Source organism: Ovis canadensis, chromosome 19, assembly GCF_042477335.2.
Source record: "Ovis canadensis isolate MfBH-ARS-UI-01 breed Bighorn chromosome 19, ARS-UI_OviCan_v2, whole genome shotgun sequence".
In the NCBI taxonomy this organism is placed as follows: Eukaryota; Metazoa; Chordata; class Mammalia; order Artiodactyla; family Bovidae; genus Ovis; species Ovis canadensis.
In genome coordinates this window covers 30,156,028-30,228,116 of record NC_091263.1, presented here as the reverse complement: position 1 = coordinate 30,228,116, position 72,089 = coordinate 30,156,028, and the positions used below count along the sequence as shown (strand labels likewise).

General features: G+C 43.0%; 1 protein-coding gene and 1 non-coding gene across 3 annotated transcripts; both read right to left on the bottom strand.

Annotated features, from left to right (window-relative positions):
• Positions 1-30,235: 30,235 nt before the first annotated feature.
• On the bottom strand, positions 30,236-69,017 carry ABHD5 (abhydrolase domain containing 5, lysophosphatidic acid acyltransferase). 2 transcript variants are annotated; one of them, XM_069560790.1, is made up of 7 exons: positions 68,804-69,017; positions 48,220-48,305; positions 45,315-45,687; positions 38,403-38,557; positions 35,200-35,311; positions 32,091-32,277; positions 30,236-31,521 (listed from the first exon to the last, which is right to left on the bottom strand). In XM_069560790.1, the coding sequence occupies exons 1-7, from the start codon at positions 68,848-68,850 to the stop codon at positions 31,432-31,434; spliced, it is 1,050 nt and encodes a 349-aa protein (XP_069416891.1). In that variant the 5' UTR covers positions 68,851-69,017; the 3' UTR covers positions 30,236-31,431. The 2 variants fall into 2 exon arrangements, with proteins under 2 accessions (XP_069416891.1, XP_069416892.1); XM_069560791.1 differs by lacking the exons at positions 48,220-48,305; positions 68,804-69,017 and adding an exon at positions 47,655-47,772.
• On the bottom strand, positions 61,707-61,814 carry LOC138424944 (U6 spliceosomal RNA). The gene has a single exon (XR_011251039.1). It is a non-coding gene; the product is annotated as a U6 spliceosomal RNA (small nuclear RNA).
• Positions 69,018-72,089: the final 3,072 nt, after the last annotated feature.

Here is a 72,089-nt window from a genome sequence, read left to right as displayed (position 1 = left end):
TTTTTAAGGCCCATTCCTGAGACTGTCTGTCCCCTCCCCTTGGGCAGAAAGACAATCTCCCTCTTCAGAGTGTCATCACTGAATGAGTTCCAGCCATGTCAGTCTAGTAGGAAAGACGGTATAGTCAAACCTATGGTTTTTCCAGTGGTTGTGTATGAATGTGAGAGTTGGACCATAAAGAAGGCTGAGTGCTGAATAACGGATGCTTTCAAACAGTGGTGCTGGATAAGACTCTTGAGAGTCCCCTGGACTGTAAGGAGATTAGACCAGTCAATCCTAAAAGAAATCAACTCTGAATATCCATTGGAAGGACTGATGCTGAAGCTGAAGCTTCAATACTTTGGCCACTTGATGTGAAGAGCTGACTCATTAGAAAACACCCTGATTTCTAGGAAAGGCTGAAGGCAGGAAGAAAAGGGGATGACAGAGGATGAGATGATTGGATGGCATCACTGACTCAAAGGACATGAGTTTGAGCAAGCTCCAGGAAATGGTGAAGGACAAGGAAGCCTGGTGTGCTGCAGGCCATGGGGTTACAAAGAGTCGGACACAACTGAGCAACTGAATAACAACAAGGAAAGACTGTATTTTAATATCCTCAGCAACCGCCCAGGGTCTGCAGCCTAGTAGGTGCTTAGTAAATAAGATGAACGTTTGTTGACTGAGCAGTGGATGGCAGGCAACTTTCATCTGACTGCAGACGGCATAAGAGGAATGTTTTCCGGTTCTAGCTTCACTCTCTGCTCTAGGTAACTTCCCTTCTGAGACCCTATTTCCACGACAGGGAAGTCCCCTCCTGGCGTGCTGCAGTCCATGGAGTCGCAGAGTCGGAAGCGACGTGGTGACTGACCACCAGAGAGCAGCCGAGACGCCAGCACGCTCCTCGCTGAGCATCCCGCGCAGGGCGCGCTGCCGGAGGAAGGGCAGCAGGCGCACGCATTCCCTGGGCCAAGCAGCAGCCCCGCCCCCACCTCAGGCCTGACTGTTCCAGGGCTTTCTGCCTTTCCTGGTTCTACTGTCACTCCAGCCTCGCGCTCGAGTCCCTTCCCTGCTCTGACCAGTTCCTTACTGCCCGGCGGAGGCAGAGGCCATTGAGGGAAACTCCGCGGCCCCTCTCCAACCCCTCCTCTGCGCTCTGCCTCAGTCTCCGTCCCTCTGGTACTAGAGCGGGACATACTGACTGGGTCCAACTTTCCTCTCTCAGTACTCAACACACCAGTAACTCTCCCCTCTCCATTCCTTTCGCCATCATACAAACACCATCTTACTTCTGTCTTTAAAAAACAATAACCCTCTCAGCCCCTCTTCCCTCCCAAGTGTTGTCCAATTTCTCCTTCCCTTAAGCAGACCAGTCCCTGGAAAAGTGGCGTGTTATTCTGTCAGGGTACCGTTGACGGAAATCCTCCCACCTTGGTCAGACAGGAGGATAACCACTTGCCTGAGTTGTCTCACAGCAGGAGGTCCTGGAAAGGAATGTGGTGCTGCCTTCCGGTCCATCTCTCAGTCAAGATGGATTCCAGCGCAAAGGGTTCTGGGAGGTTGGTCGACTCCGCCCTCTTTTGGCCCCTCCCAGAAGTCCTCCGGCTGGAATCCACCTTAGATGAGAGATGTAGGGGCATCCAGGAAGGACCCTGAGTCCGAATGATTGGCCAGAGACAACTCGAAAACTAACCCTACTACTATAAACCGTGAGACCAGAGCCACGTGGCAGAGCAGTTCTCCTGCGTTCCTTTACCCTGCTGCTCCCCGCCTGAGCACCCCTTCCCAAGTCTTTTGCTTTGTCACCGGGTGTCTCCGGGACAATTCATTTCTGCGTGTTAGGAACCCACGCCAGGGCCTTAAAAGTACACCCTCCTTCTTGCAACAGTTCCTGTCTCCTGCTTGCCTCCCACCTGTCTGCTGTGAGCTGGTGCCAATCAGCCTCTCACTCCACCCACCACAGGTCACCAGAGAACCCCTGCCCTTGCTGGTGTCAGAACAGCTCTGGGCTGAGCCTGACGGATTTGCCTCTCTCCTGCCCGATACACTTGCCTTCCAGGATCACACATTCTCTTGGCTTCCCCCTGCCTCCCCAGGTCCTACCCCTCCCTCTAACATCTACACACTGGTGAGCCCCCACGGCTCAGTCTTTGAACTTCTTCTTTTCTATTCATGCTCATTCCCTTGGCAACCTTGTCTAATCCCAGATATTTCAGTGCCACCTACGTGGAGCCCAATAGTATTCCCTTATGCAGTTACCTACCTGGCAGCTCCATCTGGAGGTTTGTCAGTCAGGATAAACTAGATTACAGTGCAGATCAACAGGCTACTCCTGTGGCTCAGCGGTAAAGAATTCGCCTGCTATCCCAGAGACCCAGATTTGATCCTTAGGTCGGGAAGATCCCCTGGAGGAGGCCATGGCAACCCACTCCAGTATTCTTGCCTGGAGAATCTCATGGACAGAGGAGCCTGGGGGGCTACAGCCCATAGGGTTGCAAAGAGTCAGACACGACTGAAATGACTGAGCACGCGCGCACTCAATGCAGATCAAACACCTCCAATATCTTAGTGGCTTAAAACTACAGAGGTTTACTTCTTGCCTGTGGCATCTGTTCACCACAGATCAGCTGTGGTTTCTATGCTTATCCATCAGGGACCTTGGTGCTAATGGATCTCCCACTCTCATTAACAGCCATCATAACACAAAGCCTCAGGTATGGCCTGACAGAGAAGAGAGCATGAAAAACTCATGCATTTTCTTAGCTGCCAACTTCTGGCATGTCTAACTAATGTCCTCTCTGCTGTTACCTTAAGCAGTTTCAGAATGGATATAGGTACTTAGATGTACAAATAAATGTCCACATCATCTTCAAACACAACAATCCACACTCTCCAGTAATGGAGTTAACATTTCCACCTAAGAGGGGGTTATCATAAGGTATTGTGGGCAGCAAAGGATTGGGTCTCCAGCTAGGGAGGGCTTTCCCCAGTGGGGTCTCACCAGTGTTGAACTAGTCAGTGTTCAACAACCAGCCCTCTCTGAAACCAAAAAGCGGGGATTTCCTGCTCATCCAGTGACTAAGACTCCGCCTCCCAGTGTAGGGGGCACGGATTCAATCCCTGGTTAAGGAATTAAAACCCACATGCAGCAAGAGTTTGCATGCTGCAACTGAAAAGATCCTGCATGCCTCAACTAAGACACAGTGTAGCTAAATAAATAAATATATTTTTAAAAAAAACCCTGATTTGTACATTTCACCAGTTATCACGGTGTAAATGCTCCCACCATGAATGATTTCAGGTTACCAAGATTATAAAATCAAGCTCACATTGGCTCTTGTGAGCTGTGAGCCAGCTCTATCACATACTGGTTTCACCCCAAACTGCTTCATCAAACTCCATGACCTGTTCTCTCAAAGAATGAGTAGGGACCATCTAGTCACTGGGACAATATTTTGTCCACATTAATTTCAAGCTGATATTAGTCATACTTGGCTCCACTATTTTAACAAAGACCCCAAATAATTTGTACACTAATGTTCATAGCACCATTATTCAGTATAGCTAAAAGGTGGAAACAATTCAAACATCTATCAACAGATGAATAAACAAAATACAGTATATATCTACAATGAAATGCGATTCAGCCTTAGAAAGGAACAAAACTCTGATGTGTGCTGCAATACAAATGAACCTTGGAAACCTTATTCCAAAGTGAAATAAATGAAATAGAAAAGGCCAAGTTTAATATGATTTTACTTACATGAGGCACCTTGAATAGTCAAATTCAAATGGCAGAAAGTAGATTAGGGAATACTTGGGAGTGAAGGAAAGGGAAATTGAGTTATTGTTTAAGGGGTCAAGTTTCTGTTTGGGATGATGAAAAAGTTCTGGCAATCAATAGTGGTAATAGTTGCACAACATTGTGAATGTTCTTAATGCCACTGACTCATACACTTAAAAAGATCTATTTTATGTTATTTATATTTTACCACAATAAAAAAGGTTTTAAAGAATATCTCAAAATAATAGAGGCTTAAATGCCATTCCTGTCACTCGTAAAAGGCTAAATAGGTGATCCAAGGCTGGTAAGGTGAACCCACAATTGCCAGGTGGTACCAGGCTCCCTCTACCTGAGTACTCTGCCACTCTTAACACAAGGTCTCCCCTCATGGTCTGGATGGCTGCTTCTGCCCACACCATCACATCAGTATTCCAGCCAGCAAGAAGCTAGAACATGGGAAAGGGAGGTAGGCTTCTTCCCTTTAGGGGTACAGCCTGGATATCACACACATCACTTCCATCTTTATTGCATCAATCAGAACATATTCATCTAGGTGCAGCAGATGCTGGGAGATCCAATTTTTCATCCAGACAGGTATACGTCTGGCTAAAAATTCAGTAATTCTGTAAAAGAGGAGAATGGATTACAGTTAGTAACCACTATCAAAGCCATAATAACCTTGTGAAATAATCACTATGATCCGAATTTTAGAGGAGCAGAGACTGGGGCTCAAAGTGTTAACTAGCTCAGCCAACGTCACACCACAATGAGTGCAGAACTGAACAATCCTGCTGTTTCTGACTCCAAAGCCTGTGCTCTCTCCACTATATGATGCTCTTCCCCTCCAAGAAGTGAAGTTCGTCTGTCACCTCCAGATATTGCAAAAGACAGCATAGGCTGAGGGTGGGGAAAAGGGGGGGGCACACAGATCATCTGGTGCTGTATTTGAACCCACAGACTTAAGCCTAGTGGCATCTGGGATGAGGGCTCTGGAGTGGCTCTGAGTTGCTAAATGGCCACACATGTGGCACTGTGCTGCAGCCCGCTCTCCCCTGGTCCACGAGAACTGGTTGGTAAATGTTCAGGAATTTTGTGAGCGGGTTGTCAAACACAACCATTATAAAATTAAGTGATGTAAATTTACAATTAAATGATATTAAAAACAAAGGTAATATTAAAAATCATCACTTCCCGATTATCCCACTATGTTTCCATATTCTCTGCACTTTGAGGATATTTATGTTTACTGTGTCTGAGTGGTGGCAATGCTATAAAAGAGCGAGCTGCCGCCATTCTCCTGTGTGCAGCCGTGTCACCTTGGTAGCTTGACATCAGCCGTGAGTAGAATGTTTACAACATGGAAATCAGCAAGGTTACAGATCAGAGCTGCGGTTTTTCTACAATGGGGGAGAAACTGAATATGAGTGTGTTTTGACAGAAGTGGGAGTGTGATACACACTTATCCCTCAGAATCATACCTGGGCTTTTTTCCTTTTAGTGGTGATGGATGGTGTGCATACTCAGTGGTGCCTGACTCTTTGAGACCCCATGGATTGTAGCCCACCAGGCTCCTCTGTCCATGGAATTTCCAGGAAAAAATATTGGACTGGGTTGCCATTTCCTGCTCTAGGGGATCTTCCTGACCCAGGAATTAAACCTGCATCTCTTGCACCTCCTGCATCAGCAGGCGATTCTCTACCACTGGCGCCACTTGAAGCAGTGAAAGTGTGTTAGTCACTCAGTCCTGGCTGACTCTTTGCGCCCCATGGACTGTAGCCTGCCAGGTTCCTCTGTTCATGGGATTCTCCAGGCAAGAATACTGGAGTAGGTTGCCATTACCTTCTCCAGGGGATCTTCCTGACTCAGGGATCGAACCCGGGTCTCCTGCATTGCAGGCAGATTCTTTACCATTTGAGCCACCAGGGAAGTGATGAAAGGAAGAGTTAAAACTATTTCCAGATGACACGATCCTCTATGACACAGAACCTCCAGATAAAAACTATTAGAACTAATAAATGAATTCAGCATGGTAGCAGGATATGATTAATTAATATACAGAAATCTGTTGCATATCTTTGCACTAATAAAATCATCCTATTCGTCCCTCCCTCGTTTCATTGCTGTCACTCATCACACTTATATATAAGCATACAAAAGCATATATATGTACATAAGACAATTATACATCAGCAAATACATGGTTGCTTTATTTTGAGCAAATTTATCTGTGAGATTAAGAAAAGGAAAATAAAAGTTCTTAATTTTACCTTTATTCTTCCTTTGATGCTTTTCCTTACTATATGTTGATCCAAGTTTCCGACCTCTATTATTTTCCTTCTTAGAAAAAAATGTCTTTTAGCATTTTCTTACAAGGCAGATCTACTGACAACACCTTCAATTTTTGTTTGTCCGAGAAAGTCTTTATTTCTCCTTTACTTTTGAAAAAGAACTTCACAAGGTATAGAATTCCAGGTTGGTAACTTCTTTCTCTCAGCACTTTAAATACTTCACTGTCTTCTTGCTTGCAAGGTGCTTGAGAAGTTGGATATAATTTTTACCTTTGTTCTTCCATAGGTAAAGTTTTCTTTTTTCTCCTTTGGCTTCTTTCAGTTTTTTTTTTTAATCTTTCTCTTTGTACTTTAAAAATGACATGCCTAGATATAACTTTTGTTTTAAAGGGTGGGTGGATTTACTCTTGTTATTCTACAAGCCTCCTGGATCTGTGGTTTGATGTCTGAGATTATTTTGGAAAATTCCCAGCCATCATTTCTTCAAGTATTTTTTGTTCTTTTCTCTTCTCCCCCTGGCGTTCCTATTACCATATTACAATTTTGTAGTTGTGTCACAGTCCTCAGATACTGTTCTGTTTTTGTTCCTTTCGCTTTTTTGGTTATTGAGATAACCTCTAGTTCTTTCTTTATCCATGTCCAATCTAATAAAAAGCCCATCAAAGGCATTCTCTACTTCTGCTTATTTTTTAGCCCTAGCACTTCTCTTATGGTTCTTTCTTAGGCTTTCTCTCTCTGCTTCCATTGCTCATCTGCTCTTAGACGCAGTCTGCTTCACCCACTGGAGCCCTTACCATATAAATCCTAGTTGTTTTAAACTTTTGCATCCCTCCCATGTCTGATGCTTGTTCTTTCTCTTCAAATTGTGCTGTCATTCAGTATGCCTTGTACCTTTTGTTTCATAGCAGACACGATGTACTGGGTAAAAGGAATTGCTATATGCATTTTTTTTTAAGAAAAAAAATTTAAAAAGAACTGCTATAAATAGGCCTTTAGCAATGTGGTGCTGTGGGAGGGAGGGATGGTGTTCTATAGTCCTGCAATTAGGTCTCAGTCCTTCAGTGCTCCTGGTCTGTGGACTTCCCAAGAGTTTATTCTTTTCCCCTTAGGTGGGACAGGAAGGCTTGAGTGGACTGCAGCTGGGTATTTCTCTTCCCCTAGATTACTCAGGCTCTGATAACACCCCAGCAGGTTTAGGTTCTGGCTAACTAGTTTCTCCTGTGGGCAGCCTTTTGAAAAAGCATTGCAAAATGACTTTTCCCCCCTCTACCTGCCAGCCTCCTGAGTAGATTTTTCTCAGATATTTACTGTGGGAATCTGATAGAGCTCCAAGAGGTAAATCTCAGTGTTGTGGGGACAACTCTGGAGTCTTCAGGTCCTCCTGGAGTTTTGAACTCTGAGTTGTCCACACTGAGCTCCAGTGATTTATCAATTATGTTGAGATTTTCCTACCCCGGCACTGGTCCCCATGCTGGCTTTCACTCCTGAGTCTCTGCTCAAGTGAGTAAGTACCTGTTACGTTCATGGTCTGCCTCTACAGTCTTGGGGGGCAGCGGTTTGATGGTGTCCTCCCCACTTACAGATCCAGGAGTTTTTAGACTATTCGGCTTTTTGTGTATTGTTAGGATGAAATGGACCCACTCCAGTGTTCTTGCCTGGAGAATCCCAGGGACAGGGGAGACTGGTGGGCTGCCGTCTATGGGGTCACACAGAGTCAGACAAGACTGAAGCGACTTAGCAGCAGCAGCAGGATGGAACGGTGACTTTCAAACTCCTTACATATGAAACTGACACCCTAAAATTCCTGCATATTTAGAGAGAGAATTTCTGATAAACACAGTGTTCAGGGGTTTGCCTACAAAAATGATTTGCTGGTATCTGAATCCCTATTGTTCCCTAGCCCCTGTAGCTTGCTGAGTCTTTACTCATGGCTGCCTGAGCCCTGCCTCTTCCGCTTCGTCCTCACTGGCAGCTACCCGGCTGGTGTGCCTCCTTTTCCCCTAGAAGTGGAGGCAGGATCTCAGAGGAAGGTGTGATGAGTGGGGACAAATGGCTACCCCTGTCCTTTGAATGGGTAAGGTCAGCTTCCCTCTCAGACTGTGAATGGGGTGACTGTGCTGCCCCTGCCCAGTGCTGAATTCATTCTGTTACCTGCAGGCGGTTAGGGGCAGCAGGGACAGGAAGATGAGATGTACAGCCAGGCAGGCGCCTGAGCACGACTGAGCCAAGGCAGGAGGCTGCTAGCTCTCCACAGGAGTCCATGGTCTAGGAGCTCTCCCTTATCAAGACGCATGTGCAAACCCCCACGCCTCACCTTCAAAAACCAAGACAATCATTAAAGATGAGAAGGCTCCAACTGCATCTCGCTGCGCTGAAAAACACAAGCAGCCTGGCAATATTACCTGAAATGCAAAGCTGGCCTCCCCCAGCCCCCAGACGTGGCCTCTGTCTCTCCAAGGACTGTCTTTGCTGTCCAAAGACTTGTCTTGCAAAGGGCTCCACAACAAAGAACGCCTGGCAGCGTCCACGTGTGGCCCAAATGGCCAGGCTTTTATGCCCCTGGCTGGCTCAGGTGCCGCATATGCTGGGGTCCCACCTGGGGTGAAGCAGATGTGAAGATGCTCACAGCTCACACCACAGCTGGACAAGCTCTATCCCAACAAGGCTCCAGACAGCTCAGCTCGTAGAGAGGGAGGGGGAGGGGGAGGGCTGAAGCGCTCAGCAGGGCTTTGCCTTCCCAAGCTGACAAGGGTGTGAACGTTCCCTTCACCACTTCCAGCTGTGTGGCCTGAGTACCATGATACAGCAGCAAATACACTGCCAGTATTATGCTGAGCAAATTCATCTGTTAGATCAATTAAGAAAATTCCAAGCTTTTCTTTTAACCTCTACTTATTCTTTGATGCTATTCCTTTATGTCAATCTGAGTCTCTGATCTGTATTATTTTCCTTCTTAGAAAAGAAACGTCTTTTAGCTTTTTCTTGCGAGGCAGATCTGACAACAAACACCCTCCATTTTCATTTGTCTGAGAAAGTCTTGATTTCTCTTTCACTTTTGAAAGATAAGTTTCACAAAGCACAGAATTCTAGGTTAGTGGGTTCTTTCTCTCAACACTTTAAATACTTCACTCCACTCCAGGTCTTCCTGCTTCAGTGGTTTTTGAGAAGCTGGATGTAAATTCTTACCTCTGTTCTTCCATAGGTCAAGTGCTTTATCCCTCACACTAAGCCTCTGGATTCCTTTTTCATAAAACCAAGTGTCCAGTTTCCCAAATCCCAGGATCAAGGCCTTTTAAGAGAACAACTGATCGAGTGCCCTCCCTCAGTGGCTCCCTAGTCCCCAAATTAACCCTTGATGACATCCTAGAACTTCCAAGTGTGTTAGTTTCCTGTTGCTGCTGTGTCAGTTCAGGTCAGTTCAGTCGCTCAGTCGTGTCCGACTCTTTGCGACCCCATGAATCGCAGCACGCCAGGCCTCCCTGTCCATCACCAACTCCCGGAGTTCACTCAGACTCATGTCCACTGAGTTGGTGATGCCATCCAGCCATCTCATCCTCTGTCGTCCCCTTCTCCTCCTGCCCCCAATCCCTCCCAGCATCAGTCTTTTCCAACGAGTCAACTCTTCACATGAGGTGGCCAAAGTACTGGAGTTTCAGCTTTAGCATCATTCCTTCCAAAGAAGTCCCAGGGCTGATCTCCTTCAGACTGGACTGGTTGGATCTCCTTGCAGTCCAAGGGACTCTCAAGAGTCTTCTCCAACACCACAGTTCAAAAGCATCAATTCTTTGGCGCTCAGCTTTCTTCACAGTCCAACTCTCGCATCCATGCATGACCACAGGAAAAACCATAGCCTTGACTAGACGGACCTATGTTGGCGAAGTAACGTCTCTGCTTTTGAATATGCTATTCTAGGTTGGTTGTAACTTTCCTTCCAAGGAGTAAGCATCTTTTAATTTCATGGCTGCAGTCACCATCTGTAGTGATTTTGGAGCCCAAAAAAATAGTCTGACACTGTTTCCACTGTTTCCCCATCTGTTTCCTATGAAGTGATGGGACCAGATGCCATGATCTTCGTTTTCTGAATGGTGAGCTTTAAGCCAACTTTTTCACTCTCCTCTTTCACTTTCATCAAGAGGCTTTTTAGTTCCTCTTCACTTTCTGCCATAAGGGTGGTGTCATCTGCGTATCTGAGGTTATCTATATTTCTCCCGGAAATCTTGATTCCAGCTTGTGCTTCTTCCAGCCCAGCATTTCTCATGATGTACTCTGCATATAAGTTAAATAGGCAGGGTGACAATATACAGCCTTGATGTACTTCTTTTCCTATTTGGAACCAGTCTGTTGTTCCATGTCCTGTTCTAACTGTTGCTTCCTGACCTGCATATAGGTTTCTCAAGAGGCAGGTCAGGTGGTCTGGTATTCCCATCTCTTTCAGAATTTTCCACAGTTTATTGTGATCCACACAGTCAAAGGCTTTGGCATAGTCAATAAAGCAGAAATAGATGTTTCTCTGGAATTCTCTTGCTTTTTCGATGATCCAGCTGTGTGGATGACCACAAAGTTAGTGGCTTGAAACAACACACAGATTCACTATCTTCTAGGTTTGGAGTTCTGAAGTCCAAAACAAATCTCTCTGGATCAAGATTAACGTTTCCATAAGGCCAAGCTCCTTCCTGGAGGTTCAAGGGGAGGATTCATTTCCTCGCGTTTCCAGTGTCTTGGAGCTGCTGCTCTCCTTGGCTCGTGCCCCATCCTCCACCTTCAAAGTGAGCAACGCTCAGTTGAGGCTCCCTTATGTCACTGTGATGCAGAGTTGCTTGCCTCCCTCTTCCACATTTAAAGACCTCAGTAATGACACTGGGCCCACCTGGCTCATCCAGGCGACTTTCCCTTTGTTAAGGTGAGCTGATTAGCAATTCAATTCCATCTGCCACTCAATTCCCCCAACTTCAGAACAGTTCCTGCACAGATTGCATAAATGATGACACAGCCTTTTCAATAATGATTTTTTTTTAATTTATTTTATTGAAGTAAAGTTGACGTACAATGTTGTGTTAATTTCTCCTATTGCAAAGTGACTCAAGTATTCGTATACATACATTCTTTCAACTTTTTATTTTATTTTGGAGTATAGTTGATTAACAATGTTGTGATAGTTTCAGGAGTACAACAATGTGATTCAGTTATACATGTATCTATTCTTTTTCAAATTATTTCCCCATTTAGGTTGTTACAGAATACCCCTTGTTGGTTATCCGCTTTAAAATAGCACTGTGTACAAATCGATCCCAAACTCCCTAACTATCCCTCCTTCCCACCCTTCCCCATTGGTAACCATAAGTTCCTTCTCTAAGTCTGTGAATCTGATTCTGCTTTGTCTTTCTCTGAGACATGACCATCTTCAGGGGAGTCACTGCTCTCTATCACACAGGCCAAGGTCAGAATGCCTTTCCCAGGGTCATCTCCACATGATGCATCCAGAGGGGACTTTCAAAAATAAGTCAGTTTGCGTGCGTGCATGCTCAGTCACTTCAATTGTGTCGACTCTTTGCAACCCTATGGACCATAGCCCGCCAGGCTCCTCTGTCCATGAAATTCTCCAGGCAAGAATATTGGAGCAGGTTGCCATGCCCTCCTCCGGGGATCTTCCCTACCCAGGGATCGAAACAGAATCTCTTATGTCTCCTGCATTGGCAGGAGGGTTCTTTACCATCAGTGGCACCTAAGGTGCTAGTAAGTAAAGCACCCAGCAAACACACAACAATGCCCCCAGCTCCTCACTATCCTCCCCATGTCTACCTCCTCAACCACTGCAGTTCCCAAAAGATGAAATGTGGGGAAACACTTCTCAGTCAGCATGGGAAAGATGAAAAGGCAGGCTAGAAAAACAGGCTGTGATGGGAGGAGGGGTCTAGAGATGCTGCCCAGCCTCCTACTCTCCAGCCCGAAGGGACCACAGCTCACACCCTGGATGCCTCTGGTACCGAGATAGAGGCTGTTCTGCAGCGAAGGCTTTTCCAGGTCACACAGCCCATGGGGCACAGAGAGAGAGCATCCAGGGGCCCTGAGTGGGTGGGGTGCCCTTTGAGGGACACAGTCCCAGGGTCACGGCAGGGACGCACCTGGCAGGCAGAGGCTGCCTAGAAAGGCTTTAGGGCAGGGGCAGTCCTGAGCCCCCTGCTGTACCAGATGCACAAATAAGTGAAGCTCACAGCTAGGATTTTGACAGTTGCTTCTCTCACATGATAGAAAAGCAGCGAACCAACAGACGTGAGTGTGCCAGGAGCGGGGTGTGGCAGAGAGAATAAACTGGAGGGGGTGGAGGCATAAGGGGGGAGTTCAAATGTGTCCATCATATTTATTTCCTTAGAAACAGAAGCATCTGAACGGGGCAAAATGCTAACATGTGTTGAATCTCAGAGTGGGTTATATTATTCTGTCATTCTTTCTGTGTTTAAAATATTTTTAAAGGGATAGAAAAATGGAGAAAGAACGGCTGATGTGAATTCATAAAGGAATTCATAAAGGAATCACATGAGCCCTCCAACACACACACACACACACACACACACACACACACAGTTTCAGCATACGCTAATAGTCCTTTCCTCGCTCCCTTCCCGCCCATCATTAAAATAATTTTCCCTGTATGTACAATTTATATAATCACGGTAAGTAGTCATAGGGCTTTTTAAAAATTCAATGGGTTTTCTTATCAATTTAATTATTTCAGCACATTGTTCAAGTTAATTAACTTTCACTGAGTTGACTGACTGTTATACTCCAAAAAAGGTTTTTAGGCTCAACAAAAAAAGATTTGTAGAAGTTCACATAAAATAGCTTTGTTTATTACTAAAATTGGAGTCTCTGGAATATTTATCTGTATTTTCCAATCTCCTTACCAGCTACTACCCAGAAATAACATTTTTTAATGTGAACCATTTTTAAAAATCTTTATTGAACTCGTTATAATAAAACTCATTGCTTGTTTTATGTTTTGTTTTTTTGACCATGAGACATGTGCTCTCCAACCAGGGATTGAACCCACACCCTTTGTATGGGAAGGCAGAGTCTTAACCACTGGACTGTTAGGGAAGCCCCTTCTAAAATTTTGTGTTTCCTTTTGACTGCTATTTTTTTAAGTGCAGGTGAAAATATGTGAATTACACAAAGTTGTGTTCTTTGTTCCCCTTAAGACTGCATCATATTGAAAGAGAAACCAACACAGTATTGTAAGGCAATTATCCTTCAATTAAAAATTAAATTTTTTAAAAAACTGCACCATAAGCATTTTATCCTATGATCAAAAACTCCAAGTGTAATTTTAGAGGATCCTCCACATTCTTTTTTAAATTTTTTGGCCACACAGCACGAGCAGAATCTGAGTTCCCTGAACAGGGATCAAACCCTTGCCTTAGAGTCTTAGACATTGGACTCTCGGGGAAGTCCTCCACATTCATTTTAACGGATACCATGAGTTGTTTAAGCAACCATTCCTTGCCAGCATTTTGCATATTCTGGCACTTCCCTATCACGAGTGCGAGACAAACATGTTTGGGTGTGAGCCTTTGACCCCAACTGGAGGTACCCGGTGAAAGGGCACACAAGTGTTTAATGTTCTTGACAAAGAATATTAAAGCTGCCAAACTGCTTTCCACAAAGGATGTGACAGTGTGATGTGGTCACCAGAGAGCGTCTTTGCTGCAGCCAGCTCGGCAAGAATTTAGGAAACTTATCTCAGGGGCTTACTCTGCTTTTTTTTCAAATTGTTAGTGAACTTGAAAATTTTTCAACAACTGTTTTGAGCATTTATATGTCTCCTCTTGTCTATCTACAGTCTTCGTCTGGAGTTCTGAGGTCTGCGTGGTCTCCCCGTCATTGGTGCGAGCCCCGCTAAAGACAGCACGCGTGTGTGCGTGCGTGCTCAGTCGCTCAGTCCTATCCGACTCTTTGCAACCCCATGGACTGTAGCCCCCCAGGCTCCTCTGTCCATGAGATTTCCCAGGCAAGAATACTGGGGTGAGTTGCCAGGTCCTCCTCCAGGGGCCGCAAGAGACAGCATCCCTTTGTCTAACTTTGAAGACCATCTGCCCCAGTTCACCATTTGCTTCTGCCCCAGGTAAGCAGATCTTGGCTGTGAGTCTTGGATTTGTCTGTCTCTCCAGGTTTTGAAATGGCTGCTTGCCCTGTGACCTCAGTCCTGTGATAAGCCCAAGAAAAGCCCTTGACTTACAATTGTTTTCAGCTTTTTCTTAAGAATGAGAGTAACGACTTCTAAGTTCTTTATGTGTCAGAGCTGAAACCAGGAGAGATTTTTCTAGAGCTTTTACATTCTGAATTCAATTACTCTAGTGGTTCAAGGACCATTCAACCATTAAAGAAGCTGAATTTGTAATTTAAAAGCTCCTCCAAAAGCCAAAAGATCTCCAAGCCTCTGGGTTTCACTGGAGGAGTCCACCAAAACTGAAGAGTCCTACCAACTTTAACAGAATGTTCTACCCGGATGATTTTCTAGATTGAATCCTCTTTCCATTAGCACAAATTTTCATCTTTAATTTATAATGTATTTCTAGTTTGTGTGTCTAGTTACATATTTATGTCTTCAGTATTGAACACTAGACTATGGGCAGTTATTCTGACTTTGTATACTTACTACCCATATTCACTCTGCATATTTTAGCATATTTTCTTATTCTTCCATCAGAAGCTTTAATTCCCTTTCCTTTCTCTGTAGACACATGACTTTACCAATGGAATCTCAAACATGTTCAAATGGAAGTGAACAATCCCTGGTACCAACTGTCTTTATAGTGGCCAACATGGCTCCTTTGGATATTCCCCAGCATCAATTAAAAACAAAAACAAACCATCACTACCACCACCACTACCACCAAAGCAGCAGGAGAACTCTCTTTTTTTGACAGCCAAGTAGGATTTATTGGTGGGCACGAGTAAGGAGTGGACAGAACCAAGGCTCTCAGGAGTGCAGGGCCTGCCGGATGCCCAGGCGGCCATGATTAGGGATGTATTTGACCCCACAGCCATCTGAGATGAGCTGCTTTTCCATCACCGTGTTTCCAAATTCATCTGCATTAAACTTAGTAAATCCTCACTTGGAGAGGTGGATCTTCTGGTGGGCAGGGAACTTGAACTTGGCCCTGTGGAGGGCCTCAATCACATGCTCCTCGTTCTGCAGGTTGGTGTAGATGGACATTACAACTTGGCCAATGTGGACTCTGGCCGCTGCCCTGGGGCTTTCTAAGGGCACCACACATACCTGTATGGAGTGTAGACAGAGGACAGCATGCCTCTGGGCATGGAGGCATGAGTGTCTAGTGGAAAGGGCTGTCTCCAACGTCCCTTAGGGCAACCTGTACGGGTGACAGGCTGCTGTTTGCACACTGAGCGCATAACTCAAATTACTTTCCTGCTTGCCATACTTATGCCATTCAAGGGCTGGTTTCCCTAACTTCCTGTCTGAGGCTGTGGAAGAGAATGTAGCTGGTGAGGGTAAGGGTGAAGTTGCTCAGTGGTGTCCAACTCTTTGCAACCCCATGGACTGTAGCCTACCAGCCTTCTCCGTCCATGGGATTCTCCAGGCAAGAATACTGGAGTGGGTTACCATTTCCTTCTCCAGGGGATCTTCCCGACCCAGGGATCAAAGCCGGGTCTCCAACATTGGAGGCAGACGCTTTAACCTCTGAGCCACCAGGGAAGCCCCAATGTAGCTGGTACCAGGATTTAAACATTGCACTGGGGGCTCTTAGAAGCAGGAACTATGTCCTGACCAGGAGCTCCTGTTGTCCATCTTCTGGACGATGGCACAGGCAGGCAAAAGAGCAGGAGTGGTCGGTAAATGTGGGAAGTTTGGGGCAGTCATTTCAGCTCTGCTCTCAGGCCAGGAAGACTCTCTGGAGGTCGCCTAGGCCAGGTTTCCCAAACCAGGCTGGATGTCTAAAGAACCCAGGAAACTTGTCAAATATGGATTTTTGGCCTCCATGCCCAGAGGACCTGATTCACTAGGCAGGGCCTTAGAATTTCTAACAAGACCCCAAGGTTGTTCTGCTATACTACCAGTATTGGAACCCTTCAATCCAGTGTTTGTCTGCCTCCAGGAAGCAGCTCCGGAGAAAGCGATGGCACCCCACTCCAGTACTCTTGCCTGGAAAATCCTATGGACAGAGGAGCCTGGAAGGCTGCAGTCCATGGGGTCACCAAGAGTCGGACACAACTGAGGGACTTCACTGACTTCACTTTCATGCATTAGAGAAGGAAATGGCAACCCACTCCAGTGTTCTTGCCTGGAGAATCCCAGGGACAGGGGAGCCTGGTGGGCTGCCGTCTATGGGGTCGCACAGAGTTGGACACGACTGAAGCGACTTAGCAGCAGCAGCAGCAGGAAGCAGCTCACCTGTGTGAGTCTCAGAACCTGTGTGAGGGTTTTTCTCTCTGGAGATATTTTCTCAGAAAACTAATTTCAATCACTCCTTCCTGGTGTTAGTCATATTTTTCCTGAGCAACCCATTCAGTCCCCACATAATCAGCTCTGAAGCAGGACACTCATGGGGACTTGGGTCAAACCATGAGAAGTTTCTGTTGAATCTCTGGGTGGGTCTTGTGAAGGCTGTTGTCACAGAATAGATTCCTAGCTCCACAGCTGAGACTAGAATTTTTAAAAGCAGCTGGTGGAGATGCTGCTGTTTTCACCGGAGTGAGGCCTGTGTGTATCTCTGGTAGGTGATACCCATGGTCCTGCCAAGAAGGCAAGACCCTCAAAAAGCAGTGGCCTGCCCTGTCTCCTACCAGGATGTCCCTTGCTCTACGTCTCCCTTTCTGGCTCCAACTTCATTTCTCCAGCTTTGACTCATTTAGCTTCCAACACCCGAGCACAACACCCACATCCCAGCATTTGCTGGGCAAACTCCCCTGTCCAGAGCAGAACTCCCGGTGATTGTCTTTGCCAACAGCTCAGAGCTTGTCAGACAAATGAGTTTTCCGTCTTTCTTATCCAGCCCTGATCAGACTTGCTCAAAGCGGCACCTGTTTCAATCTCTCTTGCACTTTGTCCTGCTCTTGATCTGCTGGAGCAGCTGCTGCCAAGTGTGCTCAAAGGTAATCTCAGCTTTACTGCACAACTGTGTGTCCAGCTGTCCCAGGAGGCCAGGGATGAAGTTCCAGGAAAGTGAGAACTATGACCTTCTTGGTCCTTTCTGAGATGTGTGATTCTGCCTCAGGAGGGTTGTGTGGCTGCCCCTGTTTCCATGGTGTGGCACAGCTGGACAGGCCTCACGAAGCAGGGAGGCCAAATTCCATGAGACCAGCTCACTGGGTGGGTCTGACTTCCTCATCCTCTGGGAAGTAAGACATTGCGTGATGCTGAGAACCTGATATTTTTCAAAGTGCATTACCTTTCGACAAGAGAGTATATTCTTCTATCCCCATTTTCTTCTCTGTCACTCCCACTCGACTAAGGAATAGGGTGCTGTCTAGGGCCCTAGCACTCACACATTCTCAGCGTACGACAGTCTAGATTGGAAGGTTTGCTTTTTAAACAATCTTACCCTCAAGTCTATCGTGTACAGTTGTGCAGTCTGAGCACTGCACAACTTCATGGGATGCTCTTTACACAATCTGAGGTGAATGAGGCAATGAATGCCCTGCTAACCCTAATCCTTACATCTATCTCGCCCTGACCCCTCCTGATCTATGTCATGTGCTTCTAAATCAGGGGTTAGCAAACTATGGCCCACAGAGGCCTTATAAGTTTTACTAGGAAGGTATTTTGGTGTTTTAGTTAGTTTCCTCACTTTTTGTTTTGGCCACACCACACAGCTTGCAGGATCTTAGTTCCCTAACCAGGGCCAGAACCTGGGGAATGCTCCAAGTCCTAACCACTGGACCACCAGGGAATTCCCCTCTCAACTCTTTTTTTTAACTAATTTTTCATTTTTCCAGAAAGAGCTCATAGATGGTAAGTTTTTTCTGTGTCCAGGGAATCATCATGATCTTGCAAACCCAGGTAGTCACCTGGGACTCTGCATTCAGAAGAGCCCCACACTTGGTTTAATGGTCTGCTGCTGTCATCTTCAAAGTCTTTGTATTTTTTAGTAAGGGGCCCCACATTTTCATTTTGCTGAGTCCCACAAATTATACACCCAGTCCAGTCCGGAGTTTTACATGCTCAAGAACACTGTTACTTTGTTCTCACATTTACTTTGTTCTCAGTAAACTGGGCATAGAATTTTAGGTTCAGCATCAGTTTTCTTCTGAAGTGCATAGACAGTTCCCATTTTCAAGATGAGCAATCAGATGTTAGTCTGTTTGTTGAAACTTCACATGTTACGTCTCCTTGAGGAAACGTGTAGGATTTTCTCTTTATACTTAGCCAAGGATCCCTGGCATCTGCAAGAGGTTGAAATTTCACTAGGTGATGGCCATGTGTGTCTCTTCCCCCAATACTGCTTCTTGCCACCTGAGGGCACCTCAAACCAATTTACTTTTAAAAAAACAGAAAGAAAAAAAAAACTATTTTCTATTCTCTATTTTAAAAAAGTTTAAAGCTCCTCTTTCTGAAATGTTTATTAGATGGAAGATGAAAGTGAAAGTGTTAGTCGCTCAGTTGAGTCCAACTCTCTGTGACCCCATGGACTGCAGCCCACCAGGCTCCTCTGTCCATGGGATTCTCTAGGCAAAGAACACTGGTGTGGGTTGCCATTTCCTTCTTCAGGGGACCTTCCCCACTCAAGGATTGAACCTGGGTCTCCCACATTGTAGGCAACTTTACCAACTGAGCCATCAAGGAAGCTTAGATGGAAGACAGACCTGGGAAATCCAATACTCATAGCCCTCATCACTTATTTCCCCCTATTTTCTATCTCTTTGTCAGATTTCCTTAACTTTGACTTCTAGATTACATCTCCAGGCAAGGGTTTTCCCATCAGCCAACAGTGGTCCTCAGAAGAAAGGTCAAGGTGAACCAGTTGATAGCCAAAGCCAGTAGAAGCTGACCCTCCAAAAGCCATGTGTGCAGGGCACCAGGCATGTCTGCTGTAACAAGTTAAATGTCTCAAAGCTCCTAGCACATTATTAGTGTTTCATAAATGTTAGTTCTCATGAAGGATGAATAGTATTTAAACACCAGCTTCTTAGCACCAACTTCTGGTTTTTGTTGTTTTTTTTTTGCTACTTAATTTTATTTTGCATACCTCCTTCTTATGCCACCTCCTGCTTCAGCTTTCCTGACCGCCCCCCACCCCACCCCAGGCCAGATGCAGTCTCTCTCTCTTTGGAACAATGCAACGTTTACCTTAAAGTATAGTTAACAAAAGTACACAACAATAATGATGAGCAGAAACAGACTCCCAAAGAGCTTATGACCTAGTAGGCGAGAGTGCACACCTTGCTCAATTTCCTGACTGGAGTCTCTGTTAGCATTGAATTTGGCCTGAACTGTTACAACATCTGCTGGCAAACCTTCCAACACAGAGAAACTTGTAATCATTCTGAAAATATCTCTGTACTGCTGGCTCATGGGAGAGGGAAGTTTCGTGAGATTTAGATCAAAACTTAGCTAGATGACCAAATTACCTTTGTGGTGTCTGTACTTTTCTGTAAAGATCCTGCTCACTAGAACACACAGCAGGACAAATCCACACATTATTTGTAATAGGTGGCAACAATATGCAGAAGGAAGTCCAAATTAAAACAAAACAAAAGCTCTGAAGGGAATGAGACTATTTTGCTACCCATGTCCTGGCTGACCACTCTTTAGCTATATGATCTTGGGCAAGTCACTTAACTTCTCAGAGCTTTATTTTACTCCTTGGTAAAATGGGGATGGTTTATGGAGACACCTTTCAGATGTACCTGGTTCCATCCTCCACATTCTCCATATATACTTCCACATCCACCTGTTGTCCATAGGGGGAAATCCAAAATTTTGTGAGGTACCCAGAACTGATAGGATGAGATAAGGTATTTTTGATGACCATCTTTCCATTCCTCAAACCCACCAGATTCCCAATTGTATATTCTCTGCCAAGCTCATCACAGGGTCGCCGCCGTTGAACATTCTTTTAACTGCTAGTTTACAGGGAGGGGACCTACTGCTTTTCCGTAAGAATGGATCTCTTGGGAGCTCTGTCCAAATCCATGATGGTTTGAGTTGCAATAAAAAGATAAAAAGCTTATGTTTAAAATGAAGGTATTCTTTGCTGCTCCTTGCTGCTCTGTCTCTCTTCCAGCAAACAGATTAGGAATCAGGAAACCCTGGCTTTTACAGGAATTCTGAGCCACACATCAGATTATAAAGAGCAGGTTGGAAGTGTGGTAAGAATGCCAGTTGCTTGAATGCTGACGATGGGTTTATCTTCGGACACCCAGGGCTTTACGTGCAAGTCTTGGTGATATCCGTTTTGAGCCCTGAGGCCTCATTCCTCTTCCTTGTGTCTCATATCTCTGACAGTGGTGGCTGCTCAATAGATATGTGTGTGACACCTGCGCTAATGGCTGGCTCCTGTCCCCACAGGCCAAAGATGAAGGGTGAGCTGGATGTCAGCTCCAATTCACAGGTCACAGGGCTGTGAGTCACAGAATTCCATGTGATATTAATTTTAAAATTCCATTATAATAGTAAACAAACCCCTTAGTAGAGCCAGCTTATTGTTTTCAGATTCCTTCTTTATCAGCATTAGGGACTGGAGCTATGGAGGGAATGTACCAAGAGCATCACTTCCTAGGGTTGTTATGGGTTAGGTTTAGGGAGTTGTGAATCGTGTTTATCAGCCATGCAGAAATTTAAAAGCATTCATCCCTCAAGATTTGTGCTTTCAGACTAAAAAGATGTCACTAATCTTATTCTACAGCTGGTGCCATGGGGTTGTGAACAATGCAGAATACTGGGGTACTTTACTATCTGAAGTTGTCAGAACCTTCCTGATTTCTGAGAATTTGGCATTTCTCAAAAATATAAGCATTTTGGGTTTTCTGGCTTGGTAGAAATGTATAGCCCTATGGCTATTAGATGACAAGGAGTCAGCATGGCTCCAACCGTTAAGAATGAGAAATGTGATTCTAGGGAGGGCCAAGGCTGCAAGCTCTGGAGCCACTGGTGGGCATGGTAAGCAAGGCGTGTGAGGCCCACAAAAGCTAAAGATAGAAAGGTTTAGAAGGAAGCTGCTTTAGGGAGATGACATAGAAATGACAGTTTCCAGATGGGGTACTGACTGCCAACTATATTTGGTTTTCATCTCAGCTAGGTTTGGGGCCAAATTCTCTAAAAGCAGTGCAAATCCCACACCACTTTTCCTGCGCTGGCTAATTCTTGTTGACCTTTCTGCAGTAAAGTGAACTCTCCATAGACTAACTACGGAAACAAGATGCAAGTGTGTCTTGCAGTGATGGAAGCCTCTCCCTAGCCAGGTCCCACGCTTGTACAAAAGGAATGCTAGACAACAATGATCTCAAAGTCTGATCCAAGAGCTTTGTTTCTAGGACAGCTGGGGAAGATCCGACTGGAGACCAATCCACCCATCTGTAACCACTATAAACTGAACAAGGCCAAGAAACAGCTCCCTGAAGGCACCAGAGAAGAAACACAGGCAGGCAGAGTCAGGAAAGGACTTGATACTTGGAATGGAGAGAGAGCATGTTCACAACTCTTAGCCTGAGGAACTCTGAAACAACCCAGGACTCTGGTAGACAACCAGCAGTCTTTCTGGCTTCAAGAGCCAGAAAGCAGAGTATAGGGCAAACATTGTTGTTGCTCAGTCACTAGGTCGTGTCTGACTCTTTGTGACCCCATGGACTGCAGCACACCAGGCTTCCCTGACCCTCACCAACTCCTGGAGTTTGCTCAAATTCATGTCCATTGAGTCAGTGGCGCCATCCAACCAACTCATCCTCTGTCGTACCCTTCTCCTCCTGCCTTCAATCCTTCCCAGCATCAGGGTCTTTTCTAATGAATTGGCTCTTCTCATCAGGTGGCCAAAGTATTCGAGCTTCAGCTTCAGCATCAGTTCTTGCAATGAATATTCAGAGTTGATTTCCTTTAGGATGGATTGGTTTGATCCTCTTGCAGTCAAGGGACTTTCAGGAGTCTTCTCTAACACCACAGTTTGAAAGCATCAATTATTCAGCACTCAGCCTTCTTTATGGTCCAATTCTCACATCTGTATATGACTACTTGAAAAACCATAGCTTTGACTATACAAACCTTTGTTGGAAACCATGGTCACTGCAAAATGATGGGGAATTCTGTAAAGGGGAGAGCCAGAGAAGGGAGCCTTAAAGTCTGTATATAATCTCTGTCCAAGCTTCCAGCTGGTTGCCAGGTCCAGATTATAGCTAAGGATATAACTGAACTGAGATTTCAGCTGTCACCAGGAGAGAATGTTTGTAGAGGTCTGAATCCAATCAAACAATAAACCAAACAAAAAAATCAACCCTCCTATGTCAGACGTGTTGGGGGTGGGGGTGGGGTGTTAAAATGTAGATTCCCAGGCCCACCCACAGATCAACAGCATCAGAATCTCCTGGGCGGAAAGCCTCAACTCTGTGCTTGTAACAAGCATCCTCAATGATTCAAGCATAGAGCTTCAGCCTCGCTGTTCCTAGAGCTGAAGCAGTCTGCACCCCATGCTCAGATGTTTGCTGAAAAGACTGCACCTGAAGATGCAGTATCTGTCTGCCAAGAGAAATGTGTCAGCTACCCACATTTTTGGTGCTGGCCACGTGAAGCTGCGAAGTCATGGGGAGACACAGAGGAGATGCTTCCCTCCTTCAGATCATCACTAAAGACCTTCATGGTCTGTCCCATCACACAAGGACAGGACAGCTGCCCCTCAGTAGTCTCCCAGGAGGCCTCCCGCCTCCACCAGCTTTTCCTCTTTGATCCCACCCACCCCATGGAAAGCAGCATGTTCAAGACTTGAATAGATGTAAGTTAAAGATGTGTTGGGGTTTCCATAAGTCAGCAGAAATATAGCAAGCTGGTTGGCACAGGAAGGTGAAATACCACTCATTCTTGTCTGGCGTCTTGGTCACAATATTTAATCGCTTCCACTGCTGTAACTTCCAGCTATAAAAACATTCACAGGTAAAAACTAGGCTATAGCTCATAAGGAACACAACAAACACAGCAGGAATGTTTGTAATGCACCTATCCCCTTGTCCTGGTCATTGTGACTAATACATCTAATTTTACCAAGGAGGACATAGGCCAGTCATTCAGCTTTTCAAACCCGTCTCCACAAGTGTCCCAAGTCATGCAATGCAACAAACCTGATTTAGAACTCTCAGCTCTCACATCTGCCAGCTAAGCAACACTTCTCTCAAAATGGATGCACTGTTCAATAAGGAAAAAGGCCTAGGTTAATTTAGATTTTCAGACAATTAACTAGCACCTCATGAAAACTGTCTATGCCTTAAGTGAGTATATAGAAATTTATTTAAAGGATTAAAATAGTTGGTGGAATAAAATTCTTTACCCATTTATTTAGTAAACTACTTTGATAAGAATGTTTTTCAGGGATTTCCCTGATGGTTCTGTGGCTAAAACTCTGTGCTCCCCATGCAAGGGGCCCAAGTTCAGTCCCTTGTCAGGGAACTAGGTCACACACACCACAACTAAAGACTGAAGATCCTGATTGCCATAACTAAGAACCAGAGCAGCCAAAATAAATAAATAAATGAATTTATTTTGGAGTGTTTTTCAATTTTAAATCTGGGGGCTCATCAAGTAATCCTAAAGCCAGACTCTAGCCAAAAAAGACATTCTAACTAGTTCTAAGTATAATATTAAACATTTTTTCCTAGAGAGTTTTTAGAGGAAGTAACAGGAGAAATAGGGGATGCATGTGAGATGGGGAAGAGACAGAAATAGAGGGAGAGCTTCATATACGGGGAGACAGACATTCTAATTCAAGTCCCCCTTTCAACATGTTTATGCAAAAGACAGCAAAGGGGGTAGTTTCATGTTGGGGCTATGTTTCTATTAATACCTAAAGGCCAACAAAGGCCTGTTACAACTTCATAGTCGAATTTTCAACAATTAAATGACTGAGACTGACAGCTTTTCATACTCTGAACACCTGGCCCTCTCCCTACACTCTGGGTCTTACATCCACACAGAACACTGAGCCAGTAGGCCCCTTCAGTTATCTTCCTACCTGCTTTGTGTGTAAACAAGATGTCTTTCTATATTTTACAAGCTTTTTATTAAAACACAAGGAAGGCACAAGGATTCAAAACTTACAAAAACATGTATGACCAGGAACTGTCCTCTTCAAAGCTAACTATTATTAACTCATCAAAAAGTCTATATATATATGAGTACATGGTAAGTATATTCTGCATATATATATTTATGAGTGTATATGTACCCTGGGGCTTCCCAGGTGGAGACAGTGGTAAAGAACCCTACCAATGCAAGAGATGCAGGAGACATGAGTTCAATCCCTGGATTGGGAAGATTCCCTGGAGGAGGGCGTGGAAACCCATTCCAGTATTCTTGCCTGGAAAATTCCATGGATAGAGGAACCTGGCAGACTATAGTCCATATGATCACAAAGAGTTGGACACAATTGAAGCAACTTAGCATGCACTCATATGCATATGTATGCGTGTGTGTGTGTATATATATATGAAATGCTATTCTGAATTTTGGGGGGTTTTCCTTTGGGTTTTTTCATTAAAGATATTTTAGAAATTTTTCATATTGTCTTTATAGATAGATCTACCTCATATATTTCATTTATTCCAACTTATAGAACATGAGTAAGTTACTGCAAATTATAGAACATGAGTAAGTTTTGATACATGTATGTATTGAGATCTACCTCATTTTTAAGACTATATAAATACTCCAGTGTGGAACTAAATCAGTCATATACTCAGTTTCAGATTTTTCACACTGTAAAGTTGCAATGAACAGCTGATAGATGTCTCTGCACACTGGTGTTGGTGTATTTATGGGACCAGACACTGGAAACAAAACTGCTTCATCAAGTGGTATGGGGCATATATCATTTCATGGTATATTTGGTTGGCCAAAAAAATTGTTCGGGGTTTTCTATGCCATCCTACAGAAAAACCGAATGAACTTTTTGGCCAACCCAATGTTGTAAGTTATTTTTCAAAGGGGTGATTACCTATTACAGTCTCCCCAATAGTATGTGAGAGTCCCTAGCTGCCCTGCGCTTTGCTAATACATCACCCTAACCATCCTTTTCTGCATCATCATACCCCTCCTCTGTAGAGTTAATCATAAGGTTTCCTCCTCCGGATATTACTCCTTTTTTTCTGCTCTTTCTTTACTCCTAAAAACAAAGTTGTCTATACTGGCAACTTCCAATCTACTCCATTCTTACATTCTCTTTTGTTCTCTAAATTTCTATTATGGAAATTGTCAACTATGCATAAAAGTAAAGGAAATAGAATAATAAACTCTTAAATACATAAGCCCTTATGTATCTGTCACTCAGCTTCAATATAACATGCTGCTGATTTTCTCTACTTCCTGCTCCTTGCCTTTTTCTTTCTGGAATATTTTCAGGTAAATTCCAGTTATAAATTTAACCACAAATACTTAATATGTACCTCTAACAAATAACAGCTTAAAAAAATACAACAGCACCTAGTCACTATACCTATTTCAACCCATGAAATATCATCTGATATCCAATTGTCCTAAATTTTTCTTTGATTCCCAAAATGTCTTAAGTTGGTTCTGTGCAAATCAGGATCCAAACAAGTCCTTTAAGTTTCTTCAAACTTTTAAGTTCTACCACCACCATCTTTGTTTTATGCCTTCAACGTGCTGAAGAAAGTGGATTATTTCCATATTCTGGATTAAGCCTGTTGTTTAACATGGTCCTCAGTATTCCATGCTTTCACAAATTGACCCTCAGATGTAAAAGGCTTGCTCAGATTGCGGTTCAAATTTGTTTTGGACAATTCCTCATGCCTGGTGTTGGGTTCTTGCTATTGCAACAGGTCAGAGGCATGCAACTTCTGACTGTTCCTTTTTTAGTAACACTAAATGTTGATCACTGGGTTCAGATGTTATCAACCTGAGCCATCTTTATTGGCGTTCCCCATAAATTTTTTACCAAATACTTTCAGCAGCATAAATCCATTACTTCACTACAGGTGACAAAAGGGTGATTTCCTAACCCTGTCAAATCTCTGGCATTTCATTATGATCCTTCAGTGAAAAACTTTCTCTTATCAAGTTAATCTGATATACAACAAAGTCAGGATAAATACTTCATTTTTCCAGTCAACAATTTTGATAATACTAAGTTGGTGCACTAGTAGTCTCCAGAGATGACTAATGCATTATTATGACCTCATGAATTCTTATAGATTCATGTCAACTGTTTTTTTTTTTTTTTTTTTTGATGTTCAAATTGTTCCATCTTTGGCCAATGGAAGCTGCTTATAGCTGGCTCCTGGGTCCTTTTGACATCACCTTACTCTTACTGCTTCCTTGCTTTCAGACACAAGATAGTCCAACCTCATCTTGAATCTTCCCTGCCCCTTTTAATGGGACAGTTTGGGTGCTAGGGTATGCCTTGCTCCTGGATTCTGATTGCTACCAGATCTTTTCAATGGGTAAAGCTATGCAATATGCATTTCTTAGGAAGATAAAAATAGATCACTGTTTTTTGCTGGTATTTTCAGTGAAAAATACAAATCCGGGTTTTTACTTTATTTTATTCTTGTATCTCTTCCTCTCTTGTACAAAAACCTTGGCTCTTAATTCCTTCGACATAATATTTGCTTTATCACATGTAAATACACAGTTTTAGAATAACAATACCAGTATCATTGCTGAAAATAAAAAATACTAAATGCAGTTCTGTAGTTCTTCAGTTTATAGGATATATTCCATCAGAAAAGTGCAAACAAAATGCTGGGCTTTGTAATTGCTTGAACTAATTCTTCTATGTGTCGTTACACAACCAACTTCATAGATAGTTAAGTTTTAGCTGGGTTTGTTTTTTTTTTTTTGGTCTCCACGAGGCTTGCGGGTCTTCATTCTCTGACCAGGGATCAAACCCGGGTCCACAGCAGTGAAAGCACCAGGTCCTAACCACTGGACCGTCAGGAAATTCCCTCAGTTCATTTTAAGAGTTGATTTTTTTAAATGACAGAAAACACTGACTGGGTTCCAAAGTAAAAAGCATAAAACAAGATACAGATCTAGGTGCCGCCTCTGGCCAGCTCCCTGCCCCTTACCACCACACCCCCACACGCCCCTACACACCCCGCCGAGAGAACTGATTTCTTAGTCACTAGTGTAACTAGTCCTACCACTGCCTTTTTTTAAAAAAATAGAAGCAAATACATGTTTATTTTTTCATGTGTCTCCTCCTTTCTTACACAATCAGGTAACACAATCTCCTGCTCTTCATTTTCACTTCCTCTTCTCTGAAAATGACTCCAGGATAGCATTTTTGCGGGGAGGGAACGGGCAGAAGTTCAAGACTGTTTGTATTTTCAGAGCCTGCAACAATTGGTTAGCAATGCTAGCAAAGTCGGTACAACCTGAAGGCCAACTCACCACCCTTTTCAGGCATTCAACAGCAGAATCCTTACAAATAAGACTAGAGACCAACTGATGAGTCTCCAGTGGGGGTGGGGGGAAGAGTGGGTGGTTCTGAAGCTTTCTCCCTCTTCCTCCTAAAGATGCTCCTCATTTTTTAAAAAAACAGCTGTGCAGTATTCCACTGTGTGAATCCGCCATGTTTCTTCCATCGATCCCCTCTAGATGGACATTTGGGTGGCTTCCACTCTTCAGCTGTTATAAATAGCACTGTCATGAAGATCTTTACTTGTATACCGACTCATATTTTTTCCAGTACACCTCAGACAGATACTTAGAAGTGAGACTGTAAGGTTGAAGGATAAACATATTTAATTTTGAGAGTTTTTAACAAATTCCACCCACAGGAATCAGTACTGTTTGGAGTGTCTGTTTCCTCACTGTCTCACTAACAGAGTGCACTGTATAACTTGCACTTTTTGCAATTCAACAGGGAAGAAAGGTTATCTTGGTGGTTTTAATTTGCATTTCTCTTTTTATGTTTAAGAGCTATTTATTTGCATCTTATTTTCTGTGAACTGTCCATATATTTTTGCCCACTCTTTCTGGTTCTTTTCAAAGTTTAGAAATTCTTTATGTATCAGGGTTATATCAGCCCTTTGTGATAAATGCTGCAAATAATTTTTGCCACTTTATTACTTACTTTTTGCCACTTACTTATTTACTTTTATTATTTACTTTTTTTGACCATCCAAAACTCTTTCATTAAAGATATAAATTCCTCCTTCTATTGTTCCTGGATTTTCAGTCACAGGAATGTTTTCCCCACTTTCAGGTCACAAAGGAATTCAGGTACGTTTTCTTCCAGTTATTTAGAAGGTTTCATTTTTACAATTGGATCTCTAATCCATTTGGATTTTATCTTCTGTACAGTATGAGAAATAGATTCAATTTTATTATCTTCCATATGGTTAATGACATTTGTCTCAACATCACTTTTTAAAGTCATTTTCTCCACCAGTAAGTTGATTCCTTTATCATACACTAAATTCCTGGACTCTTCCTCCATTGTTTATAGTGTGATATAATATCTAGCAGAGTTACCCCTCCTTCTGCACTGTTCTTTTTTTGAGTTCTTCTGGCTACTATGGTTTATTCTTTACAATACCTTTATGTAGGAAAAAACTTGTTTACCTGGAATCTAGTATGCCCTTTAAATATAAATACACGATGTATATGAATGGACAAATTTCAAAAGTACTTCTGGATAATATTCTAAAACCAACTCCAGATAAACTAGACTTTGTCTGTTTTAAAATTAGTTTTAGAAAAAAACAGAAATCATACTAGTGGACACATGGATACAGGTAAAGCCAGGGTGGAACAGCCTTCCCTTAGAATCCAGACACTAGTGAAGTGAAAGTCACTTATAGTTATGTCTGACTCTTTGCAAGCCAGAATACTAGAGTGGGCATCCGTTCCCTTCTCCAGGGCATTTTCCCAACCCAGGGATCGAACCCAGGTTTCTGGCATCGCAGGCGGATTCTTTACCAGCTGAGCCACAAGGGAAGGCCCACAAGGGAAGAATGTAGACAAGTGTTCCTCAACACTCACTGCATCCATGGTCCTATGATAACTAGTATAAACCAACAGGACCATACCAAAGACAAGAAAACACACACTGGTCCTACTGTAACTATCACAGTCACATTTTTTTCTGTAAAATAAGGTACCTTGTACATGATATAGCAAAGGTCAAATGCTGAAATAGATTCTTTTAAGAAAAGAAAACATTTAGGACCCACTGTATTTGCAGGAGCTCAAGGACTGTGAACTTTTGTGCTAGCTCAATCTTTACAAAATTACATACACAACAGCCCAAGGTAAAATTCACCTTTAAAAAAAGAATTATGACAATAATTTTCAAAGAAAGCAAAATCAGTCAGCAGGAAGATAAGTTACACTTGACATTTGGCTACATCTTTTCCCTAAGTCACTTGGAACATCAGCGGCCAGAAGCTTCATTTAAGTGAACCTGGTCACTTCCCTCTAAGGGTTAAGACCACATTTCCTGTGCAGAAACCTTCTTGGACAATTGAAAACTGCCATTCGCCCAGCAAAGGAAAATGAACAGAGACTGGAGAGCATGTCAAATAAAAATACCAAAATAACCCACATTATTTGCACCATTAATAGTTCTGAATCTAAAAAGTAAACACTACTTTTATTCTCCAGGCTAGGGTTAGCTCTCCTGTTACCTTCTGTCCTAACCTGCTGCTGCTGCTGCTAAGTCGCTTCAGTCGTGTCCAACTCTGTGTGACCCCAGAGATGGCAGCCCACCAGGTTTCGCTGTCCCTGGGATTCTCTAGGCAAGAACACTGGAGTGGGTTGCCATTTCCTTCTCCTAGTCCATCCCAAAACAGAGACACAAACTGCTCACTGGGAAGCTATCTGTTGTGCTTCAGTAAAATTTGCTGGTTTTTTTTTTTTTTTGTATGGGAAGATAATGTTGAAAACAGAAAAACTGGTCTTCCTCACAGTTCATCAACAGTGATAACAACCTTTCATTTCCTAACAGCTAAAACTTTACTAATTGATCATTTTTCAAATGCAATAATCAAAACCATGAAGTCATTGTTTGCTCTAGTTCACCATTTTTATTTACATAACCATCTTTTTCCTAGACCAGCAACGTGAACCAAAACAGAAGGCAAAGATGCCTTGCTGGTGACCACCCTCTGCCATTTTCTTTTGCAGAGGGTCTTCTCAGTAGTAGCCAGGTACCACATGGAGCTTTTTCACAGTTTCAGAGAAGCATCCCTTGTAGTAACATAGCAAGAAAGTGCTACACTTGATGGTAGTTACTGTTGCATAGTTCAGTCAACCTTACAGAACTTTTGTTATATAACTTCAAGTATGTAAGTTATTTAATCAACACAAAACTCTTCCAAAAAAAAAAAAAAAACCAACACCCAATATTAGCTGACTTCTGGTGCCATGAGACATAATGGCACCAATTTTTATATTTTAGTGGTAAAAATATAACCCAGTTTTAGCACCCGTCTGTAAGAGTTAGATGAAAATATATGATTGGCTTACTGGAAGGTAATAGTCTTAATGTCCCCTCAGTGAGGGAATCTGTTCCTTCTGCTGCATCCTGGCTCACAGAAAAGAACAACAGTATTAATGGGGGAAAAAAGGAGAGACTTTTAGTTAAGGTTTTCACTACATGAAATACTCAGAGAAATCAATACTAGAAATCAGTTCCCATCTTCCTAACCAAAACCCTGTCTCAACACTCCATTTCAAAAACGAAGTGATGTATTCTAAGAAAATAACAAATTTTTACATAGAAACACTGAATTTTGAGTAACTCTATCAGTTATTGGACATGGTATATATAAGCAAGGAAAATAAAGTGCACCTTTGCAGTATATAAAATAATAAACTCAGAAAATCACTTGTTAAAATTGGCAATATAGATGGCAATATAAAAAATACCGGACCTAGCAAAGTTAGATAGAAATAAAAATTTCAGTTGAAAAATTACAGTTTTTCAGTATGGCAGAGGGACAAATAACCTTTTATTACAGTTACTGGATTTGGAGACTCCTGTATATTTTGATTTTGTGTAGGAGAAAGGAAAGTCATTCCTCTAGAAGGCACTAACTGGTTTAAATGTGTGAGCAGCTTCATAAAGAAAACATGTGCAAAGTACAGTCAGGAAGACTGCCTGGTTCTCGCGTCAGATTCCTTACTCTGCGTCACAGACGGTGAATTACTGCTGAGGAGCATGTCGGCCGTGTGGCTTTCCCACATCATCTGCAGAGTGCTCAGTCCACGCTGTCACAGATCTCCTTCACTTTCTGGTTGAAGTCTTCCGGCTGATCTGCATACACATAATGGCCTGCTCCGAGAATGGCCTAGGAAACCAAAAGCGGTTAGGTGGTCAGCGAGTAGAAGCATTTAAGAATGCTTTTACACACTGAGCAATGAAACGGACAATGGCTATCCATGAATGAAACAGGAGAGAAAAGCAATACTAATCCTCAGTGACTAGTATATATTTGATTAAATAAAGATCTGAGAATAAAGAGAAAATCCAGTGAATCTTACTAAAGTTTTAAGATGCAAAAATAACATTCTAGGTTGATCTCTAACTGTAGGGCCAACGGAAACACTAGCCAAGGTGAGAATGTGCTGCCTTGGGAGGTGGAAGAGATGCTATTGGACCTGTCTGTCCCTCGTTTGGTCTCTCCCACCTTAGAGATGCTGTGGCTCCAGGACTGACAAGGCCCCAAGAAGGGCGATTTGCTTTCTGGACACGAAGATTTGTTTGGATCAAACCCTGACTCCATCACACATGACTACAGGTCTCTGACCAAGACTGCAGGTATAGCTTCTATGTGAAGGCACAGGGATGAGGGGAGAGCTCAATGAAAGCAAAGGTAATAGAACAGACTTCACATGCAGCTGAGCACCACACACTTACTATCGTCTTCACGTATGACTGTGGTCGTAGTGACTGGATGCTGGTGCCAGAATTGCCATCTATGCAGGATCGGGCGCCAAAGATCACGGAAACTGGAATGTCAGGGTGCATTTTGCCAATTCGCTGGAGCATTGGCCTTTTTGCCCATCCGTAAGGGATAGTCATGTTTTTGAATGCAGTCTCACCACTTAAAGAGAGAAAAATCTCATGCATGATTCTGGGGGATAAGTGCACATCACACTCTCACCTCTATTAAAACAAGCTCATATTCAGATTCTCCCCCATTTAAGAAAGACTGCAGCTTGCACAGAAAATAATTTACCAAGAAGTGTAAGGAACAAGCCTCACAGAAGATATACTTTTTTGTTAGATAAAGAAGGATGTTTTAACCTCTTAAAAAAACTCCTACAAAAAATGATCCTCCTCCAAATCAAAACATGTGACCCTAAGTCCCTATCATACAATTATCAAATTTCCTTTGGGGAGTGTGGAAATTTTTTTTTTTTTTTTTCCACTCTAACTTATTCACAAGGCAGCTTTTCCACAGGTTCATGACACCAGCTTTTTACCTTCAATGGCAACATCAACACCAAGATAAGAACAAATTCAGATTAAATATTCTTTGTGAATTGTTACGTATTTTTAATTTTCTGCATATTATGATATTTGACACATTTGAAAACCTTTTTAAAAAAAACAAACATATTTATTTATTTGGATGCACTGGGTCTTCGTTGCAGCATGTGGGATCTTCAATCTTTGCTGCAGCATTTGGTATCTTTAGTTGTGGCAAGTGGGATCTAGCTCACTGACCGGGGATCGAACCTGAGCCCCCTGTATTGGGATTGTGCAGTCTTCATCAGTGGACTACCAGGGAAGTCCCCCTAAAAACTGTTCTGGCTGGGAAGAGACTGCCTCTTGGGGTTAACTTATTTTTAGAGATACCAAAGGACTCAGCTGGGACCACCCCTTTATATGCAAACTAACTAACATGGAGCTACACCTCTTCTGTCTGGCCTTCACATCCCAGGAGGTGATGTTCCTCTGCCTGAGTCATCCCAGGGCCAGGTGCCAAATAACTAGAAACCACCTGGATATCTTAGAGCCCGCTGAAATAATTTAGGCAGTCCATTCTACGCTGCCCACCCTGCGCTGCCTGCCTCTCCCACAGAACCCAGTAAAGGTTCCCTCCTGGGATTCCGCTCATGCATGTCTTCTGCCACCTGATCAGAACCTGCTGCATCGCCTGTGAGCCTTCCTCAGCGACCCCGCTCCAGGACCTGTGAGTATACTAAACTTTGTTCTCTGAGCCTCTCCTAAGTCTTCTCGCATGGGCCACACCTGATGGACCGTCACATAAAAGAACACAGAACATCTGGCCAACTCCTCAGACAGATCCATGCTGCGGTCATTTCTCTGGTCTCTTTGTGGTACTAGGCATACTTGTGAATGGCCATTTGTGAATTCAAGTTCCACCACAGGACAGGCCACAAACTAGGCCTACATGGGCACACATGATTGTGAAATGTGAGTAGGTGAAGAACAGAACACTGAGACCATGCAGGAAGACAGATGAGTTCCTTGGAACAGGCCACTAATAATTGCTGGGACAAGTGAGCGAAGTGTTCAGACCTAATCCACCCAAGTCAAGTGCCTGGTGAATCAAACATCAATCACTTGCAGACTCCAAACCTCTCCAGCCTCCCTCTCCTTTGGCAGACAACCTATAACCTACTTTATCAAAAAGACAGAAGCTACCGCTATACCGCCAGTGCTCTCACGGCCTCAATCTCTTTAATAAAGTAGGTGTACGTATTCTTTGAGAGAAGTGGTGTTAGTTGCTCAGTCATGTCTGACTCTTTGCAACCCCATGGAAGGTAGCCTACCAGGCTCCTCTGCCCATGGGATTTCCCAGGCAAGAATACTGGAGTGGGTTCTCATTTCTTTCTCCAGGGGACCTTCCTGACCCAGGGACTGAACCCAGATTTCCTGCATTGGCGGCAGATTCTTTACCATCTGAGCCACCAGGGAAGCCCTGAGAGAAGTGAGAGAGGCAAAGAAAAAAAAAGTGAAGGAGCTATTTCTGCATCTCACCTCTCAGCCTTTCACCCAAGTCTGGATATTAGAAAGGGTGAGAAACCATTTTTACATTTTTAAGTAGAGTCTATGGCCCACCTCTACTGGACTCATCAGAAGTGTTTGGTAAAGATGCAGCCCAGAACCGCTAAATCAGTCTCAGAGAGAGGGTTCAGACACCACATTTCTGATAAACTACTTCAACAATTCCGGTACAGAAAGAAGAATGGAAGCCAGAGCTCTCACCATCACACTCCATTCTTGATCCTCTCCATACCAACTCTAGGCTCTGGTTTCGGGGCTCCTCCCAGCTCCTCAAGACTTTCAAGCTCCATTCTCTCCACTGGTACCTTGTATCTGACATCTAGAAGTCTTTTTTTTTAATAAGCTATACCTTTGCTTGGCTCTCTTGCTTCCTCTAGCTACTATGCTCTCTCTCCTAATCACTGTCAAAATTAATATAGACTCCCCATCCCCTCTCCCCTCTGTGTTTCTCAGGCTGATGCACAGTCCTGAGGAGGTGCTGTGTACAGAAGGGTGCCATCAGCAAATGAACTTGAAAAGGCTGCCTTGTCTCTACCACACGCCTGGGAGATTTAAAACCCTTTGGCATAATAAATGGTTTTAAGAAGATCTATGGTATAGAAGACCATTTACTTTTGTTTACACCAGAGCTCTTTTTTTTAAAGTACAACATTCATACTCAGTTTGAGAACACTGTTTTATTTTAAACTCTTTGTGATCTCTCAACTCTGGTCACCTTAACAAGATGCCTGAGACCAAAACTTCCCTCAGCTTGTCCATGGACCCCTTAAGGGAAGAAAGTACCTCTGACTTTTTAATCTCTCATCAGAATCCAGTACAGTGTTTTACATCACAGGTTCTCCATGAATAGATGAGTAAATTAACAACTACTTGTCCTTTTAAGTTGTGTCATTTACATACTGATAAATATCTCCTGGACTGTTCACACATTTTCAAAAAAGAAAAGTCTAAAACACAAATACAGGAAATTTAGAATCGAGACCCTTACCTCGGAGTCTGGACATTACAGTGGTAGATGTATTCTGTCACTGTATCATCTTCAAACATTGAAGAATACTTCCGTTTGAAATCAGGCCTCAAACGCTGTACTAGACTTAAACCTATGTAATAGAAAACAAACATTTTAAGTTGTAATTAATTTATATAATAGTAGAGAAGATTTCGGGGCTTCCCTGGTGGCTCAGTGGTAAAGAATCCGCCTGCCAGTACAAGAGACGCAGATTCAGTCCCTAGGTCAGGAAGATCCCCTGGAGAAGGAAATGGCAACCCATTCCAGTATTTTTGCCTGGGAAACCTCAAAGACAGAGAAGCCTGGCTGGCTACAGTTCATGGGGTTGCAAAGAGTCAGACACGATTGAGTCATTAAATGATACTAAACAAGAGAAGATTTCAGTGTTTGCTTCTATAATGAATACTAAATGCTACATTAGGCCTATGTTCAAATACTCATATTAGGTTCAAAAAAGCACAGATCTAGAAATTGCTCTCAAGTTCCCTAAGGAAAGATTACAATAAGAATGAAACACTGTCATATAATGACTTACAGATATGCTTCAGGAGGTCAAAAACAGTTGCCTAAGACTTGTTTTTGTAGGAAAATAAATTCTATTAAACAAGGCAGGTGAATAAAACAAGGTATACCATAAAATTAACTTAATAATTTGCATCTTTTCCACATTTACAACACATTAGCATCTAAATGAAGTAAAGTGAAGTGAAAGTCACTCAGTTGTGTCCGACTCTTTGTGATCTCATGGACTGTGGCCCTCCAGGCTCCTCTGTCCATGGAGTTCTCCAGGCAAGAATACTGGACTGGGTTGCCATTTCCTTTTCCAGATCTTCCTGACCCAGGGATTGAACCCAGGCCTCTTGCATTTCAGGCAGATTCTTCACCATCTGAGCCACAAGGGAAGTCAAATGAAGTGAACTGGGATATAAATATTTCCTGGGAAAATGCACTCAGACTTTCTGCTTGGAACACTAGCAGTGCTGCCCACTATGGTCATCCACAGTGGCCCCCACAGCCCCACCCCTGAGGTGAGAGGCAGGGGCGGGGCCCCAGAGGAAAGAGGAAGAGCAGGAACCTTTTCTCAAGTCACTGTTTTCCCGTCTAGGGCCCAAGGACTGGCTGGTTTCCCTCTCTGCTATGACTGCCTGTTACAGCAAGGTCTTCCTTCCTTCACCTGCCTCCCTGATTCTCTGAAGGAACCACACAGCTCTACCAAGGATGCCCATGATGCAGGAGACATTCTATACCGGCCCCCGACCCCGCGTGAGCACCAGCGGGAGGCAGAGTGCATGCAAGGCCCCTCCTCAGCCTTCTTCCGCCCCCGTCATTTTCTCCTGATTTCCTCTCATCCTTTACTTGCCCCATTACTGCTACCTGTAGAGCTATGATCAAGCAAAATCCATTTACATCTCAGGCCTCTAAAGCTCTTAAGCAGCTCATCAAAGGAGGACCTGACACCTAAGCTGGTGAGCCCTACTGGGATTAGGGGTGCTGGTGCTTCAACATTATGTGAACTGTGAATTTCCAGATGTTCAAGCTGGATTTAGAAAAGGCAGAGGAACCAGAGATCAAATTGCCAACATTCATGGATCATAGAAAAAGCAAGAGTTCCAGAAAAACATCTACTTCTGCTTTACTGAGTACGCCAAAGCCTTTGACTATGTGGATCACAACAAACTGTGGAAAATTCTTCAAGAGATGGGAATACCCAGACCACCTGACCTGCCTCTTGAGAAATCTGTATGCAGGTCAAGAAGCAACAGTTAGAACTGGACATGGAACAACAGACTGGTTCTAAATCAGGAAAGGAGTACATAAAGGTTGTATATTGTCACCCTGCTTATTTAATTTATATGCAGAGTACATCATGTGAAATGCCAGGCTGGAAGAAGCATAGCTGGAATCAAGATTGCTGAGAGAAATATCATTAACCTCAGATATGCAGATGACACCACCCTCATGGTAGAAAGCGAAGAACTAAAGAACCTCTTGATGAAAGTTAAAGAGGAGAATGAAAAAGTTGGCTTAAAACTCAACATTCAGAAAACTAAGATCATGGCATCTGGTCCCATCACTTCACGGCAAACAGACTGGGAAATAATGGAAACAGTGACCAACTTTATTTTGGGGGGCTCCAAAATCACTACAGGTGGTGACTGCAGCCATGAAATCAAAAGCCGCTTGCTCCTTGGAAGAAAAGGTATGACTAACCTAGACATCATATTAAGAAGCAGAGACATTACTTTGCCAACAAAGGTCCATATAGTCAAAGCTATTGTTTTTCCAGTAGTCATGTATGGATATGAGAGTTGGACTATAAAGAAAGCTGAGTGCCAAAAGCTGAGATGCTTTTGAACTCTGGTGTTGAAGAAGACTCTTGAGAGTCCCTTGGACTGCAAGGAGATCCAACCAGTCCATCCTAAAGGAAATCAGTCCTGAGTGTTCATTAGAAGGACTGATGCTGAAGCTCAAACTCCAGTACTTTGGCCACCTGATGTGAAGAACCGAGTCACTAGAAAAGACCCTCATGCTAGGAAAGATTGAGGGCAGGAGGAGAAGGGGACGACAGAGGATGAGATGGTTGGATGGCATCACCGACTCAATGGACATGAGTTTGTGTGAACTCCAGGAGTTGGTGATGGACAGGGAGGCCTGGCGTGTTGCGATTCATGGGGTTGCAAAGAGTTGGACACGACTGAGCGACTGAACTGAACTGCCTACTAATTATCTGTAACGTTTACCATACAAAGATTCCTCTTTAAGGAGAGGAGCCTCGTTTCAGTTATCTTTATGCATTGACTGGTACTTTTTAGAGGAGGAGGAGAAAAAGTAAGGTTTGTTTTTGTTTCCAAGATGTTAACTAACAATGGTAATCAGCAAATACACCTCTGTTGTTCTCTATAAACATTTTGCTCTCCCGGGATACAGATATGTGGCATTCCAGGTGGCACAGTGGTAAAGAATCCGCCTGCCAATGCAGGAGATGTAAGAGATGCGGTTTGATCCCTGGATCGGGAAGATCCCCTGGAGAAGGAAATGGCAACCCACTCCAGTATTCTTGCCTGGAGAATCCCATGGACAGAGGAGCGTGGTGGGCTACAGCCCGTGGGGTCACAAAGTGGGACACAACTGAGTGACTGAGCACAAACGCACACACAGGGTACAGATATAAAAGCACTCACCAAAGGGCCCTGCAATCCTGAGGCCAGCTAAAGGGTTAAAGGGAGTCAACGCTGCTCCCAAGGCTCTGATCCAAACTGGAATTGGTCTCTCTTGATCAGCAAGGTCTGGTCGTTCAGGAAAACCCCAAGGCTCCACTAAAATGAGATGACTAACCCTGTACAGGAAAGAACAGACTAAAGATCATTTGGCAAACTCACCCTAGGACTATTAAGAATTTACATGATTTGTAAAGGTAGAATGAACCTCCTTCAAACACCTGGTACTGAAGAGAAAACTGAGGACTGAACAGGTTACATCTCACTCTTATTATATGTGAACTGATGAGATTCGGTAGGATTTGAGAGGTGTCTGGTAGAAGGAGGGCTTCATATTTAATCTATCTAAATGTAGATAATAACGGATGTGTGAAAGGGTATGTGATAACTGTAGCTATTCTTGAGAATCAAGACAAGATAGCATTTGTTGTTTAAGCTACACTCTGGCAAATGATACGGTTCCATATACCTCAAGGCTGACACTGCAGAAATGACTGGAGATTAATAATACACTCATAAAAAAACTTCAGGCACCAACAATAGTTATTTCCTATGAGCCAAATCATTCTATAAGTTTAAGAAGCATTAGGACTTTGGGGGGATTCAAAGAGACTTTGAATGAACTTTTCACAAACACGAAAATAATGTAACACTATGAGCCGAAAATTACACCCCCTAGTTTGGGATTTCAGTTTGATGAACAGGAACACATGTACCCTACCCATAACATCATGACATCCTCGCATGAGATTCTGTTCCTAATTCTTTCCTAATTTTCTTCTTTACTGATTAAAGAGGTAGAATAGCTTCAGTTCAAACCCATATCAAATTGCTTCACGGCACCAAGAGTTTTAATTTTTCCATCTAATGAAGCGTCTTTTCGATGAGGGAAAACCAGACCATGTCCTCCTGACTGCATCACAGCACCACACATCATCAAGATCCTCAACAATATTCAGCTGTAGCCAAAACAGCCAATGGATGCCAGCGAAGATCTCCCAAGGATGAGGAGACACTGATTCTGAAGCCCCTTTCCTAAGTCACAATTGAAATAGAAAGGTGAAGAAACCAGAATATGGGAACAGATAGCTGTTATTCCCAGTGTAAAAAGTTTCATTATTTTTGGACTTCCCCGGTGGTCCAGTGCTCAACAATTCACCTGTCAATGCAGGGGACACGGGTTCGATCCCTGGTCTGGGAAGATTCCACGTGCCATGGAGCAATAAAGCCCGTGCGCCACAACTACTGAGCCCACGTACCTGGAGCCTGTGCTTTGTAAGAAGAGAAGCCACTGCAATGAGAAGCCCAAACACCCCAACTAGAGAGCACCTCCCGCTCGCTGCAACTACAGAGAAGCCCGCACAGCAGCCCAGGTCCAGAAAAGCCAGAATAAATTAATGAATAATAAAAAGTTTTAGTATTTTTGTCAGCACAGATTAGTTAGTAATGAGTACTTTGCTATGACAGCATTGTCTCAGACAGAAAGCTTCAGAGAACAGACCCAGAGCATAGAGCTCCATGGAGCCTTGGAGAATACTCAGCCCCATCTTTCATCTCGTGACATGAGAAGAAAGCTGAGATGTACTGTGTGACTCATTTTATAGGAATCATTTACTTTTAATGTATGTGTGTGTGTGAGTGCTCAGTCACTTAGTCGCATCCGACTCTGCAACCCCATGAACTGTAGCCTGGCCAGCTCTTCTGTCCATGGGATTCTCCAGGCAAGAATACTGGAGTGGGTTGCCATTTCCGTCTCCAGGGGAGCTCCCCAATGCAGGGATCGAACCTGCGTCTCCTGTGTCTCCTGCACTTTCAAGTAGATTCTTTACCATTGCTCTACCTGGGATCCAAACTCTACAGTAATCCAGAACCCACCTTCTAATATCCCAGAGAAGACAGCTTGATGGGATTGTCAGCTCACATCTAGGCTTAAAGAATGGGTCTAGCCAGACAGCATGTGAGTCAGCTTATCAGACATCTTCATCGAGATTCAGAGACTAATGCAAACTACAAGAAAAACAAAGAACCAGCAAAGCAGGAACAAGAGAACAATTCATCATTTTCAAAACATAAAGAAGCATTCTTCTCCAGCTTAGTCATTACAGTAGGTCTTGAGTCTGAAGATGATGACCAGATTACAGCCTCTAGGCCTAAGAAGTAGATAACACCTGCTCCAACATGCTCATGGGACAGTTGAGCCTAAATGCCAACAAGGCTATACAAAGCAGACATTCATGTGACATAAAGTCAGCCACCAGCCAGTAATAATACAACAAAACAGCCAGACCCAGAGCCAAAGTGTACAAAGGAGTTTTACAGGACCTACTAGGGAACAAGGAAAAGAACAAGAAAAAGGACAAGAAAGAAGTCAGTGCACAGATGAGACCTTCTCAAGATGAAGTTAGCCCCAGGTATTTCCCATTAGTTACAAGCTACTGAGGGGAGGGTGGAGCACAGAACAATGAACTTAAATACCTCTAACTGGGTCAAGTAGGACAGTCAGTCTTTCATCTCAAGAGGAACCAATAAGAAATGCTCAGCCCAGCTCCACATGGTCAGGAGACAGCCAGGCAAGATCAAAAGCAAAATGATCTGAAAACCTTTGAGTGAAAAAGACCAGATGTAACCTATTCTGTTGTGACTTGGAATGATCTCTTTGCTAAACACTTTCTAAGTTTTAATAAAAGTTTTCATAGTGTCCTTTTCCTTAGTTTATAACAAATACCTATAAAAAACAGACTGTCTTTGTACAGGATCCTGACTTCTTGTTGTTTAGTTGCTAAGTCATTTTGCAACCCTGTGGACTGTAGCCTGCCACGCTCCTCTACCCATGGGATTTTCCAGGCAAAAATGGAGCAGGTTGCTGTTTCCTCCTCCAGGAGATCTTCCTGACCCAGGGATCAAACCTACGTCTCCTGGATCTCTGCTACTTGGCAGGTGAATTCTTTACCACTGAGCCAGCGGAGAAGCCCATGGGATCCTGAGTGGCAGGAGCCCGAAGTAAAAGAAAATTAAAAAGGAACGCACAGATGTAAGAAAGGAGATGGTATCTCTGGCTATTTTTGCTGGTTTCCTCTACTCTCCCTCTGTTGCCACCTTACAGTGATCAGATGCTGCTTGATGAAGAAGATTCTGTAGTGTAGCACAGCAGTCCAGGACACCTCACACAGTGGTTCCTGCTTGTCATACAGCACACCAGTCTACAAGTAAAATCACAGGCAACCTGCCTAATGATTACACATCATGGTACGAGAACTGAGATGAACTAAGGTCATTCTTGGGAAAGGAACATGAGGTTTGTGCCTCCATATGGAATAATCTATTAATCAGTTCGTAACTTCTGGGCCCATCCACCACACTGCTTTTCCAGAATGGCCCAGGGCCTTTGCGATTTCTGTCCCTACTGCCTAGAGTGCTCTCCTGCTACTTTCCTTTGAGACCTCCATGTCAGCTCCAGTTGTACTTCTTTAGAGTACCATAATGGACCCTGAGACAGGGCCAGGTATTCATCAAGAGATCTCACAGCTGGCATGCTACTCATGTGGTTATTTCTGTCTCTTCCCCCAATGCACTGTAAGCCTTACAGGCACACAAAGTCACTTAACATTATTTAAACACACACAACCTGCTGGATTATAATGTTAAAGTGTTTCATTCAACACTGGTATTTCAGTGGAGGGTTTAGCCAGGTACTCTTACGTCAAGTATCACAATTGCTGAATCATTGATTACTAATTCTTGATAATCAGTATCAAGAATCTGGGAACTATATGGGGTCACTGCCACAAGGTAGAACAACTTTTACGGACAGAGGCACTCTGCTGCTCATAGAGATCGAGCACACAGGCTGACCTAATGTACCAAAAACTGGAAAAATCAGTTTTTACTTGTTCTCTATTATTGGAATCCTTCCTAAACAAGTACTTTAAACTAGGAATTTTCACTCTTCTCCCCAAACCATCCTATAAAAATAAACCAAGAATGAAAGAACGGGGCTGCCCATAAAAGACAGGGTTAATACGTATAGATTGGGACTTAAGTCCCAGTAAGTTAAAAAAAAAAAAGTTGCTTCTGTGGTTTTTTTCTCCATGCATAGAAACAACAGAAGTTAAAGAGCTGTGGTTCTCTTAGGAGAAAAATGATGAAAACTGTATCTGTCATACCTGAGGCGGCAAAGCAGAAAGTGGTATTCTCAAAGTCCACTCAAAAAAAAAGACAAGATGCACAGTGAGTGAAGGAAATTAACTGAATCTGAATTTGGTCTCTGTTAGACCATTTTCCCCTTCTTCTCACCCTCCCACTAAAGTCTCTGTGAAATGCAAAGATTGATTTTAAACTCATGACAGCATAATAAAAATGGTCCTTGTAGGGGACGCTGTGCACATGTAGGAACAGGGATTACATAAGGCATCTCTGTACCTCTCTCTTAAAATAATTAAACAAAAGTTTTTAAAAGGGTACTTGGCTCAAGTTAAAGTTGGATAAGTGACATTTAGAGTAGGTAGTTCCTTACAATACAAAACTTACTACTCGACTGCACCGGAGGAAATACGTATATGCCACCCAGCAGCTTTTCTGGCTCCGGTGAAACCTCTCAGATCCCACAGATGGTGACCCTGACAACCACCCCTGTGTTTAGTCTGAGTGCAACTTGAAGAAACACCTAATGCTAAACCTCACTGACTGTGAGCTTGCTATAATTATGAACACATGTAGGTGGCCATCACTTGTGTTTAACTACGTCTGGATCTGTGACCTTGCTGAATTGTTCAGTTAGCCATAACATCAGATCTTCTATGTAAATTTGAACTAATTTGCTTTGTCAGGATGGAGGAGGAAAAATTTCTGTAAGGTAAGAAATTAACACAAGTGGGGACCATTAATAGTAATAAGAAAAAAACACACTGGCCTTCACTCATGACTTGGGATCTCTGAAAACCCAAAGAACCTTGTTATTGTGAAATCAACTCGTGTTTCAAGATTCAATTTTTATGCAGCAAAAAATATAGGCCTTCATATCCACCATATTCTGTAGTTTCACTCTATTTAGCAGCAATCAGCCAATTTAAACATGCTAATTATTTCAAGCATTCTCTCATTCATCCATTGCTAATACTTAGTGGTTCTTGGTCCTCACACAGTAGTTCAGATTTATTAGGCACAAACATTCAAGAATCATTTTCTAAAATGTAGTCAATCCAATGCTTTATTTTACATACTTCTTCTGCTCCCTTATTCTCTTTTATAGATGGTTTTCAAGTGGTTATTCCCTTCTAAATCACTGAAGCATCTTATTTCTTTAGAGCATTTCCCAACTGCAAATGAAAATCTCACCAAGTGACCTAAATGGCAGATAGCCATGAAGGGTCAGGAACTTGTGACGTACGGTTTCATGACCAGAGCCTGGCCCACTGAGTGCCACGTCCCACCTTCAGGGAATAAATACCACAAGACTGACAAGAAGAATGGACTTGTGGACACAGAGGGAAAGGGGAGGGTGGGATGAACCGAGAGAGCAGCAATGCCATACACACGTGACTGTTTGAAACAGACAGCGAGTGGGGCGCCGCCGTGCAGCACAGGCCGCCCAGCTCAGGGCTCCGTGATGACCAGGCGGCTGGGGAGTGGGGTGAGGGGGAAGGGAGACTCAGAGGGAGGAGGTATATGCGTACACAGAGCCGATTCACACTGTTGCCTAGCAGAAACTACCACAACACTGTAAAGTGGTTACACTCCAATAAAAGCAAAATAGATACCTGACCAGAAGCAGGGGAAGCCCAGCCTCCACAGACAGCCATGTTGCCTCACACCAGAAGAGCAATCGCTCTTTCCCCACAAACACAGGCAGTTGTTTATCACTGAGAGTAGGACTTGAAAAAGACAGTAATCCCAAAAAGCCAACTAGAAGAAGGAAATCTGGATTTCTTTTGAAAGCACAGACCTGCCGGTTGGCAAGACTGTTTCACCCTCCAGCACCGAGCGGACTGTGCTGTGTGAAGAGCACCTGCAGCGATGCAGCGGCACGGCCTGGCAGGCGCACCCACACTCTGCAAGTGGCCATCATCCCACTCAGAGACGCCAGCCTCAGAGTCGGTCACGATTCTGGATGAGTCCATGACTCCAGTGGAAAAACACACTAGCAGCACAAAAATGCTCACCATTTTTTGTTTTCTTTCCAAAAAGATGAACAAAACAAAAATGAGCTTTGCTTCTATTTTCTGAGCATGCCAATGTGACCTCCTCTCAGATTAGCAACATAAATAATAGGAAACAGCATAAGAAAACATAGTAAAGGAAGGAGGAGATGCTACAAAGATTCTGAAGTGAACAATCATTAATTTAATGACTCTGACAAAAAATTCTATAGCAATAAAGGTTAGGGCACAGTAGAATAAAAATGCTACAAGATATAATGTGGGTGTATTTTCTGTAGCTTAGAGATGAGGAAACTAAAGTTTAGAGTTAAGTGATTTTCTCTAAGCCATAAACACAGCACAAGAGCCTATGTGTTCTAATTTCTCTGGTTTCTTACTGCTGCTTCCTGAAACCTGGAAAAGGCTAGGAAAAGCCTGCTGGGTCCATAGGTCTAATGATGGTAATAACTGTAAATCACAACAACACAACAGTTTTTACTTGTGGCTTAAATTGTGTACATTCTAATAAATAAAAAGTCCTTTCACAAGGCTATGTAGCAGACATAACAGGAAAACCAGACAATATTATTTCTGCTACTAAACTGGCCATCAGCTGTGGCTGTTCGATCTACAGGATCCTTTAAGAGAATGTCTGTTTTTGAAGGATCAGACTCCAACCACCACCAAAGAGGGGAACTGGAAACGGATGCTTGGATGCCTCTCTTCTGACACCCCCACTCACCTGGATGGGTACTTCAGTGAGTAAGCAGCAGCCAGGAACCCACCTAGGTTGTGTCCAAGCAAGATCATTTTGTCCAGTCCAAGGGCACATCGCCACTCTTCAATGGATTCCACAAACTGATTCTCCACTTCTTCCGCATCACTGTCAAATCTGGGTCGACTACTTCGTCCAAAGCCCAGCAGGTCAAAAGCATAGACAGGTCTATTGGTGCAAAGATCAGCAAAATTCAGTGCCCAGAGTCCAAGACCTCCTCCAAAACCATGGAGGAGGACAAGTGGAGTCTTATTTGAAATATTATGAGAGAGCCTCAGCGTCCATATTTTATTTCCATTAGATATACGAACAGGTCCTTTTTTGTATGTGCAGGGGACACCTAACGGAAACATAAAAAAGAGAAATTCTGTTTAGCCTCACGACTTCTGAGAAGGGGAGTAGTCTCAGAGCAACTGGAAATTAATCATCTAGGAACCACCTAGTATGCATTTACATGATTTTAGCCTTTACTATATCAGCCCTTAAAAAAAAGTACACATTTTATTGAACCAAGTAACTCTCAATGACCATATCTCACACCTTAGTAGGAAGAGCTATCTCAGACAACTCTCAAGTACCTGTGTCCTAAGTTTCCTGGCAAGTCATATTAGCTCTTTGGACTCCCTTCCACACCCATCAGTGGAGGGTGCTAGAGGAGGACACAGTGGTCACTGAATCCATTATTTTAAGGTCTCTGGCTTTACCGACAATAACAAAGTAATAGTACCTTGTATGTGTAGAACACTTGAAGGTTAAGCATTAGAGATTGAGGTCAGACTCAAAAGAAACACTTTTTCCTAGAAAGTCACCATGAATTTGGGGAAGGATCGACAGGATGCGTACTGAACATGTGCTGAAATCTTAAGCCCCCACTAGGTTTAGTAGGAAAAGATCACAGGGTACGGCAGGAACTCTCCAATGGGAGTGCCAGGCAGTCTGAGTTCAGATCCACAAAATAAATGCTCCAGAGAAAATAAATAATCACAGTTGTGTAGATAAAACATCTTTCTTATCCTCAGTGCTACAGGACTAAATACTTTACATCTCCCCCCAGACTGACTAAAGATGGAACTAATTTGAAACCCTTTTACCTCCCATTATCAACTGAACAGCTTCACTTTAGATATATCCCTTAAGGAATTGCGCATGTATGTCTGCAGTGGACAAACACTGGAGAACCGCGAGTTTCTTCCCTTTAACCTGAGAAATCATCTTCAGTTTTGTCCCCACATGGTGGCCGAAAGGGAAACCCAGCATTTGTTGAGCATATTAACGAAGTCCACGTTACCTGAGTGAGGGGAAATGACAGCAGTCTGGAGAGGGAGGTGAGCTGTCGTTAGTGCCAAGCCCAACCACACTGGCATTTTGAACACAGATATCGTGTGAGTATTCCTATAAAAACTGCCTGAGACCTCTATGAGAGCTCATCTCACTGTATTAGTTGGTGCTCCTGTGTCTGACATCGGAGCAGGGGCCAATTCTCCTATTTGCATCCCTAGAACCTAGCAGGAGGAAATCATTATGTTCATTAGACATACGAAATGAGTTCCTAGTGCTCCTGCCCTTTTTTTAAAAAAAAAAAAATCTCCTGACAAGAATTTTTTCACTTAGTAAACCACAATGACAACCTTCCCAGCTTTGGAGAGAATAAGATTACCCAATGGAGTTTCATGTTAAAAATACACGTAAAAAGGCTAACTGTCCCCTTCCAGGGATATATCCAGTTACGATCACTTATTCCTGAATCATTCAAATTTACAACGAAATTCATTTGTGGCAGAGAGGATGAAAAACAGGTGTAAGTAACTGCACAAACATACACAATAATCACAGATGTACACCACTTAACCTCCTCCTCTAAACAAAACTGCACAGTAAACAACATTACTTGAAAGTATATCCACAGATACGTAGGAATACTCTGAGAGTACACGTGTGGGTACACTTCAGCACTCACAAGAAACAACAAAAATGAAAAAGTTTCCATACTATGATGTCAACATCAAGAATCCTACAATCCTAGAACCAGAAAGAATTCTAAGGATCACCACACCCACTTCCTCTCACAGGCAAAAGCTAGGAGACAGAGAAGGGGCTTGCCCAAGATCCTATAAGCCCCAGCTGCTCCTGGGCCTAGACCAGGTTACAGGGCTATCCTCCACTATCTATTCCAAAGACAAGGCTGCTCACGCTGCAGCACCTGCAGGCTGCTCTCAAAGCACAGTCTGGGGACCTCTGGTGAGCTGGGGACCCTTTTGAGAGGCCTTCCCAGGTCAAAACTATTTTCAAAACAGTCTCAGACTTTACCTGTTTTTTCCACTCTCATTCTCAGATGGGTATACAGTGGAGCCTTCCAGAGAACACATGGTAAGTGATGACCAACAGTCTAAATGCAGAAGCACATATAGGCATCCAGGGATCTTACCTTAAGCCAGACATTAAACAGAGCTGTAAACTTGTAAACAATGTTACTTGTCTCCATACATTTGTTCAGAAAGTAGCTATTTTTAGAAAACTTATTTAAGCTGTGATGCATTTATTGCTAGGGTTTTTAAGTAAATTAGTAAGTTACCATAGTTTAAATTATACAGTTTTAATTTTTAATACAGTAACTACTGATAGCTATAACACTAAACAAACACCCTAGGGGTACTTCTTAATTGAAGAGTATAAAAGGACTTCAAGACCAGAAGGTTTGAGAACCCTTGCCTTCTTTCCACACTTACACAAACTGATGACATGAAAAAGGAAAAAAAGTTCTTTTGCCAACAACTAACACACAACAGAATCTTATCTTCAGTTTCAAGGCAATGCAATATATTGGACCTATTTTAGTAGACAGTTCAGTTCATTTATAAGAAGAAAACCTTACATTTTAAAATTTTCTCTTCAGCTTCTTTAAGGTGTGAGGTTGATGTAGGGCACCATGTGGGAAGCCAACCAGTTAGCCATCCTGACCTAGAGCATCAAAACAAAATACAAAGAGGTGAGTTCATGCTCTTCTCAACTCTCAACTGTTCCACAGGGAGAAGACAAGCAGAATAGAAAGTTCACTGTCTGTGTGATGAGGGAGCTGTCTGCAGGTGACAAATTCACCAAACAGGCACAAAGCATTGTGATAAAGAACTGAGACACAGACACCTTCAGCCTGAAAGCCTCCATGTAGATCTCGAAGCCCATCTTACCTTCATGGACAGTCACACTCCACGCAGTCAAGTAGACTAAAAATGGACAGAATAAGAAAAAAGAAAAAAGGCACCCCCTCCCCACCCCGCTGCAAGACAGTTTCTCATCAGGGCGGAAGAACAAGAAGTCAAAGACCATGAGTCCGATCATTTCAATGGCAGGTTCACAGCAAATGTAAAACGCTTTCTACGAGGGCAGTGAGAAGAGAAATCTTATTAAAGAATGAGATTTTTAAAAAAAAAAAGGGCTTCATATCTTATGGTTAAGAGTAGAACACATTCCTAAAACAAACACAGAGGTTGGGCCCATGTTCAATCTACCATAGCATGACCGGGTTAAGTATTAAAAGCTTTGAATTCCAGCAAACAGCAAATGATGAGAATGTCCCAGGCATCTATCTGGCGGAAGGTAGCTAGACAGAGAACAAGCAAGCAGGCCTTGGGCAAGAGGTGAGGAAAGGTACAGTGAGGCTCGTAGCAAACCCAACAGAGGGGGAGCCTTCAGGTCCTGACTCAGCAGCAGAACGCAGACACATATCCTGGCATGACGCCGGACATCAGTGGCCACCTGACAGCTCCCAAGAGCTCAGCACTTGACCAGTATCACTTAAAGTGTGACCCTTCTCATGAGAGAAAATGAAATCGAGAAGACGAAGCAAGTTCCGGAGGAGACGCAACAGCCAGAATGAAAGCTCAGGCACAGGGATGGAGACAAGAAGATGAGGAATAATGAAAAATTAAACCAGGTGAGGGTAAGAACTTACAACTAGAAGACTGAGTTAAGTTCTGGAGACTGAATGCATGGCATAGTGATTACAGTCAACAATACTGTACTGTAGACTTTGTAACTAACAGACTAGACATAAATGTTCTCACCACACACAAAAAAGAGAATTATGAGATATGGTAGAGCTGATAGCCAAGCTATGGTGGGAATCATGCTACAATATATAAATGGATAAATCAACATGCTGTATATCTTGAACTTAACAATGCTATGTTAATTATATCTCAATGTTAAAAATAAAAAAAGCAAAAAAAAAATCTAATTGAAGAAACAGGAGACCCAACAATTCTAATACATGATAGAATGAACTCACTCCACAGTTCCTTATTAAGCACGCAATACTATTTACAGAACTATTCTATTCACTTGGGGTGTTATCAGTTACCAAACAGAGCTAACAATGATTTATTCTCCCTAAAGGGATCAGGAAGTTGCTTTTGGACTGGATCTTCACAAATAGGGTATTTCTTTCTTTTTTTTAAAAAAAATATTTTATTGAAGTATAGTGGACTTACAATGTTTCAGCTGCACAGCAAGGTAATTCAGTTATACAAATACACATATATTATTTTTTAATTTATTTTCCATCATAGGTTATTACAAGATATTGACTACAGTTCCCTATGTTATACAGTAAACCTTTGTTGCTTGTTGCATTTCTATTTTTTAATTAGAAATCTAGCATTCTATTCATACTAAGTCAAACAAGTAAAATCAAAATGTCATAATTTTTCCAATTAAGCAAAAATTCATGTTTATAAAATACATATATCATACATATATATATATATATATATATGTATACAAAAGCTTTTCTACTACACTTGACAAAGGCTTGAGAAAGAACGTCTCCCCCCAGAAAAAGAGATGGGAAAACTGGAGAACATAAAACTAAATGAAATGGGAGCACTGAATATGAAATAGAAAAAATGAAACAAACTAGATAAAAGTAAAAGATCATCATATAGTCCAGTTGTTTTTAAACATGACTGCTCATTAGAAACATATCTAGAGCTCTGGAGAAAAAAAGCAATACCTGAGCATTTGTACTTTTCAAAAAATTTCAAGATAATTCTGATATGCATCTGGATTTTAAAAAGTGATGACAGGTTCTTCTATTAGATCCTAGTTTTGGTGATACAGACTTCTATTATTTTTCTGTTGATCAATCATGATACAATAATATTAAATGAGTAATACTCTAGTCATAGTTATGTAATCACAACAGTAAAAGATATTTATTAGTTTTCACAATCAACAGACAGAAAATAAAAGATAATTACAACTGCAAGCCATAATTGGGGAATGATTAACAATATAAAATAATTACATACAACTTAGGGAGGGTCAAGCAGAGTGATGTGGTGAGTGGAAGGGCATACATGCGCATGTTTTCATCCACCCAGCCAGTCTATGTCTTTTGGTTGGTGCATTTAATCTATTTACATTTAAGGTATTTATTGATATGTATGATCCTAGTACCATTTTCTTAATTGTTTTGGGTTTATTTCCTGTAGATCTTTCCCTTCTACTGTTTCCTGCCTAGAGAAGTTCCTTTAGCATTTGTTGTAATGCTGGTTTGGTTGTGCTGAATTCTCTTAACTTTCGCTTGTCTGAAAAGCTTTTGATGTCCCCATCAAATCTGAAGGAGTCTTGCTGAGTAGAGTATTCTTGGTTGTAGGTTCTTCCCTTTCATCACTTTAAATCTATCATGCCATTCCCTTCTGGGTTGTAGAGTTTCTGCTGAGAAATCAGCTGATAGCCTGATGGGAATTCCCATGTATATTATTTGCCATTTTTTTCCTTTTCAGTTTTAATATTTTATCTCTGTCTTTAAATTTTGTCAGTTTGATTACTGTGTGTCTCAGTGTGTTCCTCCTTGGGTTTATCCTTCCTGGGACTCTCTATGCTGCCAGAACTTGGTTGACTATTTCCTTTCCCATGTTTGGGAAGTTTCCAGCTATTATCTCTTCAAATATTTTCTCAGGTCCTTTCTCTCTTCTTCTGGGACCCTGACAGTGTGAATGTTGGTGTGTTTAATGTTGTCCCAGAGGTCTCTTAGGCTGTCTTCATTTCTTTTCATTCTATTTTCTATATTCTCTTCTGTGGCAGTGATTTCCACCATTCTGTCCTCCAGGTCATTTATCCATTCTTCTGCCTGTTATTCTGCTATTGGTTCCTTCTAGTGTATTCTTCATCTCTGTTTGCTTGTTCTTTAATTCTTCTAAGTCCTTGGTAAACATTTCTTGTATCTTCTCAATCTTTGCCTCCATTATTTTCCCAAGATCTTGGATCTTCTTCACTATCATTATTCTGAATTCTTTTTCTGAAAGGTTACCTATCTCCACTTCATTTAGTTGTTTTTCTGGGGTTTTATTTTGTCCCTTCATCTGGGACATAACTTCCTGCTTTTTCATCGCAGTTAACTTTCTGTAATACAGTTTTTGTTTTAGCCGCTGCGAAACTGTGCTTCCATCTGTTCTCTGATGGATGAGGCTAAGAGGCTTGTGTAAGCTTCCTGATGGGAAGGACTGGCACGGGAAAAACTGGGTCTTGCTCTGGCAGGCAGGACCTTGCTCAGTAAAGCTTTAATCCAATTATCTGCTGATAGGTAGGGTTGCACTCCCTCCCTGGTAGTTGTTTGGCCTGGGGCCACCCAGCCCTGGGGTCTATAGACTCTATGGTAGGATTAATGGTGAACTCCAAGAGGGTTTAGCCAAGGGAGACCTTCCAGTGCCCCCATTCCTGCAGTGAGCCCCTGCCAACCCACGCCTCCACAGGAGGCCCTCCAACACTAGTTTTGGGTCAGTCTCCAGTGGGGTTACTGCTGCTCTCCTCTGGGTCTTCGTGTGTTCAAAATTTTGTTTGTACCCTCAAAGACTGGGAGTCTCTGTTTTCCCTCAGAACTCTGGAAAGGCTATAATAGAATCCTGCTGGCCCACAAGGCCAGGTTCCCTGGGGATTCCCAGTCCCTTTGTCAGATCCCCAGGCTGGGAAGCCTCATGCAGGGTTCAGAACCTTCACAAAAGTGCGAGAACTTCACTGGCATTATTGTCCTCCAGTCTGTGCATCACCCACCTGGTGGGTTTGGGATTTTCATTTTATCGTGATCGCTCCCCTCCTATCGTCTTGCTGCGACTTCTTCTTTGTCTCTGGAAGTGGGGTGTCTTTCTTTTGGTGGGTCCCAGCATCCTCCTGTCGATGGCTGTTCACCAGCTCGTTGCAATTTTGGTGCTCTCGCGGGAGGAGATGAGCACACAGGCTTCTACTCCACCATCCTGAACTGAAACCCGAGGATATTTCGAAAGCTGCAGTGGTGGTTCAGGCAGTCCCCGTGCAGGAAAGGCATGAGCACATGTACACAGTGAAGTATGCCGTGCACGGGGCGAGGTGACAAGGGCACTGTTTCCAATGGCTGCTCTAACAAATTACCACATGCTTCAAGCCACAGAAATTCAGGCTGTCACCACTCTGGAGACGCAAAGCCTGAATTTAGTGTCACTGGGCTGAAACCTAGCTGCTGGCAAGGCCACCCTCCCAATGTAGGCTCTAAGGGAAAAACTCTTTCCTAGTCTCTTCACGGTTCTGGTGGCTGCTGGTATTCCTCACCCCAGAGCAACATCCCTCCAGTCACCTGCGCCCCTACTACCTGCCTCCCCACTGCCACATGTCTTCCGAAGCAGAAAGTATGTTCCAAGGTAGAGTAAACACACTCAATAAATAGTAGTTGATATTATCCTGACAACAATAGCTATGATTCACTAACATTGATGAGGCATAAAATAGGAGTTTTATATAAGGTTCAGAGGGAGTGCAAAGATAAACTGACAGAGAATTGTCATTTTACGTAAACTGCTTGTCTCAAAGGTAAGGCTACTTCTAGTTGACCTGCACTGGGAACTGCAGCCTTTCTCCAGCCTTTCACTTGAAGCTTTAATGCTATTTTTGGCATTTCTTATTCTCTGTCCTCTAGACATATAACATTCCCTGTCTTCTTGCTTCCTGGACCTGAATATCCTTGGAATATACCTCTCCCCTTCTTCCCATGATTTATTAGACTCTTATCAACCTCAGATTAGATTCCATGTCTCCCACATACCCAAAGACGATCAGATCAAGGTGGCAGGATGGACTCCTGTAATCAAGCTCTATTTTCTTAATTCTCAAGTTGTGTCCTCAAGCTCATATTTACTCATCGGTATCCTCACCTAACTGAAAGATCCCTGAAGGTAAGGACTCACTGCGTGGTCAGTTTCTATCCCAATACCTAACATATTAATATACATTCATGATATGAAGTTTTTTGCTTCACCTTAAGTGTACTGGTTGCAATGAATTAGAAGTGGATGACTATGAAGCTCTCCATCTTAAGATATAATTGGATTACATAGATGTATGCATGTATGTCAAAATGCAGCAAATGAACACATAAAAACTTAAGCATTTCATCATAATAAAATTTTACACCAAAAAAAAAAAAAAGGTAAACAGTCTGAATTTGATAATTGCTTACAAAGAAGGGATAATAGAGGATTCCTAGGTTTCTGTCTGAGATGCTACCAATAACAATCGAGGAATAAGAACAGCTGTGAGGGACTTCCGTAGTGGTCCAGTGGTTAAGACTTCACCTTCTAATGCCAGGGGTGCGGGTTCAATCCCTGCTTGGGGAGCTCAGACCCCACATGCCTTGTGGCTAAAAAAATGACAACATAAAACAGAAGCAATAATGTGACAAATTCAATAAAGACTTTCATAATGGTTCACAACAACAACAAAAATCTTTAAAAAAGAAAAGAATAGCATTGAATAGAAAAACATGCTAAGTTCTGAACAGGTTGATACAGTACCTACCACATTTTTCTAGGGTTTGTAGGCTCATCCTACTGCATTTCCCTTCCCTATAAAATTTCTCTAGGCATTATGTGTAACAGGTGCTCAATAAATAATGTTTGCTGAATGATTAAGTCACTCACAATCCAACATACTCTCAGTTCAGGCTACACCCATTTCACAGATGCGAACACTGAAGTTCAGAAACGTCAAGCAAAAAGCCCAAGAGTATACCGCTAGTGAGTTCAGTTCAGTTCAATCGCACAGTCGTGTCCGACTCTTTGCTATCTCATGAACTGCAGCACGCCAGGCCTCCCTGTCCCTCACCAACTCCAAGAGTCCACCCAAACCCATGTCCATTGAGTTGGTGATGGTAAGTAAATGACATAAATAGAGGTGTGACTTGAACTGAGTGACTTCAAAACACTTTTTTCTCAGGCGACCACCTTCCTTAAAACATCTGAAGAGTTGTCATTACCTACAGAACAAAGTCATATTCCTCAGACCCACACAGAAAATACTTCACATTCCATCCAAGATTAACCTCTCCCCATCTTAAGTCTTTTCACACTGTATTTTTCAGTACCTCATAACTCCCCAAATTCCACAATATTTTATGCCTCTGTGGCTCTCCCTTGGTCCAGAATGCCTTGTCTTTTCTGAGATACTTACTGTCCCTGATCCTGATGCCAAGAGTCATTAGACACTCCTCTGACCCTTGTCACAGACACAGGCAGTAGTATTGCTCTGGTTACTCGTTTACGATATTTATCTGCTCTATTGCACTCTGAGCACAACGAATGCGAAACCCACGTTTAACATCATTCTTATATTGCCAGTGCCAGAAACACTAATTGGCTGATGGCCATGTGAGTGCTTCCTCACTGTGTGTGTGAAATGAAGGCCTTGGTCATAAGAAATAAAAGACGCGGATGAAGGAAGGCAAACGAGGATCGTTTCTATAGGCAGAGAGCACCTCCAGTACCACCGGTTCTCATTAGAAGATAGGACGTGGGCAAGTTACAGGCCTGAACCTCCCAAAACAAAACAAAAAACAAACAAACGTCAGTGCAAAAAGGTCAATCAAGAAAAGGGTAATCAACAGAATGAACAATTTAGGAAGGTGATCAGAAGCATGGTACTTCACACTTTTTTCTTCACATACATAAATTTTTCCTTTTTATCTGCTAGTCAAATTTCTTCTTGTCTTTTTATCTTTAGATATAAAGACTTCATAGTAAGTTTCGTAACTATGTATGTATGTATGCATATGAACACACATACACACAGAGGATTATAGGACAGGACTATAAGTAGATGTGGGCTCCCCAGGTGGCTAAGGGGGTGAAGAATCCACCTGCCAGTCCAGGAGATACAAGAGACTCAGGTTCTATCCCTGGTTCAGGAAGATCCCCTGGAGCAGGAAATGGCAACCCATTCCAGTATCCTCCCCTGAGAAATCCCATGGACAGAGGAGTCTAGCGGGCTACAGTCCATGGGGCCACAAAAGAGTCAGACATGACTGCGTGACTGAAAAACAACATAAGCAAATGTACTTGGTCAGGTTTTCATGGCAGGTGGGTTATACTGTGGAGACAACATGTGAAAAGAAGAATGCTGGGGTTCCAGTTCTAGATGGACAATCCTGCTCTCATCTCCTCCACGCACACACTGAATCCACAGCTATAGATGGAACAGTTTCCTCTGACAATAACCTAAATGCTGGCTGAGCAAGCCCTCCATAAAAGGGGCAAACCAGAGAGAAACCACTTCGAAGCAGGTGGGAAAGGCTGAGACACAATCTCACCGTAAACGCTACTATATAGCGCAGCTACCCACAATCAGGAGGTAACGCAAAACCCAGAGCTTCTCCCTGAGGAGCAAACAGCTCATAACCCACATAGGGCTCCCTCACTTTGAAGACTGGCACCTGAAAGATGAGCCCCCAAAATGTGTGGTTTTAAGGCTCAAGGCCAGGACACACGTGGGGTGTGGCACACCGAGGAATGGTTCTCAAAGGGCTTGCGTGTAGCCTCACGGGCACCAGGGCCCAGAAGCAGCCCTCTGAAAGCAACCCGGGTTCATGTGAGAGACTCACTTCCTAGTCTTAAAGTGACGGCAGAAGGGGCAGGGGCCTGCTGGGATGCTCCCCAGGGACGGAGACTGGTGGACATCATCTTCCTGCTCTCTACCATCTTCTGTTTGCTGACCCAATTTTTAGGTTTGCTATCCGTAGTCAAGGCTATGGTTTTTCCAGTGGTCATGTATGGATGTGAGAGTTGGACTGTGAAGAAAGCTGAGCACAGAAGAATTGATGCTTTTGAACTGTGGTGTTGGAGAAGACTCTTGAGAATTCCTTGGACTGCAAGGAGATTCAACCAGTCCATCCTAAAGGAGATCAGTCCTAGGTGTTCATTGGAAGAACTGAAGCTGAAGCTGAAACTCCAATACTTTGGCCACCTCATGCGAAGAATTGACTCATTGGAAAAGACCCTGATGCTGGGAGGGATTGGGGGCAGGAGGAGAAGGGGACAACAGAGGATGAGATGGCTGGATGGCATCACCGACTCGACAGAGATGAGTTTGGGTAAATTCCAGGAGTTGGTGATGGACAGGGAGGCCTGGCACGCTGTGATTCATGGGGTCGCAAAAAGTCGGACACGACTGAGCGACTGAACTTAACTGATCCAGAGGACACCTCTTCTTTCCCCCGGCTCTGGCAGTCAGAGGGGCTTGTGTTCCTGGGTGCCATGGGGCTGTAACAATCACAGAGACATTTCTTGAAGACTACCACCCCCAGGACACCACACAGACGAAACACATCCCTCGTCTCTTTCAGAAGAGGCCTGTTTATTTGTCCAGGAGTTTTGGCCTTAGAAGCAGGTCTCTGGTGTGGCACACATGAGCAACTACAGAGGTGCGTTCATGGAGCACAGCCTGGGGGATGCCTTTTTACACTCACCCTCTGCCTTGCTATAGCTCATCAGCATCTTCCAGAAGGGAGCTCGTCCAATCCTCCGGAGCCCTGATTTGTGTGACTGCTGCCCATGGGACACCTCCAGACCCAGGGTTTTCCCCTCTGAGGTTTTATCATGTTTTTTCGTTTGAAACATATTCCTTTGTTTCCTCATTTTGCTTGATTCTCTGTGTTGGTTTCTATGCATTAGATTAAAAACAATCACTTCTCCCAGTGGTAAAGAGTTGGTTGTAGGAGATGAATCTTATTGTTCAGCCCTGCCCTAGCTCCTGGTTGTCTTTCAATCCTTTGTGATTGTCCAAGAAGCTAATTTTATTTTCACTAGTTCCCAGTAGTTGAGGGTATGCCAACACAGTGTCCCAAAGAGGAGGATCTCAGTCAGCACCTAGATTTAGGCTGGTTGGAAGCCAAACACTCAGGTATCAGTTTTTAAAGAACATAACAAAAACAAAAATAAACAAGTGTAACTACATTAAAGTAAAAAGCTTCTGTGCAGCAAAGGAAACCCTCAACAAAACAAAAAGGCAACCTACAAAATGGGAGAAAACATCTGAAAATCATAAATTTGATAAGAGGTTAATATCCAAAATACATAAAGAACTCATGCAACTCAAGAGCAAAAAAAAAAAAAAAAAAAAGTCCAGTTAAAAAACGGGCAGAGGATCTGAATATACTTTTTGCCAAAGAAAACATACAGATGGCAAACAGACAGATGAAAAGATGCTCAGATCACTAACACTGGAAAAATGTAAATCAAAACCATAACGAGATAGCCTCTCACACTTGTTAGAATGGCTATCATCAAACAGGTAAGAAAGAAAAAATGTTAGAGATCATATGGAGAAAAAGGAACCCTTGCATACTGTTGGTAGAAAACAGTATGAAGTTTCCTCAAAAAATAAAACTACACTAGGATCCAGCAGTTCCACTTCTAGGTATTTATCTGAAGACAAAACAAGAAACTTGAAAAGATATATGCACCCCAGTGTTCACAGAAGCATTATCTACAATACAATGGCCAAGATATGGAAAAAAACCTAAATGTTCATCAACAAACTGATAGAGAAAGAGTGTACGTTACACAAAACATATGCATAATGGAAAATTATTCAGCCATAAAATAGAGTGAAATATTAACATTTGTACAACATGGGTGAACCTAGGGGTATCATGCTACATGAAATTAAGTCAGAGAAAGACAAATTCATATGATCCCACTTACATGTGGAATCTTTCAAAACAACTATAACAACAATAAGCTCAGAGGTAAACGGGTGGTTGACAGAGCAGGAGAGTGGGAAAAACGGGTGAAGGGTAAAGTATAAACAAGCTATACAATGAGTAAGTCATGGGGATGCAATGCATAGCATGGCAGCTACAGTTACTGATACTGTACTGCATATTTGAAAGCTAAGAGAGCAAATCTAAAAAAGTTGTCATCACAAGAAAAAAATTCTGTAACTTTGCATGGTTAACTAGACTGACTGTGATAATCATTTCGCAATATATAAAAATACCAAATCATTATGTTATACCCCTGAAACAAATACAAAGACATATGTCAATTATGCCTCAGTAATAAAAAAAAGGATAGAACAGAAGATCCATAATAGCCTATATTAAAATGAGGCTCCAATCTAACATTCTCTGCAACCGGTTTCAAATCTTCTGAATTAACAGGAGGTAAGACCTCTAGGCATCTCTGACAAATGCTACCTATAACTTATTATCAAGGTATCAAGATAACAGAAAGCATTACTACTATCAGATTATTTGCAAATATGCAAACTATTGACAAATTATAAAGGAAAAACAACTCAAGTCTTCAGCAATGAAATTTTCAATTCATTCAACTGCCTGCTAAGCTGCAACTAAAACTATTGTTTTTTAGTTGCAGCTTAACAGGCAACTAAAAGAATCTCATGCTCTTCAGAGCTTAAAATTAAAAAAAAAGTTCTTGACAAGATGGTCATCAACATCTATGTCTGGCCACAAGTACATGAATTAGTACCAATAGGAAGTTACTCACAACTCAATTTCATTAATTTTTTTCAGCAAATATTCCTCAATAACAGCACAGTTCTTGGCCAAAGAGAATCAGGCCAGTGTTGGCTCAGATGGTAAAGCATCTGTCTACAATGTGGGAGACCTGGGTTTGATCCCTGGGTCAGGAAGTTCCCGGGAGAAGGAAATGGCAACCCACTCCATACTCTTGCCTAGAAAATCCCATGGACGGAAGACCCTGGTGTCCATGGGATCACAAAGAGTCAGACACGACTGAGTGACTTCACTTTCTTTCTTTCTACAACAAAAACAACGAATACAAGTAAAATGAACTATATCTACTATTGTTCCCCCTCACATCATAGACACATTGGGGCAGAGGAAACACAAATGCAATCTGTTTCAGTATTCAAATTATATATAAAAAATGTCAGTTTCTTTATGCCTACTATGCACAAGGCACTAGAATTTAAAATGCGATGCGGCAGCCGTTAATACAGGAATCATGCCTACCTTCACCTATTCATCACTCGTCACAAAACCAATTTTTAAGGGATAGGATTGTCTTGTCTCTGCATTTTGCTTCCCAGTGATTGCCTTAACTCAAAGAGAAGGGGCAAAATAATGTTTTTATGTTTGCAAGGCTTTTTATTGGATTACATTAAAAACAAGGGCTCTTCAACCACAAGAGGGGCCAATAATAACTCTCTAGGTTTTTTACAGCAGCTTTTTCAAGTAGATAATTTTTTTTTAAGTGGAGTTTTTCTGAAGTATGTTTAAACTGAAAAATATATATTTAACAAAATACGTTAAAAGTTCATCTTCACTGTTAATGGAACTGTAAAGACACCTCTCTTCCCTTGGGCCTCGTGTTTCTGTCTCATCAGTTTTTGCCTTAACTAGATGACAATGTTTTCTAGATGACAATGTTTTATATAAATTGCCTTAATTTTTTTCTTATTCTACAGGATTGAGTGTTAGTGCTCAAAAGCACATTTTTAAAGAGTGACAGCAAGGTCTACCTTTTCCTCCTTTCAGTTTATAAGCTTTTGCTCATGAGTTCCCACACCTTAGCTGGCAACCTCTATGATTCAACTCTTTAAAACGCCCATCCAACCTCACTTCCTGTCTTTGGGGTAAATTGACCTCATCTTCAAAGAAACCCTTTGCCTCTTCCACAAAATCGCCTATGCCATTCAGAGTTGTTTTTGCATTTCTCAGCTCACTGTGTGCAAGACTGAGATTGGAACTAAGCACACAGTCTGAGGTTTGTCAGATGTCCAGCCATACTTCTGAGGGCACAAAGTCCAAAAGAACAACTCAATTTACCACGGCCGTGATACAGTGAACAAGATACAGGGCTGCCTCCTCAGAACTTTGGGAAATACACAGAAACGCAAAAATTAACTTCTCTAATAAGCAGATAAACAGTAAATACCATCATACTTTGCTGAGGCCCTGACTTCAGAAGAGATGAAAAGTGTCAGCTCTAATACAAAGATAAGACATTCACGACAGGGACTCTATCTATCTATGGCATCAGGAAGATTTTATCATACACTGACTTATCTATTGAGAACCAACCTCATTAGGAAGGCTGAGGACTCAAGCCCCAAAGCATCTAAACAAAATACTAAATAAACTTGCTTTGCAACCTGTAACATGTAAGCAATACTTTTAGTGAGCAGACTTCTGAGTAAGAAAAGCTTTAAAACACCATATCAAAGGTGGCAACTCTAAGGAAAGCCAATAAGATGTGCTCAGCATATGAACAGTTTGTTAACTCAAGAATCTGATTTTAAGTATCCCGAGTTCTAAAATAAAAACTGAAACTTTCCCCCTGAATTTTCTATGTACTCTTTCTCTCTCTCTCTTTTTAAAAAATAGCATTAACATTGTACTTGTATCCTAGGCTATCAACATTTAAATTTCCTAGTAATTCCTGTTTTCTTCTCTAAGGCATTTGACTATCCATAGTATTACTAAATCTGAATTGCACAAACTGTAAATATTGTGAAACAGTGAAAGAGGTTTCAAAGTATTCTGAAGAAAATATACAGAAGTCTGGTCAGTTTCCACATAGTTTTTGGCTACTTAAATAACATTTCTAATTAGGTTACAAGTAAAGAGAATTTCATTATATTACAGGTTTGTTTAAAATGGCCTATACTGACTGGTACTATCAAGAAAGAAAAACTTATGTTTATTACTGCCCTCTATAAGCTACTCTAAGCAAGTATTCTATCTACCTCATTTAGAGAAACTATGAGGTTTTCATTTTTATTATAAATATCCAAACTGATTAGAGTTATAAATATATGTATTCCTCTGAAATAATTCCTTAACCAGTGAATGACTGAAAACTTCCAGAGTGAAAATGATAACCCTTGGGCAAATAAAGATCTTTTTTTCCCTGGAAAATGACTTCTTAAATCCTACCCAGGAAAAGAAGAAGAAAAAAAAAGAGTATGTCTCACACAAGTTATAATTTAAATGATTAACATGCCATTTTTGTTGTTGTTATTTTTATAGTTTTATTTTTGTGTACAGATTTGCTTAACAATCAGTCAATTTCTAAAAATATGGAACGCTTCACGAATTTGTGTGTCATCCTTGCCCAGGGGCCATGCTAATCTTCTCTATTATTCCAATTTTATTAGTATATGTGCTGCAGAAGCGAGCACTGAACGTCTATTATAAATAATATAGACTTTAAGGACTCATTCAGAGGCACATTTTATTCTGAAATGTGTTAGTCAGTGTTGTTTTTACTAAGTGTACCACCCATGGGACTTTACAATCTCTTGTTGGGTTCTTTGTCACAGGAATGACATCTGCATTTGCTGGTCTGTAACTGGCATTTTGGAGAACAGGCGAAACAGTGAAGCATGGTTCCCTGTTGGTTCATCCAAGGTCAAGGAGAAGAACCATATTCACAATTCTCTGATATAATTTACGTTTATGACTCTAACTGCTCAAATTCATCCTAGTCAAATTTAAACTTTGAATTTCTTATAACAGTATCTATTGATGTACTCTGATATTTTGGAATTAAAAAATTTAAATCAACTGCAAAATGAATAATCAAGTACTAGGATTTTTTATCCTAATGTTTGTGTCAGCATAAATTTAGAACAGTTGAAATGTTTAATTCTTAAAATGTTATTGAAACTTGCTATTTATAAAGCCCCTATGGGCTCAACCAGACATTTGAGTAACACAAAAGCTCTGTCTTCAATGATCTGACAAAACAAGGACAGAAAAACGATACTACAGGACATGATGGAGGCGCCATGAAGAAAGTGCAGGAAAAGAAGGGAGATCACCCTCTGTCTGGGGTCAGAGAAATCAACTTGAACCAAGTCACGGAAAAACGGGAGGTAAGCAAGGCACATGTGTAGGAAACAATGAAAGACACAGCTTGGCTAGAGCCCAGAGCACAGGAAGGAAAGAAGACTCCAAAGTTAGCAGCCTCACCGCCTGCAAAGGGCTTGGAAGTCAGGCTGAGGACATATAATACCACCACACTGTGTGTGCGACTGACTGCATGAGTGCTCACAGTGTCTGACTCTTTGCCACCCCCATGGACTGTAGCCCCCAGGCTCCTCTGTCCAAGGAATTTTCCAGGCAAGAATACTGGAGTGAGTTGCCATTTCCTTCTCCAGGGGATCTTCCTGATCCAGGAACCGAACCCGCATTTCCTGCATCTTCTGCACTGGCAGGCGGATTCTTTACCACTGAGCCACCTGGGAAGCCCTCTACTGTGGGTGGTTGTGCTACATACTAGACTGTGCCTCTCGGGAGTGTAAAAGTAACTAACTTTCCATAAGTTATGTGGAAAGCATAGGCACAGGACATTGAGGCCCCCAGGTGACAACAGGGCTGGAAAGGTGATGCTGCACTTAGAGGCTACTGGACGTGGTAATAGATTCTGTGTTTGGATCAATGGAGGTGGGGGAGGGAGAGTGAAAAGACAGTACCACATTTCTTAATCTGGAGGACCAGAAGAACCAAAAACCTAAGTTCAATTCAGTTCAGTCGCTCAGTCATGTCCAACTCTTTGGGACCCCATGGACCGCAGCACACAAGGCCTCCCTGTCCATCACCAACTCCCGGAGTTTACACAAATTCATGTCCATTGAGTCAGTGATGCCATCCAACCATCTCATCCTCTGTCATCCCCTTCTCCTCCTGCCTTCAATCTTTCCCAGCATCAGGGTCTTTTCCAATGAGTCAGCTCTTCTCATCAGGTGGCCAAAGTATTAGTTTTAGCTTCAACATCAGTTCTTCCATTGAACACTCAGGACTGATCTCCTTTAGGATGGACTGGTTGGATCTCCTTGCAGTCCAAGGGACTCTTTGAGTCTTCTCCAACATCACAGTTCAAAAGCATCAATTCTTCGGTGCTCAGCTTTATTTATAGTCCAACTCTCACATCCATACATGACCACTGGAAAAACCATAGCTTTGACTAGATGGACCTGTGTTGGCAAAGTCATGTCTCTGCTTTTTAATATGCTGTCTAGGTTGGTCATAGCTTTCCTTCCAAGGAGTAACCATCTTTTAATTTCATGGCTGCAGTCACCATCTGTAGTGATTTTGGAGCCCCAGAAAATAAAGTCAGCCACTCTTTCCACTGTTTCCCCATCTATTTGCCATGAAGTGATGGGACCTAATGCCATGATCTTAGTTTTCTGAATGTTGAGCTTTAAGCCAATTTTTTCACTCTCTTCTTTCACTTTCATCAAGAGGCTCTTTAGTTCTTCTTCACTTTCTGCCATAAGGGTGGTGTCATCTGCCTATCTGAGGTTATTGATATTTCTCCCAGCAATCTTGATTCCAGCTTGTGCTTCATCCAGCCTGACATTTTGCATGATGTACTCTGCATATAAGTTAAACAAGCAGTGTGACAATATACAACCTTTACGTACTCCTTTTCCTACTTGGAACCAATCTGTTGTTCCATGCCCAGTTCTAACTGTTGCTTCCTGACCTACATACAGATTTCTTAAGAGGCAGGTCAGGTAGACTGGTATTTCTATCTCTTGAAGAATTTTCCACAGTTTGTTGTGATTCACATAGTCAAAGGCTTTGGCAAAGTCAATAAAGCAGAAATGGATGTTTTTCTGGAACTCTCTTGCTTTTTCCATGATCCAAAGGATGTTGGCAATTTGACCTCTGGTTCCTCTGCCTTTTCTAAATCCAGCTTGAACATCTGGAATTTCACAGTTCACGTATTGCTGAAGCCTGGCTTGGAGAATTTTGAGCATTACTTTGCTAGTGCGTGAGATGAGTGCAATTGTGTGGTAGTTTGAGCATTCTTTGGCATTGCCTTTCTTTGGGATTGGAATGAAAACTGACCTTTTCCAGTCCTGTGGCCACTGCTGAGTTTTCCAAATATGCTGGCATATTGAGTGCAGCACTTTCACAGCATTATCTTTTAGGATTTGAAATAGCTCAACTGGAATTCCATCACCTTCACTAGTTTTGTTCATAGTGATGCTTCCTAAGGCCCACCTGACTTCACATTCCAGGATGTCTGGCTCTAGGTGAGTGATCACACCATCATGATTATCTGGGTAATACCTAAGTACCTAAATACCCTAACAAAAACAGGAAGTTGAGGAGGTGCACTTAGCTTTTTGTATGGTTTAGTTCAAGGGAAGGAGGTGCAAATGAGATTCTGGTTGGGACTTGTTACATTTGAGAAACCAGTTGCAAACATTTGATACACAATTAGAAACATCACTAGAATACTGAAGAAGGCTTCATCCTAAGGAGTTGAGCCCTCCCTACAGACAGGATAGCTCAAGCAGTTGTGAGTAAAAAACACAATGAAAACATAGATGGAGACAGAATCTCAGAGAGTGAATGGGGGTAAAAAACAAAATTAACTACTGGTCTCAGGTAAGACAAAAAGCAAAATGTCATAAGAGAATGTCTGATAAAAGTCTCCAAAGAGAGTAGCTATCTTTAGTGTCACACACTAGAAAGGACCCAAGAAAGGTAAGTATTAAGAAAAATAGAAGTCCACTGGAATGTGACACTGAGGAGTTCTGTGATTTTTAATAAGTCAAGAGGTAAGGATTTGGAAAGGGGAGATGACAACAGAGAGGGGTCACTGATCTGAGAAGTCTTTTAAAAGATAGGAGAGTGGATTTCTCTATCTTATCTCCAAGGCAAAAAACCACAATCAAACTCTAATGAAAATCCAGTAGGGTAAACCCATTGGAAAGGAAGGGGGGAAAATCCCCTATTTATACTATTTGATGATTTCCATCATGTAAGTACAACCACCATGACTGATTTCAAGTTGCCAACTGCTGGCAAAATTCCTGAAATTTTAGCAATAACTCTAGACCACCACTGCAAATTGGCTAGTCTATGGTCTACTCTGCAACCAGGCAATTCCATGACAGCTTTCCTCTAAACCCAACTGATAATTAAACATTCTCCGAGACAAACCTTGCAGTAATTAACAGAAGTCTACCTAACTCTTGTTACATATTGCCTTTTCAACAGTACTGCAACTGAAAAGGATTAGATGTTGAAAACCAAATGGCTCCAAGGCATGCCCGTCTACACTAGGAATGAAAGGCTAAGAATCATATGATCCAAAAAGCCTTTGTGGCTTCTCAGCGTGGCTCAGTGGTAAAGAATCCATCTGCAAACCAGGATATGTGGGTTTGATCCCTGAGTCCGGAAGACCCCCTGGAGAAGGAAATGGCAACTCACTCTAGTATTCTTGCCTGGGAAATCCCATGGACAGAGGAACCTGGGGGGGGGGGGGGGGGTGGTGGCTACAGTTAAAAGGATTGCAAAGAGTTGGACATGATTTAGCAAGTGAAGAACAAAGAGCCTTCAAATGACAGTTGACCGTTTTATAATTGTTTCCTTTGTTAATACCATTGCCCCATCTAAACCTGAAACATCTTAAAAATAAGGAACTGGATTCAAAGACTTTTGTTTTCCCACAATCCACTTTGCTCTTGGGACAGCTGACTGCTGATTAACCAACAACAAAAAAAATTAAAGTGAGCTCTGTATCAATGCAGGACTAAATAACAAAGTATCAGTGAAGCAAAGGAAATAAGAACTAAACATCCTAGTAAACCCAATCCCAGTGGAGAAGCAAGCAGAGATGGGGGAAAGCTCCTTAGACTAAATCCAGATAGCGAGGGAGTTCCAATCTACTTCCACTACTCACTGGTGGAGTGCCAGCTGCAGTCCCAGCTGCAGTTGCACCCGAAAAATGGGTACAGTAATACCTAGCACATAGGCTACACCTTAAGGTTTAATATGAATACATTAGGGAGCATCCAGCATAAGCAGGTACTTGCTTAACAGAATTCACAAGGTCACACCAGCTTATATACTGGATACTGCTCAAGTGTATCATCAAGAGCACCAAAGAGGCCCACCTCTAACAAGGGCCTATGACTGGGCAGCTGCTAAGGATAGTTTATAGTCTATCTACAGGGACCTCCTGCTGTCAACCAAAACCGCAAATTCCTTTCCTGGGTGTGCCCTGGACTTGCAAGCCTCCCAACAACATGGCAGCGAAAGAGATCCCATAAAAGTAGTCTCAGAGCCAAAAATGTTGTGATGAACTAGATGGTGATAAGCTAACAGGTTCCTACTTGTGATGACATGACATTAGGCATCTTACCTCAACAAGTTAAGTTCATCAACAAACCAAAACAACAGACTTGTGAAGTGAAGTGAGTGACTCACAAAAACAAAGTCAAGGGAAGAACCTAGTTTCTAGTATTTCACAACTTTTCCCTTCTGTCATCTTTCCAAACACCCCATCTATCATGGGACTTTATATTACCCTCTGTCATTTAGGTTATGTTTCATAACGCAAATTTCTCCCAGCATCTGAAGTAGAACTGTTGTCAAAATATTAAACACATAGGGGGATTAGCATATAAGTTCATTTACTTTCCAATCTGAATGACTGGCCTTGAGAAATAAAACAATAATGTTCATAGCAATGTAATTTTTCCACGAATTAACTGCTCTTCATCTACTGCCAACTGCATGAAACTACAGATAGAAAACAATAAAATAAACAATATTTTTGTATATCAAAAAGTTTCCCATTAGAACCCTCCTAACTGTTGATGGGAATGTAAACTGGTGCAGCCACTATGGAAAACTGCATGGAGGTTCCTTAAAAAGAACGTATGATCCAGCAATCCCACTCCTGGGGATATATTTAGAAAAGATGAAAACTCTAATTTCAAAAGATGTATGCACCCCAATATTCACAGTAGCACTATTTATAAGTCCTAGAAGACAGGAAAGTAACCTAAATGTCCATCAACAGATGAATGAATAAAGAAAATGTGATGTATATATATACACACATACACACAAGGGAACACTGGCCTTAAAAAAAGAATGAAAAATCGTCATTTGCAGCAACATGGATGGACCTAGAGATTACCATACTAACGGAACAAAATCAGAGAAAGACAGGTATCACAGGATATCCCTTACATGTGGAATAAAAAAAATGATAAAAATGAACTTACTTACAAAACAGAAACAGACTCAAATATAGAATACGAATTTATGAATTCCAAAAGGGAAATGGGGGAGGGATAAATTAGGAGTTTAGGATTAACAGATACACACCACTATAAATATAACAGATAAACAAGAACCTACTGTATGGCACAGGGAACTATTTTCAATACCCTGTAATGACCTACAATGGAAAAGAATCTGAAAAGAACATATATTTTTTTTTCCTGCACTGAATCACTTTAATGTACACCTGAACACAATATAGCAAATCACTTGTACTCTAATAAATAATTTTTTTTAAAAAAAGCTTCCCACTAGACATCTTTCTCCCACTTTCATAAAAGTTTCTACATACGTGTCTTCTGAAAACCAAACACACACATTTCTTCAGTAACACCAGAACATTTGGAAGCAAAGGAAGATCGCTGTTTGAGAGATCATTGAGTGAACTTGTTATCCATATCGTGTTAACTTTCTTTCTGTAAACTATCGGGTAAATTACACATTTTCTGAAAACTCCACCAGCCCCTTTCCCCCACTCTGCGTTCCGCCTCCCCCCGACAGCCCCTTCCGACCCGCGGCTTCTGGGGTGAACCTGGACTCTCGGTCCACCACTGCTCCGAGGAAGCGCCGCCCCTTCCTCAGGCTCCGGAGACACCCGGCCGGACAGCACTTTCGCCCTCACTCCCGGCTGCACCGAGCGCAGCGCTTAACTGAGGTCGGAAGCCGTGCTCGGAAGCGGACAGTGACTCGGCCGTTTCCCGTGACTCGAGTCAAGTGCAGCGACGCCGCTCAGCGCCCGTGGGTCCAGCTGCGGCAGGGCTGGGGTCCGCAGCCGTCTCTGCCGCAAAACTGCCCTCAGCAGGGCTGGGTGCCCAGCCACTCCCGCGGCCGCCCGGCGGAGCCGCTCACACGACCCCGCGGGACCCGTCGGCGTGGGGGTCAAGCGGCCTCCTGGCGCAGCCGGGTTCACATTCAGACCCCAAGGGCGCCCGCTGAGGGCAGAGCGGGGCCAGAAGCTTCTCTTCCGCGCGCCGAGCGGATTCGCGCCGGGGCGGGACAACCGAACGACCGGGCAGGTTAGAGCCCTTAGCACTGCCCGCGCGCCCGAGCCAGACGCAGCTCCCGCTGCACTGACCTCTCGCTCGGGTCGGCCGAGTCCACCTCCTCCTCCTCTGCCGCCATGGCTGCCGCGCCACTGTCAGACACTGCCTCCTAGCCGGCTGACAGGCCGACTGGGACACTAGGGGCCGCGGCGGCCTTAAGGCCGCCGCCCGCGCATGCGTCGCCCGCCCACTCGCAGGACAGGATGGCGCGGCAGTGCGCGTGCGCGTGCCGGGCCATGCCGCCCCACCCACCAGCCACGCCAGCGTCATCCTGTCTGACGCGCTCTGCTCGGAGCGCTAGGCGGGACCATCCACCTGCAGGAAACCGGCGAGACTCGTCCAGCAGCGTTAGGCGGTAACCAGCTTCAATAATGACCGTATTAATGCATCATCCGCTGATATTGAGTGTCAGGTGCTGGGCACTGGACTAGTACCTAGCAGTACCTTGGGGACTGAGGCGCGACTTGCTCAGAAAGAGCCCGGCTAGCATTCAGTAAATGTTGCATTCTCGAATGGAAATGCTTTGGTGGAGGAGCTGAGTGGCCTTCGGCCGGCCCTTCCCCGCAGATGGGTGGCCAGAGGGAGAGGACACTGACCTTATAGTCACTCGATATTCACTGATAATGCGGGACACTACTCCAGACCCTGGAGTTACAGCAGTGACCAATACCAGCAGCCCCTGTCCATCCCCGCTCTCTGTACACAAGAGAGGGGTGAGAAGAGTCAGTGTTTAGATACCTAAAGGTTCTTGAGGGGACATCACTAATGTAAATATCAAAATTTCTTGACCTGTTTTCACGTCTTTTAGCTATCAGATAGTGCCTGCATTTGTATTGCTATCGCTGCCTACTGTTCATTCTTTCCTATTTACCATTGGCCCACTATGTGCCCACTCTATGCTTTGTTGTTCAGTCACTCAGTGGTGTCTCAGCCTTTGGGACCCCTTGGACTGCAGCACACCAGGCTTCCCTGTCCTTACCTATCTCCCGGAGTTTGCTCAGACTCATGTCCATTGAGTCCATGATGCCATCCAACCACTCTCTTCTAGGCACTAAGAAACAATGGATTGAAATAAGACTCCCGCTTTATGGAACCTACTCTAGTATAGTGGGCTTCCCAGGTGGCCGTAGTGGTAAAGAACCCACCTGCCAATGCAGGAGACCCAGGAGACACAGGTTTGATCCCTGAGTCAGGAGGATCCTCTGGTGGAGGAGATGCCAACCACCCCACTATTCTTGCAGGGAGAATCCCATGGACAGGGGAGCCTGGCGGGCTACAGTCCATAGAATGACAAAGAGCAGGACCTGACTGAAGCAACTTAGCATGCCTTGTGCACACACTGTAATATAGTACCCTTTATTTTAGATGAGGTTCCTCACTTTCCTTCCCCGATTCTACTCTCTCTGTAGCCTCTTTCTCTCTCCTCTGAGCCCCCCAACCCAGAGAGTGTCTGGCACTCATCTGGTACTCAGATTCTCAGCCTTGTCTAGTTGTTGTGGCTTTTTAATGGACATTATTGGATATACTTCCAACTACACTGGGAGTTCCTTGAGGATAGGGATGGTGTCCTCTGTGATGGAGGGGAGAAAAAGCAACTTACTGTCTTTTCAGTTCAGTTCAGTTCAGTTGCTCAGTCATGTCCAACTCTTTGTGACCCCATGAATTGCAGCACACCAGGCCTCCCTGTCCATCACCAACTCCCGGAATTCACTCAAACTCACGTCCATCGAGTTGGTGATGCCATCCAGCCATCTCATCCTCTGTCGTCCCTTTCTCCTCCTGCCCCCAATCCCTCCCAGCATCAGAGTCTTTTCAAATGAGTCAACTCTTTGCATGAGGTGGCCAAAGTACTGGAGTTTCAGCTTTAGCATCATTCCTTCCAAAGAACACCCAGGACCAATCTCCTTTAGAGTGTACTATCTTTTGGGGCATATCAATAACTGATAAGTATTTTTATTATATCTGATCCAATTCGTAACTACAGTAGGGAAAAGAAGAACATATAAAAGCCCTGTCCCAGGAATTCAGCGTGTTACTAGAGACTTGCAGTGTGTTTGCAAAAACTGACTCTCTAACATCTCCATCTATCAGACCATATCTATACTGAGGACATCTCTTTCTGTAAGGGCCAGACTGGTTATTGAGGACTCTACTGCATGGAGTACAGTTCCAGTCCCTTGGTACTGAGTTCAGTATCAAAACCTAAAAATATGAAAGCAAGTCCTGCAGCACCTTCAGAAAGTTGAACTGGCGAGTATGCACCCATAAGACTTTATGGACCTGAAGCCCGCTCTCATAGATGCCTATGGCTGCTGCACAGTAAAAAAAAATTAAATCACCATTGATCCAATACTTAAATCTATTCATCAACTGATACAGCAGTGCATAGAGCTGTGGGATTTCGTGATGTTTCCCCACTCTGGGGGTAGCTCCACCCAGGCTTCACCTTGCTCCTGCTGGTGATGGAGCAATCCATGACCATGGCAACACATATAAGCTGGAATTAGCCATCTACCTGGCCTCTGGGTGCTGCTTGCAGTGGAGGAACCCTGCTGCTCCATTTTTAATTCGACACCACCCCAGAGTTCCTGGACTATGTTTTCTTGGGAGGCACAAAATCTGTTGATGTATCTATAGCTGGACAGTCCTTCCTACACCAACCTCAGTCACTGCTTGGGCCAGAACTTCTCCATCATTGCCTCCCTGTACTTTGGTGGTGATCTGAGAGCACACCCCACAAGAGTTCCAGGCCAACCTGTTGCCCTATTTCCAAATCCACTTCTTTCTGGTGACCTTCTCACCAGTTACTTTAACTAAGCAGATATTATGTTGGGAGAGCCCTTCATGGATCATAGCCTTGTCATGGCGAAGGAGCTTCCATAGCTCAATGAGACTATAAGCCATGCCATGCAGGGCCACTGAAGATGAACAAGTCACAGTGAAGAGTTCTGATGAAACGTGGTCCACTGGAGGAGGGAATGGCAAACCATTCCAGTTTTCTTTCCACGAGAACCCCATGAACAGTATGAAAAGGCAAAAAGATACAACACCAGAACATGAGCACCCCCCACCTCAGGTCAGAAGGTTCCAGTATGCTACTGGGGAAGAGCAATGGGCAATTGCTAATAGCTCCAGAAAGAATGGGGAGTCTGGGCCAAAGAGGAAATGATGCTCAGTTGTGGATATTTGTGGTGGTGAAAGTAAAGTCTGATGCTATAGGAAAAATATTGCATAGGAACCTGGAATGTTAGGTCCATGAATCTAGGTAAGTTGGATGTGGTTAAGCTGGAGATGGAGAAGGCAATGGCACCCCACTCC

Coding starts and splice junctions, on each gene's coding strand:
- ABHD5 (XM_069560790.1), bottom strand. CDS start 68,850: ATGGCGGCAGAGGAGGAGGAGGTGGACTCGGCCGACCCGAGCGAGAG. Junction 35,312..38,402: donor CAGGATTGCAGGGCCCTTTG/GTGAGTGCTTTT, acceptor TCTATTACATAG/GTTTAAGTCTAGTACAGCGT. Junction 31,522..32,090: donor AGTCATACGTGAAGACGATA/GTAAGTGTGTGG, acceptor TTGGTTTCCTAG/GCCATTCTCGGAGCAGGCCA.